We start from the raw sequence: 71892 nt of genomic DNA on the forward strand, positions 1-71892 counted from the left end.
TTAGAATTGGGGTTCCGCCCGCTCGGGTTGGTGTAATGGTGTAAAAACACCAAACCCGGTGGCCGAAAAATTGTAAAAAATTTGACCGTCCTCTCGAGAGGCAATTTTGGTTTCCTGTAAAAAGGCCACGTGTATTTTTTTTCATTAAGAAGGTCAACTAGCCAATGCTTCTTTTTCTGCGAGGTTAGACCTACCACATTTAAAGTGGCAAGCGTGACTGCGCTCTGGTGTGATGCCATGGAGTGAAAAGTGCTTACCGGTCAGGACATTAGGTCCGTCCGTTAGTTGAGCTTCCCCCGGCGGTCGTTGACCCGGTATCTCCCTGGCTCGGTTTGTTGGTGACTGCACCGCCGTGTTTCCCGCGTGCCTTCCGCCGCGTCTCAACTCCCGTGGTGTTATCGGGTCTGCGCGGTGCTGTGGCGGCCTTCGTCGGGAGCTCGTCGTCCGCGTCGTCAAAGCTGGTCTCTCCTGGCTGATCGTTCAGGGGTGCCGACTCCTCTCCCTCAACGTCGGCGGGTTTCGCCTCCTCACTCCGCTGCCCCTCGTCCTCCGCGGGCTTGGCATTGGTCAGGGAAGCCTTGCCACCCGGCTCCGCGACTGTTTCCTTGAGTTCACGGGGTGTGCCGCTTTCGTGGGCCCCGTCGCTGGCCATTTCTATACTCGCTCCCGCATCGCTGGCGTCTCCTTTTCCTTGCAAGGCTTTTGGGAGGCGGCCGCTTGCTTCCTGCCGGCATTCTCCTCCGTCCATTTTGTTCCCATCGTCCTGTCTGCGGTAATCCTGGCTGCGAGGGTGAGGGCGTTCTGTCTCGTTTCCGTTCCCTCTCTCGGCGTGCGCGTTGGGCTCGGAGCTGTCTGAAGTTCGAAGGCCGGGCGTCTCGTTGTCTTCGCTCTTCTCTTTTCTCTTCCCCTCTGCCTCAGCTGGCCTGCGTCTTGCGCCGGAACGGCGGTGTTGACTGGAGGCGAAGGCACGTGCGGGGATGCCTGGAGAGGGGGCGGTGGGTGAGTGGCTGTCTCAGGTCCCTCGGTGCTCATCATCGCCGCCATGTCATCGGAGTCCATGTATTCCTCGAGATTCCTCGCGGGCGTTCTCTGCTTCACTCTGGACACGTACTATTGCGTGCAGTTACTTTGGTCATGCCCGTAAGCGCGGCACGCGCGACACCATGGAGTTGAGCAGTTTTTCCGATAGTGTCCGGGGTGGTAGCCGCGGAGGCAGAGCGACGGCCGACTGGGCACCTCGATTAGAATGGGGCAACCGTTGAGAGTCGCCTGATGGGGGATCGCCTCGAGGGAAGTCGGGGTTGAGGGAATCACGTGGAAGATCCTCGTGGTGCCGGTCATGTGCGTGAGGCCGGATTTCTGCCGACCCTCACGAACCACTCTTTGAACTCGGCCAAAACGTTCGAACTGTCGGATCAGCAGCTAGTCTGGGACTTTTTGCGGTACGCACTGCACCCTTACCGCGATTTCTCATCGGTTAGGGTAGATCACAAGGCACCGCCTACCTTTCACTGTGATCAACGTACATGCTGCCAGCTCCTCCGAGTCCGCTTCAGATGTGAATGTCACCATCCATAGGTGATTAAACTGAAAGGGACCGAGACACTCGATCTTCTATAGGTCCGTGATGTCACCAAGTGTGGACGCGAAATCTTCCACTCTGAAAGGCCGTGCTGACGGGTCGCCGTGCAGAAACAGGGAGTTTTAGGACATCTTTCCGGTGGGGAGCTGCGGCAGTAGGGTTCGGTAGGCAGCCGATGCGGATGGTGCGGCGGGTCCTGGGGTAACCGGTCCGACGTGAGTACGTCGCCTACTCGTGGGGAGCCTTCTCTCGACATGACCGTCCCCGTCGGTGGCTGAGAGGGGACCTTCAATAAAGGAACACTGCAAATGTCAGTTATGAGTTGATTTTCTGCCTCAGATTTGTAGGATGCTTTGTTCTTATTCAACAATGTTGACAAGTATGAACATTGCCACATAACTTAGGCGCTTCGGTTTGCGTGAGTGTATGTTAGACTATTCTGCAGATTAAGTTTCACCTTGGCCGGGTGGCAGAATAGAGTCACACACAGACAAACCGAAATATAGTCAGATAAAAATTTCTGCGCTTTGGTAGCCCAATTAAGACTATCGTCTTTAAAAACGTACAGTCGGGGACACTCATAAGCAATTGAAAACATGCCTGATATCGTAAAGTGAAGGCCCACGACCGTCGTTAAAAGCGGAGCTGCTAACTTGAGGTTGCTGCGGTTGCGACCGCAACAAAAAAATATCAGAAAAAGACGAACGTGGAGCCTCCTGGCGAGGATGGGGACCGCAGTCAGCAAAGAGTGGAGGGCACGCGCTAGCCTGCAATCGTAGCAGAAGTGGCCATTCGGTCCAAACGGTTGACGCAGGTTGCACTGGTGGTGCAAAGCTGGAGAAACGGAGGAGTTGCAGGTCGACCTACCTCCCGCCCTTCACTCCTGGGACTCGCTCTCTGTGTTTGAGACCGCCTGGACGGGCCCTGTAAAGTTCAGATAAAATTGGCCTCATCCCTCAATGCATAGCCTGGCCTAACAAGACCATTGGAATACCTAACAACACTTAGCGAAGCCGAGGAGAGCTTAGCAAAACTTAAGAAAACCGGGAGGAAGGTATGTCAACACCCAGCTCCTCTGTTTCTCTAAACTTGAACCACTCGTGCTAGCTGCAGTTATTTTTATGTGTTTACGTTTTTTGTTTCATTATATGAACGAGCGCGCCTACTTTTACTCTGCCGGTCATTTACGAAGGCACCAGGAACTGGCGCTGCGCTCGGGTGACCGTTTCGTCTACATTGCTCGCTTGCCGGAGATGATCAGCTGCATATTAGAAATAGAAAGCTTCGATATAAAAGTTCAACCTTGATCACATCATAAAACATGCTTACGTGTAGTGCAGAGTTTCTGCGTAGGGTGCTGAAAGGTTTTCAGTCCTGATTTTTTCCTTTTAATGAAAACTGTTTTAAGTGTATTTTATCTTTATTTTACGTTCCCTAAGACCGCAAATCAGAAATAGCGCTTTTAGTGAAAATATTAGCTGATTTATTAATGAGGGATTAATTAGACCAACTTTTCCGTAAAACTTTTACATTGAGCTGAAATAGATTTTAGGCAGGTTTTCTTTCGTCATGGCTACGTGAAAACACCTGTAAACAAAAATTGAGCTCGTGCGCACGTACGTTAGATTTACAAGTTTGGGAATAAAGCTAGGACCTCTGTTTTTTTAGCTTCAACGTTTCAAGCTCATCTTTCATGAAGTTTCTTCTTTGTAGCTTCCTGCTCCATTAAAACGCAATAACGGTAATTTCGATCGCCATACGTTCCACTGAAGTACTATTCCCCACAAAACTACTACTCTTGGTTTTGTTCTCTATGCGCTAGAGCAATTTTTAGGTTATGCCGACAAATGGCACCACCAGGGGCGTATGGTTTATTCATACGAACAAAAAAAAAATCGTGTTGTCGCAAGCGCATTCTTGCAAATTTAAATTAACCGGCTTTCGTTTTCTACCACTTAGTCAACTGGATTCAAGGCGACTCTCATGCAATACCTGATGAAAATGCGGCCCCACAGTCTCTGGATATATTCGCACGCTTGCTTAACTTTCAGTACCATTATCACAAACAAGCAATGCGAGTCCGTCCCAGCTTAGGTGCCATCTTATTTCCAGGACGTTCAGGCCGGACATTTTCATCGCATACGGCCACTACCCGTTCCCAAGCCTCGAGATGAGCCACTGTCTCGCCCTTCCGCCGTCAATGCATCAGAAGCCACCAGGATCCCATGCTGAAATATATGACTTGGTAAGGAAACAGCTTATGCGGAATTTTTTTTGCTTCTTTTTTAGTGCAGTTGTAATAGCCGAAGAGATGTCTTCCAGTTTGCTTCTCCGCTATCACCGTAAAAAGATTTATTAAGCAATAGAAAGAGGGTCACGGATATTTTACGGGTGCAGGCATTTCCGCCGAATTGTTTTAACAGCGGAACTGAGGCACGTCGAGCTTTTTTGTCCGTCTGCTGTAGGTCCTGCGTCACGCAGATGTTGTTCAGGTTTCCAGACCCGCCAGCGGCCTTCCAAACCTTCTGATAGGGGGAGCAGTGACCTCACGGGTCGGGTTTCTATCCCTCCTGCTTGGGTGGAGGGAGAGGGAGCCTCCCGCGGTTCACATTTAACTCGGCGCTTTTTGGCGCGAACCGTTGAATTTGTGTGGCGACAGCGCAGCCTCTCTTGCTTGAGTGCCATTTTACGTTAGAGCCGAACCAAGAGAACCACAGCTACACAAGTCACTGGTGTGAATTCGGTTTGATTGTTTTCCTTTCTGGGTTGCTATTTCCTTCCTGGGTTGACCTGGTAGTAAATGGGTTATCCTGGTTCATTGTTTGTCGCGGTTCTAACTCAAAGAAACCAAAGCACAGTTATGTGCTTCCTTATGAAGTTTATTTATTACTTGCCCACTAGGGTACGCAGCAGTTGGAATACGGTGCGGAGCCTTACCAAAGTTACCTTTGGTAAGGCTTCGCACCAAAGTTACTTTTGTTACCTTTGGTTACCTTTGTTAAAGTTACTTTTGTTAACCAAAGTTATCTTTGGCAGTGCCTTGAGGTGCGCAGGAGCCCTCCTCCCGTGATTATAACAGAAGGTCAGGTCGTGTTATGTGCAGAAAATATTCACTGCGTGTCTTCTTCTCGCACCTTCGGCTAGAGGGTTGACTCGAAGGCAGAAAAAACAGCATGAAAAGAAAGCTTGACAAAGATGATTCAACTATGAATGCTATCTGCTGTACGGCACTTCACCGAAAAGAAGTTTCTGTCCTACCTAATTTCTTTTTTGCGCATTATGGTAACAACTTCCTGAGATTCAGCTACAGTAAAGCTAAGTGGAGGATTTGAAAAGAAGGCATGAATTCGCTGATTTGTTCTCTTGATCGGTGGTTGTCGTGGCGAGACGTACGCACCGCACTTATTCTCTTGCCTTTATAGTTTTGAATGTGTTCCCGCAGACAACTGCTACCCCAGAAATCCGGTAGAAACTAGACAGGCGTGACGTTTCGGAGTGAAGGACACCCGGCGGCAAAGAAGACCCATGACATGTTCACAACCGCTTAATATTGAAACATGGAGAAAATGAGCCCAGAGTCGGTGTGAACGAAGGAAAAGAGAGGGTGCCACGAGTGTAGACGGGTCTGATACCTGGCGCACAGGGACAAACTAGTGTCACTAGATAAGGGCACAGAGTATCGGCAGTCTTTTGACCCTATTGTTTCGTGCTCCGCTGTGATCATTGGTCATTTCGCAACACGTCAAATTTGTTTACACTGTGATAGTTCATGGGCGCTGAAATTTTGTTGTTTAGGCGTTTTACTTCGGCCGCTCTAGCGGGGTGACCAGGTTTGATCTTGAGAGCTAGAGGTCAAACCACAACTCCTTTCGCAAGCGCCCGGCACATAGCAGCGGACCGATGGTGGGGGAGATGGACGGCAAAGGAGAGGTAGGCTTATTCTTGGGTGAAACTAGCGCGAACCTAAGCAAAGACAAAAGAAGTGGAACGCATGCACAGCCAGTGGTCGGAACACTAATGTTAAATATCAAGAAGGATGAATATAAACACTTAACACAAAAGAATCAAAACACTGCAAATGACCAAAAAGCCACGGTGACACGGCAACTCGATCGACACCGGCTACAGTCGAAGTTCCACGCACATATGCAATCTCTTTAGGATGAAGACACACACTTTCTTGGCTGACGCACTAGTCTTCTCTTTGTACTATGCGGAACGCTTCCACAATTTTGCGAGGAGCTTGTTCACGATGCCTAAGTAAAATGTCATTGGAAGGAAAATTAGGAATACGCACATCTAATGGCAATTATGCTATCTCAAACCCACATAATACAGCTTGTGTTCCTCTTCCTTTATATTTGTTTAAGTTCGCGCTGGTTTTATTCAAGAATTAATCTTTCCAACTAGCCCAGCTTGCAACCATCTTGCTAACGATAGGCGAGGAGGGATCGGAGACGCGCATTGAACCCGTGTCGCTAGTTGGAAGAGCCCCCAGAAAGGAGAAGCAGGCCGATGCCGGGGGGCGATAGGCGAGGAGGGAAAATACATGCGCGGAACCTGTGACGCCACCTTGCGGGGGAAGGCGATGAGGCATCCGCCGCAGCGATAAGCGCACGCCACAAAGAATGTCCAGGAGACCACGTGCGGCGCAGAGGCGTGTGCGATGGAGGAAGACGTACATCGAGCTGTGGTCGCTCGTACAGCGGTGAGGCTTAAAAACGCCATGCGGTAAAAGATGGAGAATAAGCTGCGTATTCATTGCCAACATGTCTGCATATCATCGCGAAGCCACACCTCCTTAATGGACCTAGCCGGAGCAGTGAAGCTTTCGCTACCAACTAGGGTTAACCAAAGCTAAACCACAGCAAATTCTCGTTCGGTGAAGTCTGCGGCTGCGCGCGACTGATGTGGTACCGAACTCGAATGAGAGATAACGCCTATCCACGGTAATAAATGGCGTGGAATGTATGCAGGCAACCAAGTGCGCGGCGCCATATCTGTGGCCAAGCGTCTGTGCTAGGCGACGTCGCGCGCACGGACCGCAGATCAGGCACCGCTCTTCTCCTCCATGCAACCGTGTTAGCGCGCCCGTGGCCTACGCGATTTGCTGCCAGCGGCGCGCCGCCGGTAGCCGATCGCGAAGGCCACGGTGCGCCGTCACTCGTTACATCGGGCTCCGCGGGATGGCGGCACTTGTCCGTGCTAAGCACGACTGTGAAACACATGACTGTGTTTCACGTTACAAACTCTGTCGAACGCAAAGTATTGCGTCGAGTTCACTGTGAGTGCGATTATTAACATCTCTGTTGGTGCCACAGTTTAGAATCGGATTGGAGCGGAGCAGGTGACGCACGCCGGGGTCTTTTTTTTTCTTCGGCATCCGGCCGCAGTGGCCCAGGCTGCGCCGTGTCCGTGGCGCATAGGCCATGTCTGTGGCCGTTTCCAGTGTTGCTAAGCGAAGAAATTGACCGCTAAACGTTTCAACGAATACCGTCTATAGCTGCATGTTAGCAGCAGAAGAGTGTCCAAGTATGTCGTGTTGCTGCGTCTTCGTCAGTTTTGTTAACAAACAACCCGGTTGAAGTTAAATGCGACACCATAGATGTGGCAATCTCGTAACACTGATAAACACTCAAATGGCGGCCATTGGTGACATACGGGGCTCAGTGATCGTGCTCATGTACTTAACCTAATAACACTTGGACAAACCTTTGTTAAATATTCCTATGAGGAGATGGGGAGACAGAGAGAAAGAATCTTATTTTTAAGGCAAACGAAGTGAAATGTCTCTGTTGGAGAGCTTCATGAAGTCTGGGTTCCTCCATCCAAGCTTCCACTGATGGCTTTCTTGATGAAGTTCACCAGGCCACGTTGCTGGCCCTTGGCCGTCTGGGTGGCCGTGCACTCTATATTGTAGTGCCGTCCAATAAGGGCACCCCGATCATATGTGTTGATTGGCAATGACATTACAGGTGCGCCATATGGGGGGTGTATGTATCTACTTTGAATGAGGTGTAGTCTAGGAGGTGTGTGTAGTTTGCCGGCTTGCGCTTTCTAAATGTAGTCTGTGTTGTGGTTTTCTAGCTGTGGGTGTGGCTGCGGTAACTGCTGTGGGACTCTCTGGCAGTCTTTTAGGTAAAGATGTCGTGAGCGTGATTGGGAGTTTCGCCGCCATTCTTGGGAACCCGGAAGTGCGCTTCTCGGGCGTGTTCATTTGCTCTCTCAATACCCAGTACGCTAGCATGCCACGTAATTCATTATTTCTTCACAGTGCCTGCTATATATCTAAAAAGATGTGCCGCGATTTGGGGGGTATGTCCTGATGCGGTAATTCGGCAGGCTTTCGTGCTATCTGTGTATATTTTTAGGGGACGGGTGGGTTTACGGAGGCGAGATATCGCTTTTCCTATTGCGTAGATCTCGGTTTCTTCTGCTTGTGGAAATGCACGTTGCTCTCAGTGTAGATTGGTTGAGGGTGTTCCAATATGGTACTTTCCATGTGTTATTGTGACCTGCCACGTCTATGTAGGCGTACACTCGGTCAAGCTACCTCTTGGGTTTCTTAATAAAGTAATTTGCTCTTATGCATGTTCTTTCTGTGTGCCGGATTGGATCCATGTTATTTTGTACGGGGCCCATCTGATCTTTTGGCAGTCTCGTGAATGTATTTTGGCAATAGGTAGGCCGCTTGGCTAACCGTGTATCCTAGAGTCTGCAGGAGTTTTCGACAAGCTGTGGTTTGGTTGCCTTGCCAGTTGGTTGTGTTTTTCAACAGTGACTATTTCATCCATGGTTACTGTTCTCCCCATTTTGTCAAGAACGGCGTTACTCGCGCTGATAGGGGACCTAACGGTATCTTGACGGCTTTGAGGATTTTGGTGTTTATTTTTTTAAGCTCTGTCTTGGTAAAATTTGTGTACAGGGCTGCGTATCTTATTCGCGATACGACGCAGGCCTCGTGCAGTCTCAGAGGGTTATCTTCCTGAAGTCCCAACTTTTTGTTAGAGATCCGCTTCATAAGTTGAATAACCCTCTCTCCTTGCTTTAGTGTCTGCTTGGTTGTGGCTTGTGCCTCTCCATATTTTTGGATATACTGTCCAAGTACGTTGATAGCGGATAGAATTGGAATATGGCAGCCACGCAGGGGTAACTAAATGGGAGGATGTTTCCGATTTCTGTTGGCTACGATTAGCATTAGTTTATTTCTGCGGAGCATGAGAGTCCTATTGTTGTTGATGCTTGTCTTGCTCTATTGATTGCTTCTTGTAGTTGCATCTGGATGGGTGCGGGTGATCAAGTTGGGCTCCTTATGCTAACATCATCCGCATATATAAGGTGTTTAATGTCTTCCACTTTTTTCTATTGGCCTATGGATCCTGAGTGTCGCTAATGACAAGAGTGTGGGGGTAGTGTTGCTCCATGCGGAATTCCCCTCTGTGTGGGACGCTGTGGTCGCCAGAGCGAGCAGACGTGTCTCACCTCCGCTCTCGACCAAATGTTTTTTTCCACAGTAAAATCTTGAACAGTGCGGCTTCCAGTTGTTCGACAAGTCGCAGAACATCATCTGCTCGGAATCGACGCCAGATTCAACGCTGAGAAAGCCGGATTTTGGGAATAATTTGACTTTCTGTGCCCCGAAACCCACGCCTAGGCTTAGCTGGGTCTGACCGGCTCGGGCTGGCTCCGTCCTCTTCCGGCTCTCCCGTTTGCACAGGAAGGTATTCATGATGCGTAGGTTATTCCATTTTGCGAACTCGACTAGTAGGTCCCTCCTGCTATTTCTACAGCCCGGACCGTAGTTCCAAAACGCCATATCTCCATCCTAATTGTTGCCAACTTTAGCATTGAAGTCTCCCAAACCACGGTATGCTGTGGTTACTCCAGCCATTACTGATTCCACATCTTCATAGAAGCGTTTGACTACCTGGTCGACGTGGATAGATGTGGGGGCGTAGTGCTGTACCACCTCGAGTTTGTACCTCTAATTGAGACTAAGTAAAAGACCTGCCGCCCTTTTGTTAATGCTATGGTATTCTTTAATGTTGCCAGCTATGATTTTATTGACTAGAAATTCCACTCAAGTCTCTTCTGCCCCTAGACCACGGTAGTATAGGACGTGTCCATTTTTCAGCACCGTAGATGCGTCACCTGTCCTCGTCACCTCACTAACCCTATGACATCCCATTTATGCCCTTTAATTCCGCAAACAACACCGCTAGACTCGCTTCGCTAGATAAGGTTCTCGTGTTGCACGTTGCCAGGTTCAGATTCCAATGGCGGCCTGACCGGGTCCAGGGATTTTTAGCACCCTCTGCTGCGTCATAGGTCTGACCACCACCGTGGTAAGTTGCTTCGCAGCCACTGGAGACTAAGGGCCGTGGGTTAATGGCGTGTTCATGGGACGTTGTGGCCGTTACTGCACCAGGGTGACAAATCCTGCTCTGGAGAGGGAGTGCGTTACCGGCAGGTGTCGCCGGGGTCTGGCCGCACGCCAAGGCTTATTCTGCAATTCCATCACTCCGCGGATTTTTAAATGCAGAGCATTTGTATAACTCACGACGTCACCCGTGCGTCGGCGTCCGCAGCAGCCAGCCTCCCCCTACACTATAAAAAGAAATAACAGTTACCGGCGCCTGGTTTCGATCCCACGACCCTGCGGGCGGAACGCAAGGTACAGGGTGCTCTTCCCACTGCGCCACAAAACCGACACAGAATGAACGCTACGAACGCACCTTATATCCTTGACTCATTAAAACTGCGTCAAGAAGCTGCTGATACAACGCATTCACTACCTTTGGGCGGAACGCGAGGTACATGGTGCTCTTCCCACTGCGCCACAAAGCCGACACAGAATCAAAGGCTACGAAGGCGTCTTATATCCTTGACTCATTCAAACTACGTCGTCAGCGGCGTGCGTTGGCGACTCAGCGGCGTGCTAGCGGCGTGATAGCTGCGTGGTGTACACGTGATAGCACCAACCCCCCAAACACTAAACGTTAATGCAATACACCAACCCCCTATGCGACGCATTTACTCGAGTCTCCCTCACGGGCAGATGGGCCCATTTTTTTTAATATCCGGTGAGAATTGTGTGGCACATGATTCTAACCACAGTACTTCTCCACGTGAGGCGGATGCTCTACCTCTACGCTACCGCTACAACCAGAAGAGACAATAGCCTGTGACAAAAGAGGGTCTCGAAAAATCCATGGTTGAGGTCGCCTCCCCCCACTGTTCCCAAGCCAACACCGCCTACACAGAACGTAGAAACAAGAGGAGATGTAGGCCTTAGAAGTCCCACAGGATAACAAGAAGCAGACAAGTACCACGCCGAGGGCAGAAGAACAGAGCCTCAATGTCACCTGGAGAGACCACCATTCTGGCAGCTCTAGGGAGACTAGAAGACCACATGACCACACGAAAGGCAAAACACGATCGCCTAGCAGCCAGGTTGAACTTTAAGAGGTCCGCAACTGATACTAATCCCTCAAGAAGGAAAGAGCAGAATGACTCAAGGAAACCATCGCGAAGAAGCGAGGCCGCTTAGTCGATAACAAAAAGGATGACGCCGAACCCCAACAATAGTCGGGCGCAGAAGCGGGAAAATGGCTGGGAAGTATCCGTCATCTACCGATGCAATTGCAGAAATATAAGGGATAAGAATAATGAACTCATGTCGCACATGGGAGGAAAAAATAGAAAACATCAACCGGTCGTCATAGTGTGGCAAGAGACGAGAGTGTAGCCGCGCCTACCGGGATACATAACATACACAGCCCCATCGGAATGAGCACAGCAATCCTAGTACGCCACATCATTACAACAACCCAGCACATCATGGCGCAACACGGATGCGAACATACGCTAATAGATAACTACATTAGGGAAAACAGGGAGGCCTCAGGGGTCAGTGATTTAACCCTTGATCTTCAAACTGGCCATCTTACCCCTACCAAGGCTACTAGAGGAGATCGAAGGAATAGACCACGCCTTCTACGCAGGTGACATTATAGTATGGACGACAAATGCCGGATCTGAAGGGTGGATAGAGGAAACACTACAATAAACCGCCACGACGGTACACGAATACGCAAAATCGTTGTGGCCTGAGCTGCGCACATCAGAATTCCGTAGTCCAAGTGGGTGGGAACAACAAGACAATATGAAGGATCACTGTCCGAATCAATCGAGTTGAAGTCAAGCCAACCCAATAGTGTCGGATACTGGGATTGATGCTACGGAACGACAGGAAAGCAGACGCAGCGATCGTTAAGGTCCGAAGAGCAACCGCGAAAGTGCTGGGTAAGCTCCAGAGAGTAACAAACCGCAACCTTGGCATCAAGGAAGGCTACGTCATTTGTCTGGTACGGGCCTTCGTCATCTCGCAGATTACGAATTTCGAACCGTACCTGCAGATTACGAAGGCACAGCGAGAGGCACTAAACGTACTAATACGAAAGGCAATGAAACAGGCTCTGGGACTCCCCATATGCTCATCAACAAAGTGCTTGTATGAAATGCGGCTCCAGAAGAGAGAGAGAGAGAGAGAGAGAGAGAGAGAGAGAGAGAGAGAGAGAGAGAGAGAGAGAGAGAGAGAGAGAGAGAGAGACTTTATTTATTTCCAGCAGGGAGTGGGAGGTCGGGATGCGCAGAGTCTCCATATCCCACCACCGTTCACGACGTCTTCGGGACTAGGCCCCGCCGGCGTCGGCGTGAGCGGTGCGTGAATGGTACTTGGGAGTTCGTGCCTGCCCCCCTCCCCGTCTGCGACTCGCTCCGCTTCCGCCTGGCGAGAGCAGCCTCGATCTGCTGGATGGCTACAGTTTGTGCGTCCAGGTCTGTCGAATATACGGCACTCGTTAAGGTGTCCGGCAGCCGGCCGTAAAGGTCGGCAGCTTCCGCAGGGTGCACTGCACAGTCCCACAGGATGTGGGCCAGAGTTGCGCGATGTTGCCCGCACACACTACACACGCCACTGGCGTACACGTCGGGGCACACGTGACGCGCGAGCGCCGGCGTGATCACTGACTGTGTTTGTAGTTGGCGTAGTAGCACTGCCTGCTGTCGTGTTAGTTCCGGGTGGGGTGCCGTAGCGGTGCGCCGGCCGAGCCGGTACCACTCCAGCAGCTCCCCGCACGTGAGGAGGGGCTCCGGGTCCCATTTCACGCCGTTGTTGTCGTCTTTGTCATCGTTGTCTTCAGATTGGCCCCCCTCTCTTCCCCCATTGGCAGGGGGGAAGAGACCGCCACCGCGCAGTTGGTCAGTCCTCGCACGGCTGCGTCCGCCGTCTCGTTGCGTTTAGGGAGACTGGTTGCCTCTGATGTTGGTGTGCGCCGGGAACCACTGAAGGTGAGTGGCCGGCACCGCTCAACTGATCACCGCACAGCACTTCACCACGCGCACTGCACTTTCACATACGTTGTTCTTGGCGTAGTTCGCGATGGCCTACCGCGAGTCACTGAGCACTGTGGTGCACTGCGGATCCGTCAGCGCCAGCGCGATCGCCGTCTCCTCTGCCTGGCTGGCGGACGGCACGCGGAGGCTGCAGGCGCTGTATATTTCTCCCGTGGTGGCGTGGACCGCCACCGCTACGTAGGCGTCGGGTCGGTCGGTCCACAGGATCGACTTGCTCCCTGAAAACAGATGTTTTTGAGGACATCTTGCCTCTTCAGTGAGCCAATACCTCCAGGATTGCACAAGGACAGCCCAGATTATAACCCGAGTTAAACATGTGGTCTGCTTGCCTCTGCAACCTCCACATCTACGACAACCCTTGAACATTTCTCGCGCCATGCAAACCCTAATCGAGCTCGTCGATTTTACAAGAAAGAACATGTCGGATATGTCGCGCTCATGAAATGGGCTCCGTAGCGATGCGTTTTGCTTAGGGGTGTAGGGCGCGCCTCTGTGATCGTAGTCCTCATTTGGGGCATCTTCTAAAAATATTTAAGGTACTTTGGGTGGTTGCTACCTGTGCTGAAGTGGACAACGTGTTCTCCTTCTCAGATCATCGTGGCGGTACTGTTCTTCGGGGTGAGCTTCTCAATAGCCGGACTTCGAAGCGGAAAAAGACTGCATGAATTCAATTCGGAAATGCGGTTACTGCCTCTGGCAGGGTTGGGAGTTAAAGGACGTCTTCAAACTACAGTGTTGGGCTGATATCCTGTTTTCGGGTTGTAATTCTCTTGTATTTTAGTGTGTTTGGTAATCGACTAAGTGGCTTTTTCTGAAATTTGCATTTCGGCACTTGCCCCTGTCCATTTATCTGTCATAGCTCTCATAGCTTTGCAGGTGCAGTTGTTGCTCCCCATTTTTTTCTTGTTTTTTTGGGAGGGCGGAAAACTGAATGGAATTTCACGGCACCTGGTACAAAAATATATGCAAAGAGATTTCTTTGAAACCTGTTTAACCGCGCAGTGACTAGGAATAACGGTGATGCACTGAAGATAAATTCAAATCGCTCCCGTAGGCCGCGTAATTGAGGAGGATGGAAGTGAAGCACAAATATGGTTAATTTAAGTTGATATAATATTTAAGTCCACAGAATGCCAACAGGCGGTGTTCACAGGAAGTTGGAGTACACATACGGTTCAGACATATAGCTTAGGGCACACAAAATTCGGCTTAAGGACGCCATAAAGAAAAAAAATGACGACACAGTCAAAGAATTTGTGCTGCCTTTTTAAAAGCCTCTTTTACGACGTGTACGAGGGTATCTTTCTTGTCCAGGCACGTGCAACTATGCAGGCATTTCGAGCAACATTTTTGTAGGTGTCGTTACCGTCCAGGCGTGCGCATATGTTTTGAATAGCCAGGGCACACACGGTGCGTGGACGACAGACGAGACCAGCGCTGGGGACTGACCGTTTATTCGTCCATGAACAGAGTATTTAAAGCGTAGCGAGGGAGAGGGAGTTGGGAATGAAGAAAGGGCGAGAAAAGACATTACGCTCAGTTGTTGATACGTCATACGCCTGGCTTAGGCGGCGGGAGATAACATAGCAAGATGATTTCCAACATTTCTCCTCCCTTAGTATTGAAGACGCTGTACAGGCTTTCTTTCCCGAGTAGAGGGTCGCAAAACTTGAAGGGGTTTCTGCGCCTTCTGGATAGGCGGCCACGGTTGTGCAGGTGCAACCTGGTCTGAAGGCTGCTCGTTCAAATCGCCGTCGTTGTCGGTTGGTGTGGGCGCAGCTGCAGCCGAAGGGCTCCCCTCGTCTTGGTCTCGGTGAACGCTGCTCCGAGCGGATGCCGGGCTCCGGCTGAAACGCACTTCGTCTATGTCACGTCGAACCACCCTAGCGGGCGTTTGTATGGTGCCCATGCGTGACCCTGTAGTGGACTGCACTTTCTCTAGTGTCCATGTCTCCCCCTGGCCGTAGTTACGGGCGTACACGGCTGTGTCGGCCGGCAGTGTCCACTCCTCCGTCTCCCGGGTTGACCCTGGGAAAGGTGGGAAACACGAATCCAAGCGAGAGTGGATCAGGCAGCCGAATGGAAGTTCGGAAGGGGATTTTCCCTCATGGCACGGCGTTCTCCTGTAGTTGAAAAGAACGTTCACTAATTTCTCTTCTAATGTGCCTCCGCTTATCTTCTTTAGAGCTTCCTTAATCACCCGAACAGCTTGTTCAACGAGCCCGTTAGACTGTGGGTGATACCAAGCCGTACGGAGGTGAGCAATGTTATTGTTCTTCGCAAAGGTGGCGAATTCTTCACTAGTGAACTGCGTGCCGTTGTCGGTAACTATTGTGCGTGGAACACCAAATCTGGCAAAAATGCTGCGTAAACTGGCAATTGTAGACGACGTGCTTGCCTGCCTCATGGGCACGGCTTCAATCCACTTAGTGGCAGCATCCACGACCACCAGTATCATGCTGCGTGCGACCGGCCCGGTGAAATCGGCATGCAGCCTCGACTATTTTTCCTTAACGGCTGGCCAACTTATTGGTTCAGCAGTGGCTGGCATAGGCAGGTTTTGAACGCAGTTCTGGCACTACGCTGAGAGGTGTTCTATCTCTCGGTCTTGTCCCGGCCACCAGAATGCCGATCTGGCGACAGCCTTCATTGCCGATGACCCTTGATGCGTCTCATGCAACATGTGTAGCACCCGTTCTCGTGCTTGTGTGGGAACAACAACTCGATGACCCCAGTATAACAGCCCAATAGCCACGGATAGTTCCAACCAGCGTTCCGAGAATGGCACCAATCCCGCGTCCTTTATATCTGTCGGCCAGCCGTGCTTCCTGTACTCCACGACCTTCTTTAGTAACAGGTCCCGCGCAGTTAGCTGTTTGAGTTCTTCGACAGACACAGTGCCAGTATAGAAACTTGCCAGCGCGTAAACATACTCTGGGGGTTCGCTTCTCGCTGGTGGTTCTGGAATATGCAGTGGTAGACGGATGAGGGTGTCGGCGTTTAGTAGCAGCTTACCGTGCGAAAACTGAAGCTTGTAGTGAAATCCACCGAGGTAGAGAGCCCAGCGCTGTATTCGAGCGGCGGCCAACGCCGCCGCAGGCTTGTCCGCTTTCAGCAGGCCCAGGAGCGGGTGGAGATCTGTGACCAAGGTAAAATCTCTGTTGAAGAGATAGTCGCGAAATTTCGACACCCCCAAAACAAGGGCCAAGGCCTCACATTCTAGCTGGGAGTAATTCCGCTCAGCCTTGGTTAGCGTTCGCGACCGGAAGCCTATGGGCCGGTTCACTTTTCCGTCCGTATGAAATAGCACTGCACCTATGCCATACGGAGAAGCATCACACTCCAGTTTCAATGGTTTTGCGGGGTCATAGTGGACGAGCACCCCTGCTGCAAGTAGGCACTGCTTTGCGTTGGTGAAGGTGGCGTGCTGAGCTTCTCTCCACACCCAACGCGCAATTTTTTCCAGCAACTGGTACAAAGGTGCAAGCATAGATGACATATTCGGCAGGAACTTGGAGTAACAGGACAGCATGCCCAAAAATGAGTGTAGTTCCTGCACATTTGTCGGGCTATGAGCCTGGGCGATTGCTTCCACATGTTTCTCAGTGGGGTGTAGGCCATTTTTGTCGGTTTGGTGCCCTAAGTAAGTGACTGAAGGCTGACTAGACTTGCATTTGTCTAGCCGGAGTTTTACACTGTGCTCACGGAAACGCTGCAGTACCGCTCGCAGGGTCTCGCTGCTTCCCTGACGCTCCGCAACCAACACACCATCGAGGTAAGCTTGCATGCCTGGTAGCCCCTGTAGGACTGTTTTGATTTTTCGTTCGAAGATAGCTGGGGCAGACGCTATGCCAAAAGGCAGCCTCTTGAAGCAAAATAGCCCTCGATGCGTGTAAATTACGCATAGCTTCTGCGATTCTTCGTCAAGCGGCACTTGATTATACGCGTCACGCAGGTCGAGAGTGCTGAAGTACTCTCCGCCGTTCAGGCAAGCAAACATGTCGTCAATCACCGGCAATGGGTGCTGCTGCAGTTCGCATATAGGATTTACGTGATCTTGAAATCGACGCAAATACGAACTGTTCCATCTTTCTTTAGGACGGGCACAATGGGCGTAGCCCACTCCGCACGCGCAACCGGTTATAACACCCCAATTGCTACCAGTCTGTCAAGTTCTTGAGAGACCTTATCACGGAGAGCGAAATGAATGGATCGTGCCTTACAGAACTTGGGTGTAGCTCCTTCCCTGAGTTGAAGGTGCACCGGGGGACCGCTGATGCAGCCGAGTTCCGCGCTGAAAATGTCTTGAAACTCATTGACGATGGTGTCCGCGGCCGGGAGACTCTTTGGCGATCCGGCTTCCGCAGTCAAGTTAAGGACAGGTGACCCTGCGTTGCTCAGCTGAAACATTAGGTCCCGACCGCATATACTAGGACCAGGGCAATTCATTACCACCAAGGAGCAGTCTACTACGGCGCCCTTGTAGGATACCTGCATGTCCAATTGTCCTAGGACGGGAAGCTTGCCAAGATAACAGGAAAGCTTGACACCTGAAGGTTGCAATGGCGGCCATTTCTCCCGGTTCTTTTAATAAATTTCGCGGGGCACAACGCAGACGGGCGACCCCATGTCTATCAGCATTACCATGTCAACGCCGCACCAAGGGAATGTCCTGTGAATTGGGGGCTCTAATTGCCCCTTCCGAGATGAAATCAACGTCCTGAGGTGCATAGCTTCGTCTACGTTCCCCTCCGCACAGTCTTCCGCCCCCGCCAGTGCTCGTACCCGCATGCCTTGCGTCTGCGCCGTTTCGCGTTTCCTCGGAGTGTCACTCGAACACATTTTCGCAAGATGGCCCGGCCTACCACAGTGATAGCACCTGCTCTTGGCCCAGCCGCATGCGCGGCTGTTATGCTTCTTACTTACGCAGCGTTCGCATTTTAGAGTAGGCTTGTTCCTCAACACGCGCTGCGCGTCAACCTTCAGTACGGTAGCTGTATCGCCCGATATCTCATTTCCGTCATGTTCTGCCGTTTCGGCTGATAGTGCTATCGCTTTGGCCTCTTCAAAAGTCAAGTTTGCTTTTGCCAAATCTGTTTTTGCGAGGCCTTTGATCTGACGCCACAGACTATACGGTCGCGGAGCATTCGTTCCAGCATGCTGCAAAAATTGCAGTTGTCTGCAATGCGTCGGATGTCGCCAAGGAAGTGTTGGAAAGCCTCACCTTCGGGCTGACATCGATTGAAGAACCGGAAGCTTTCCGTTATCTCGTGGCGCTTCGGGTCAAAATATTCACCCAGCGCTGCAACGACTTCTTTGTAGGTTAGACTGTTCGGTTTCTTCGGAGCGACTCGTCCCGCCAGAATCTGCACAGTCCTCGTGTTTAACGCTGCTACGAGCAACGCCCTTTTTTTCGCTGTGTCGGTAACCCCAGTTGCCTCGAAATAAGCTTGTTCCTTGATGACGTACGCTTTCCAATTGTCCCTGTCGCCGTCATACTCGGGAAGATGGTGGTGGGCCATGGCTGACGATGTCATTGCTTCAGGTTCTTGAAAGGCCGTACCATGGTTTTGCTTGCCGTGTTCTTCTTTTACTGCATGGGTTTCTTTGTTGCTCGTCGCCACTCTTGCATAGCCGGCGCACACACGGTGCGTGGACGACAGACGAGACCAGCGCTGGGGACTGACCGTTTATTCGTCCGTGAACAGAGTATTTAAAGCGTAGCGAGGCAGAGGGAGTTGGGAAGAAAGACAGGGCGAGGAAAGAAATGACGACATGACGCTCATTTGTTGATACACCACACGCCTGGCTTAGGTGGCGGGAGATAACATAGCAAGATGATTGCCAACAATATGCATCGCCTTTTGGAGCGATTTCGCCGGTGTATTTCCGGTTGAGAAGCCCGCACTTTCAAGTACTTTGGAGGCACGTTTTTTGTGTTTCTTTCTCGCCCAGACACGCGCCCCTTGGAGGCCACTTGTAGCGACGTTTTGGCAGGTGTTTTTCCCGTTGAGGTCGCGAGCACCTTAAGGGCTTTTGAGGTGACGTATTGGGCGGTGTGGTTCCCGTCAAGGGACGCCCACATCACCGACTATAGACCCTGTAGGCCTGTAGGCATGATAAATCTGGCGAATGCTTGGCAACTCAATGCAATGTTCGCACGGTCCGTTGTTCATGGGAAATTTATAGAAAGTTCCGTCTCTGTTGCTCTGGGAAGGCCGCAACGAGGTGTAACCTCGGGAGTGAAATCTTTTTGTAATTTTTTGTCAAAACATGGTTTCCAATACGTATGTTTCTAAATAATTCCGCACGTATCCAGCTAATAACTATTCGAAATTCAAAGAACACTGCCTACTACGAGTTATAGAGTGATTCGCATCAAATATGTCCATATTTTGTTTTCGCTCAACAATATTGACCAGTGAACATGGTACAAGGTATTGTGGTTTGGAAAGCGTACACAAGCGAAATTCGTCTGAATAGATGCATTGCGTCCACAAAAAACAATATACGAGTCTCTTCGTCAGTACCTTGAAAATAATCGCCCAGAAATTAAAAAAAAAATGAACGTAGCAGCCGCCCGGCCGAGATGACGTCAACGGCGACTGAGCGGATGTATCAAGAGTCACGTGACGAACAACAGAACGAGAACGGCGCACACAATTCTCAAAAGAAACATAAAATCTTTCTTTGCAAATTCACTTTCTTAAGTGGTAAATAATACCCGCCGCGGTGGCTCAGTGGCTAAAGCGTTGCGCTGCTGAGCACGAGGTCGCGGGTTCGATTCCCGGCCGCGGCGGCCGCTTTTCTGATAGAGGCGAAAAGCAAAAACGCCCGTGTGTACGAGATTTCGGCGCACGTTAAAGATCCCCAGGTGGTCAAAATTAATCCGGAGCCCTCCACTACAGCCCGCCTCATCGCCTGCGTTGCGTCGGCGCGTTAAACCCTACAATCAATCAAGTGGTAAATAATTTTTAACGTTCAGGAATAATTCATGCTGTTCCGACGTTCCCAAGAGGTGACGGGGCGGCGCCAGTGGTGGTTTTGAACGTTAATACGGGTTCGGCGTAGTCACATGGCTGTTATCTCGTTGTTTACGTCAGTACAGCAAGTAGTTCGTCTGCCTTCAACGCTGAAACTTTTCTGTGGACAGAAGTTTGCGTGTTAAAGAACAAGTTTTTTGCTTCCTGACGTAGGGCTGTCTGCCCGAACGAAGTTTTGCCTCCAGGCCGGCGGCGTCGACGGCTGTGTGTGTGTCGTGACGCGCTCGTTTCGCTATGAAATTCGAGGGTGCTCGTGTTGTTGAAACTCTGCTTACTATATTGCAATTATCGCTAGTGACGATTCAACCCGCCCCGGGTATGTATGCAGGCGAGAGTTTATTTCAAGGTAGTCGGCTTGCGACGGAGTGAACGGACATTTTCGAATTTGTAAGTCGCAAGAAGCCTGTCCTACCCTTACTATGAACAGGACCCATCTGTCACCAGTTAATGTCGCGCTTCGGCATGATGATGCCGTGATGACACGTGTGTTGTAAACCATTTTTGTTGTCTTGACGTTGAATAAAATGTGTTCATTAGGGCGGGTCTGCTATTCAGTGCGTTGTGTGCTGCCATACTTGATATAGTGTGCGTACTAAGGTAAAATGATTTTTGTGTCATATTACGCCCGTTTTTCCTTCAATACAAGCGCCAATGTGTTGGTTCGACGTGGTTTCGGCGCTCGTACAAGCAGAAGGCACACTTCTGGCAGATGGGCTAAACGGCCACTCGCTTCGCGAAAAATTCAACACATGTCGCAATAAACGTTACCATATAGCCACGGAAAAATTTACCGTTGTACGCATTTACAAGTTAAACTGACGGCGCCACGTAGTCAAGCCGAGTGCATTGAGGCGATTAAAACCCCACTCATCATAACGAGAACGCGAATCGAAAGAGCGCCGTGTCGTCGTTCTCGCTGCGGTTTCGCTGTCCACTAGACGTTCGTAGGTAAAGTACATGCCGCGCGGCATATTCATGTTATTTAACCACCACGTAACGTCCCGTACGACACCAAGATTGACGCACAGAGAGCGGCAGGTAATGAAAATGTGTAATAGGCAGGTGTTTACACGCATGCGCCAAGGGTGCGACCAGGGGCTCCTTATGACGCTATGGTTCACTTAATAGGTTTGTATTCCTGCGCGGCCACACCGCTGTCTCATTTCTTGCTTCCGGTAACCATTTACGGCACGTGGAATGTCAAGAAATGGCGCGAGGCGTATTTAAATTGGTAATTTATCGGCAGTTAAATCATCTTTGGCCGCCGAATGAAGGACCAGAGGGCTACCAGGCAGTGAACTTTGTATGAGCCCAGCTTGCTCTTTTCATTCAGCGTCCCCTTAATTCGCTATTTGTAAAGATGCACCAGTCCGGCTCGCCCTTAGGTTTCTGGATTAAATTGTCAAGCGGCACTGTGGTGTTAAAATGCTTTACCCTACGATGTTTTTGTGCACGGAAGTAAAAAGGACTGGTAACGACATCGGCGTACATCGCTTCTTATAGCTACCACCGTTGCGTGGAGGTAATAACATTTTGATACCCAGCTGTTTGCAATGCACCTAAACTTGTTCCCCTGGCGAAGCACTTTGGTGTCGAAAGAAATCCGATTTTGATGGCGGTTTCCTTAAAGCACTTATTTGAATGGGTTGGCACTCGTAAAAAAATATTCAATAAAAAGGGTGCTAGCTGCTTAATACTTTCGTTTTCGTCTGACTATATGTTGTGATTTTCGGCGTGATTCGGAAGTTTATGCGTGATTTGTATTCAGAGATAATTCAAATATGAGAACAGTGCTTGGTGATCACTTGCAACCCAGATGGACACCGCGAAGGGAATCAACGACATCGTGTCATCCAGCAATGCGCCGAATGTCTTCATCTCGTTCGGAATGGCGACCCGTGTTTCCACACTCCAAAAGTTCATATTATACCTCTTTGAACCTTGCAAAAGAGACAAACCGGATTGGGATCAACGGTGGAAGAAATATATAGAGGTAAGCAAGAGCCCTTTCGATGGAACTGTTTTTGTGCGTGTTCACGGTTGTTCCTCTCTTTATTTAGGGGGAAAAAGTATTTAAATAGATGTGGGCGAACTATTACACCCGATAGCTCTGGATTGAATCACTAGAAGAGGTTATCGCGGACAAAATGGTTGCTTTCGTAAGGATGCTTTCTTTTTGTAAGGGAAACATTAGCCACGAAATGCAGAAGTTGCATAGTAGCGTCTTCCGGGGACACACAGCTGCTTCCGCGTGTGTCCTAGCGTTTTCGATGCGGCTGCTATGATTTGCTTCCTCTTCGTGGTGGCGGTGCGCATTGTGGCTCATATGTGGCCCCATGCCTATCCATTTCGAATGACCAGCGCTGTTTTTGTGTCATAGTTATCTTGATTGAAATGACATGGCACTAAAGCTGGCCCTCGGAAGAAAACACCCATGCTGGGCAGGGGCATAGCAAGGAATTTTGTTTCGGTACGGGGGGCGGGCGGGAGGGGCGATCGGCCAAAAGATGGGAGGGGCAGCTATGTAGGCAAGGCTTCCTTCGCGTTTTTTTTTCAAACGAAGCTTGGAAAACTGACTTCAACATTCGATTTGGGTACGCTGAACGCTAACAGTAAAGCCCACCTTAAGGAGCTTTGATGATGATGATGACCTCAATACCCATTCGCTAGTCTACGGGTAGGCCACGGGTGATTGGTCCGTCTGTAGAGCAGGCGGTCATCCGGGCATGCACTCGTGATCGTGATCGAGTGCGCTCGTGAGTGGCGCGCAGTCCCCGAAGTTCGTCAGACGGAAGTGGACGCCAACACTGGGTGTTTACTAGCAGGATTCGCGTGATTTATATTTTTCTTTAGGAAAGGAAAGTAATAGGTTTTTTTAGCTTAAAAGTACAGTAGAGTACGATTTGACGGTTATCGCTCCAGCAGCAAGCGGCAGAGCTTGTCACCGGCCTCGTAGGCCAATGGCACGCTTGGGAAAGAGTGGCAAGAGGGCGAAATCTGGATTTTCATGTTTCAGAAACGAAACCGTAGGCCACCTAGGGTTTCATTTTGAAACCAGGAAAATGAAGATTTCGCACTCTTCTCTCCCTTGTTGGCTTTCGCATGCTACAACAATGGGCCGCACGACTAACTTGCCACCCTTTGGAATTCAAGCTTTACATTCGTTGTTATCAAGAATAAACTTGGTTACCTTTTATCAGCGCCGACGATAACGAAACTGGTATGGAGGATTTGCTAAAGCTGGTGTTCTGGCTGTTTCACAAGAAAGAGTAGCTTTTTCGCCATAACCTTCGAATTGCACTTTACTGTACGTGCGGCACATTCGTATATTATGGTGGTGAAGCTAGCAAACGGCCCAGGCAGCACAGGACTGTTCGGCCTAAAACAGGCCGGTGTACTTTGGCCGGTGATTTTCTGTCCGGCCGTTTTCCGGCAGTCATGTTCGGCCCATGTCCAAATGTGGGCCTTTTGGCCGTATACGGCCGTACTCCGATGGCTGTCCAACGGCCAGTGTCCGTCGGCCAGTCGACCGGCTTACGGTCATACGGCCAGATTCCTGCCGCAGGGCTCCGGCCATTCCAAAGCCACCCGTGTACGGCCGAAGTACGTCCGCCGGAGGACAGCCGAGATGCGGTCGTCGGACTCCAGCCGGACTACAGCTACCGGAAATACGGCCGTGCTACGGGCATTGGAGTTCAGCCACAGTACGTTAGCTGTACTGAGGCCGGTCACTGCATGTCGCGCAAGCAGATGACTCATTCGCGCAGTGCAGAAGCAGCACAAACCCAGCATTTTGGGTCCAATGCAGCCACATCAAAGTGAGTTCGCGCGCAAGCACCAGCCGTCCAACTTTCAGCGCAGCTTTGCTTAATTACCAGCCTCAGTTGACAGCAAAATTCATTTATTAAACAGCGCTCACAAATTGTCGGTCCTTTAATTGCTGTGCCTCTTTTACTGCCGAACACAGAAAATATTCAGTTCTTTGTAGAGCTTGAATAGATGTATTGTCCAGATCCTGATATCCTCTGTGGGGCGGCTTACCTGTAATAAACGGGGAAAGAGAAGGCGGGGGGGGGGGGGGGGGGGGGGCCGGCGGAGGGCGCATACTTTAGTGGGTTGAATTTCAGAGAGATAAATTGCGCCGCTTTTAGCCAATTTCTTTTAGGGCAATATTCCGGAACACTTTCATGCTATGACTACATAAACTATTTTTATAACAGTAGCTTGACCAATTTTGATGTATATAAAACCGGCGTAAATGCATTTACGAAGCGTTTTGGTTCTCAACAAAACACTCAGGAGCATTTAATATAACTCCTTCACAAAAAAGTATGTCCAGTTTTTTGCCCATTTTTCTTGCAAAGACTTTTCTACTCGATCAACTTTTCTGATGATCTTGCGCAGGGCTGATCCTAAGAAGGAGCGAACAGGTACTTTTATTTTCAATCTATTTTAATGTTGTTTTCATGAGTGTACGTCCACACCACTCAATAGTCCAAAAGAACTTAATTTTCTTCTAATGTCATAATACGTTCAAAAAATTCTAGACGCGTCGCGAATGACGCCCTGCTTCAGGTGGCTGCCGTTGTATCCCTTTGTGTTCACGCAAGGAAAGGCGTAAAATTAGAGTTACATAATTTGTTTCAAACCAATAACATAGCAATGGTAGCATGTATACAGGAAACCTTGCATACTGCAACGAATAGGGCAATAAATATTTTATTGGTCAAGGTTGAATGCGTAGGGTTCTCAACCCGTCGGAGGCAAACTTGCGCCTCTGGAAGTTTATTTATTTATTTATTTATTTATTTATTTATTTAGTGTTTTTATTTGTTTGTTTATTTATTTATTTATTTATTTTTATTCATTTATTTATTTATTTATTTATTTGTTTGTTTGTTTATTTGATACCTGCTTTCCTTTGCATGCATTACAGAAGGGAGATACATAACACTAAGCATTAAATATGAGACAAAATAACAAAATAATTCTACAAAGCGCGCTGAAAATCGTCAATATAAACAGTTAATGCAATCATACGTCGAAGATAATTACACTGCAGCATTGATGTAAAATAAAAGGAATCGCGCAAGGCGTCACCTTTAAAGAAAAGTTAATAATTTGCTTTAAGCTAGCGGTCCCACTTTGAGATATGTAGAATGGCGCTTGGACATACTTCTCCCCTTCTACAACAGTTTTCGAATAATAGATATTACGAAAAAAGTTAAACCTGTGGTTTCGTCTGTGATCTTTCACGTCCTGCCATTTCAGTTTACTTTTACTTTCTCTCATGCTAAGTTGAGCGTGCCAATTACCTAATACGAATTGCGCTGACATATTCTGTATGTTTTCGAGCGTATCAACGAGCTCTTTGGTGTAGGGATCCACGAAAACACATGCGTACTCCGAGATTGAGCGCACATGAGTGAAATACGGTTGTTCTTTTCAGTTAGATGAAGGTTCACTGAAATTTCGTCTCAGAAAGCCAAAAACATACGCAGCCGTAACTTTTATGGTGTGAACCTGCCTATTTAACCTCTAACCGCTCCCTAAATAAACTCCTAGGTATTTATATTCCTCGGCCGTTGTCACAGCAGCATAATTTACGGTATACGTATCCAATTGGAATGAAGGTTTTCTTGTAAAGGTGCCGTTAACACACTGTTTAACAGCCAAAAACTTTTCTGATTCAGCACACCAGGATGTTATTAAATGCGAATAAAGCTGCAGGTATACGGAATCACGTTAATTCGCTATAGTCCGGTTAACTACACAGTACTTTTGAACAAAGCTATAGGGCCAATAGTAATAACAATGCAAAAACCGATTCATTCAGTTCATAGGATGAAATGTACTACGCAGAAGGCGATATGCAACACCATCATTTGCTTTTCTGAAGTCCAAGAATATACAGTCAACCACTTTAAGCTTATCTATTGCAAGAGCCAAATCGTGCGTGAACTCAACAATCTGCGTTGAGCAAGAAAATCCTGACAAAATCCGTGTTTGCTAGGATGCTGGCGATTATGTTTAACCAAATGAGTCATGTCCCAAGAGTAGCTAAGCTCACCTTCAAACATCGGAACTAAATTAACGGCTAGGCTTCGTCAGTGACAAGGCTCTGTTGGTATCGCAAACTTAAAATAATTTTTTTCTAAATAGGCAGTCGTAAAATCCCCTGAAGTAACATAGTACAGGGCATGAAGTTGATCCTACCAATGCACGAGCGAGTCTCTTCTACGTTTATCACCAACAACATAGTGCAACATTGCTTGTCGCAGTTTAATTGTAAGCAGAATAACTTGCGCTTTTGCTCGCACTTGCCTTTCTTTGGTGGGGAGTCCTTGAAATGGTGGCGGTTTAGCTCCTGCGTGGTTGCCGCTTGCTCGACGCCCTTGAAGGCCAGTTATTTTGGTGAACCATCCCCATCTCGGATCGGACATCTCTGGTGGATCGATGTCTCCAATGCTCTCCATTTCTTGAGCGGGCGAATAGCCTCGAGATGATGCGTCGACGAAGCCGGAGGCAGAAGCGTGGTAGCGGCGATGACTGGCGAGGCTTAGCTCACCCGTCGGTGTGGCACAGTCTTCTTGTGGCAATAAATGACATTTCGATGGCCTAAAAGGTTCCCTGCTGATGCCATGTGAGTCCTTGTACCTTGCCCGTTCACCGAGAACACTCATTACTGTTTGACAAACGATGTTCGTTCATTTAAAACGTAGAAACACGCAGCGGATGAAAAACGCGTCCCCGTCGTTCGGCTCCCTAACGGCTCTTTGTCCCCCCAGAAAAAAACCGGTCGGTCTCCTTCCAAACACGTCTGTGCATGAATTCTCGGCGCCCAGGCGCGAGCCGTTGTTCGGCTGGATGCCGTTTGCCGAAAAAAGGACGTATAACCAGATACCTTACGTAGGCCGGTCTCCTCTTGAACACCGGTTACCAAATATTCTGTGGCCATTCCCTGGCCGTAATTCGGCCGAAGACAGCTAACCGAATGCAAAACGTATATTCTGGGGCCGTACGTCCGCCGGACGCGCGGTTCACCGTTGAAACAACGAATGCACGGCAGCCGCGCTCCGGCCGGTCTCCTTTCGAACACCAACTGCCGCAAGAATACGCATATTCTGTGGCCGGTCGCTTGCCGTGCTTCGGCCGATTACCGCTTCCCGAAGAAAAAACGGATGCCCTAAGGCCGTACTTCGGCCGTTCTCTTTCTCAACATCGGCATCCGTAAGAGAACTGAATATCTGGCAGCCGGTTAGCTGCCGTTGTGCGTCCGGACACGGGCGGACGGAAAAATGCCGAAGTGCTGGTTGCCGAATGTTGGCCGTTCAACGCATGATCAGTGGCTGCCAGTACCTGGATGCTGGCCGGACATGCCAGAAAGCGGCCATAGACGGGCCGGTCTTGGGGCACACTTTCTGCGCCGCCTGGGGGGCGTCTTCGTCCTTAAGTAATCGTCGTTTTGTTATTTTTTGTGGTAGTAATTAACGTGAATAGTAAGCTTGCGCTTAGCGGAACACCTTATTGCACTGCCGTTGAATGTTGAGCTTGTTGCACGGTACTTAAATTTCATTCTAATTCCTGCGGGTAAATCGAACACACAGACAGACAGACAAATGTTTTTATTTGGGATGGCTCGAGCCCGCAGGCTGAAGGGAGGGGGTTAATAATGTCCGGACAGGGCCGCCTCGCAAACGAAGTGCCACAACGGAGCCAACGTAGCTTGGTTTCAATCACGTGGCCTGATCCAGTCCTCATAGGAGAGGACCCAGGCGGGACGATATTTGGCGCGAAGCCGATCGAATGCCCCACAGTCCCAGACGAGAAATCGAACAGACATGCCTTCAGTAAAATTCCTGTTAAGCAATTGCAGATTGCTGGTTATAACCAAAAGGGAGGTCAAGAAAACAATGGAGTAGTGCAAAAAAGACAAGGCTCCGCAATAAAGAGAATTGTACACATTTGTTGCTGTGGAGGAAATACAAGATGGGCTTTTCATATAGCAGAAAATATGGAACTGCAATAGTCAATGAATTGCTATGTCGGTCAAAAAGAAACATGAAGGACTGATAGTTCACTGAAGAAAATAGAGTGACATGCTCTGTCATGGTATTACACTTCAGATGGCCATAAGAATGTTTTTTATATAGCACAAATTATGGAACTGCAATAGTGTAATGAAATGCGATTATGGTAGCAAAATCAACATATCAAGGATTGATAGTTGACTGAACAAAATACAGTTACATGCACTGTCATGGTATTACACATTGTACAAGTGTAAAAACAAGGAATGATACGCTCAAGTCTAGACCACATGTATGCCTATATGAGGCTTTTCCTCCTGTTCCGCCATTTCCCGGCCACGCTGTTCCGCCAGCTAACCAGCGGCACCCCCTTGATCGGCTCTCGACAGGTTCCCGGCGCAGCTCCGTGTATCGGGCGCGAAATGCAGTTGGACTGTGTATGTTGACATGTACAGCATCTGGAGCGGAAAGAGGGATCATACGTTGATGTTGCCCTTGTTTTCAGCTTTATATGAACAGGAATGTCCTTAAAACTGCAGGTTCCGCGGCTGCAGGCGACATCGGGCGTTTTGTCAGGGTTCCTGAACCGCACCCCAGCTTGCACGAAAAATTTCGGAAGGGGGGGGAGGGGTCATTGGCCGAGTGTGCCCCCCTCCCCCATGGCTACGCCAGTGATGCTGGAGACCCAAGGAGGCGTACGACGACCGGGTCGATGTTAGGACAGAGGGGCTGAACGTCGACAACCTCAAAGCCGGTCTAATGTTCATCACGTCAAAGGTGCAATGAAGACAACACACAACATATGTTTAAGCTGAAGTACTACGCTTCCGTCAGCTACATATGTGCCAGCCACGAAAGTCTTCTGGTAAATGATAGATTAAAAGGTGTAAGTTTCTTAGGAAAAAGGCGGGCTCAGAGGCCTATAAGAAAGGTAGGGCGGAAAAGGAGGGGGTAAAATTAAGTCCGGCTCAGAAGGTCAGCCTCGCGTGCGAAGTCTCGGAGGGAACGCAGGACTCGGGCTTTTGTGCGTGTGCTGTGGTGGCTAGATCCAGTACTCGTACGTGGGAACTTGGTGGCGATGGCGCGCACGAATAGCCTCAAGTCCGGGACACTCCAACACAAGATGCTGTCCAGTGGGGCGGACCCCCCGGTCGCATGTTGGACAGGTGACGTCGGGGTGGGAGGGCTCAGCGTCTTCAGGTTGCTGGCGTCCGTTACGAGGGATGTAGGCTCGCCATTTAGAAACGACATCATCGGTAAGTGCCGCTCCAGCTCGAGCCTTATGGATAAAAACCTCGGCGGCACGCGGCAGTCCGCCCGGCAATGGATGGGGGTCAAGAGGTACCGATGCGAGGAGCATTTGCCGTCCGCGTTGCTTCAAGACGTCACGCTGGTCGTCCGGGATTCTGGAGTGGACGGGCGGTAGTGAACCCGTGTTCCAGCGATGGTGAGCGGGAGTTGAGAAACGTGCTCGCCAAAGTGTGAGCGCCCTTACTTCCGAAGCCGCCCGCGTGTCCGGGAACCCCGGTCACATGTACGTCCACATTGTTTTGTACGGAAAGTGCACGGCAACTAGTCTTCCTTTGATGAGTTAGGCAGCCATCCCGTGGAATCTTCTGTAGTTTTTTGGTGGCCTGAAGGGAATCTGTGTAAATGGTGAGGCGCTTCCCGGGGGGAAAGGTGCCTTGAGACTCTTGTTGCGATAAAAAGTCCAGGGTCATGTGAAAGCGTGCAACTACAGTTCACAAGACGTGGAGCACTTCTTATCAACGTACTGGATCACCAGGCCATGGCGCACGCCACCATGAGGGTGGTAGAAAGCAATGCCTGCGCGGTGGTGGTAGAATCCCAGGAGGCGTCTGTGAAAATGGCCCCAGGATCGGCATCGGCACGGGCAGCCTGAGCGGATCTCTGGAAAGCGTGGGACGCTTTGGTAATCTTTCGGGTAGTAGGATTAAGCAGGCAGACATTTTCATCCTCCCATGGTGGAATCTTTGGAGGAATATTTGGCACGTCGGTATGGTGCAGGGGGGAGTCCAGCAATAGTAAGCGTTGACCAGAAAGAGTCCAAGTGCGGCGCCTTGAGTAATTACACCTCCACTCTTCGATAGTCGCAGCTATTGCATGAAGACGAGAGAAACGATGGAGGGCTTTACTCGCGCCTGCCGAGGAAGGCCCGTAATGACATGCATGGATGCTCGGTGCAACACCACTACTTGTTTCGTTTGAGCCTGAGTGAGGTCCAAACACGAGTCACCGTAGAAAGCACGGTAAGTTAGAAGTGCTACTACTAAGATGCGGGCGACCTTCGTACCCGCACCCCCACTGCGATGGGAAATCCTCTTAATGAGGTGCAGGATATTCATCCATGTAATTGCGAGCTCTTTAAGCCATGTGTCGGCACCCCCATTCTCTTGAAACGGTACGCCCAAGTTGCGAACCTTCCGAGCAGGTGATCTGATGATTAGTTCATCCCCGAGCTTCAGACTCACTTTGTCTCTTTCTTCCTGTGACCCTCCTAGGAGAACGTATTGAGTTTTCGCATCCCATGGGTGCATGCCAGTCTGTGCAAGGTAAGCGAATAAAGCATCCAGGGCAGATTGAAAGGCAGTTACTGCTTGTTCTGTTGTGGCATGCTGCCCTGGGTTAGTCCAGATGGTGACGTCATCGGCGTACATGGTAAAACGAATGCCCGTAGCGTATTCGTGAAGGCAATTTGCAAGCCCTCTCATCACTAGGTTGAATAGGGTTGGTGAGAGGACGCCCCTTGCGGCGTCCTACCCTATTTGTGTAGTGACGTGGCTAGCTACGCCCGCTACATATTTCGAATGTGCGGTCAAGGAAGAACGCTTTTACCATGTTGACGATTCGTGTGCCGGGACGAGCTTCTTCCAGTGCTTGAATGATGGCTTCGTGAGAGACTGTGTCAAACGCTTTGCGAAGGTTCACGGTGAGCAGGATGCTCGGTACGCCGGTTCGCCGGCAGCGGCGCTTGTTTGCCAGACGTCGCAGGACGTAGAGGCTGTCGTGTGTGCAAAGGTTTGGTCGGAATACCGTTTGCGCTGGATGGAAATGAGTGCATTGTTCCTCGAGGTGGTAATTGAGACGTGCAAGAACCATTCTCTCGAGAAGCTTGCAAAGGGTCGAAGTCAGTGAAATTGTCCGCATGTTGCTCACTGTGTTGGGGACTTGCCATGCTTAGGAATAGGTATTACGACAGAGTGCTTCCATTCGGGCGGAAGGGTACCTGACATCCAAGCGTAATTTAATTTATCGAGTAATTGCTGCTTGCCAGTGTGGTCTAAACTTCGGAGCATCTGCCAGATGATGCGATCCTTTCCAGGCACACTCCGCTCATTCACGGACTGTAGAGCGTGCAGCAATTCTTGTAGCGTAAATGGGGACTCTACCCCGTCATCACAGGCTCGGGTACGTTTTTGGTATAGGTTAGGTACCGGTGGTGTACGAGGCTGGGAGAAAAATGTAGATGCAGCCAAATACCTAACTTCTGTACTGGTGATGCCTTCCTTAAGAAGTATTGCTTGTATGGGGTTTCCATGTTTGCGCTCACCGTTGATGGCTCGAAACGTTTGCCAGAGCTTTCGAAGGCACGTTCTTTCTCTGAAGGAGGCACAGTGGTGGAGCCATCGTTCGCGAGCGAGTTGCTTTGCGTAACGTCAAGCTTGCGCTGTGTTGTCGCGTACCTTGAGAAGGTCCACGTACCGCCTTCCACCGGCGAGGTAAGCATGGTGCAGCTGCCGCCTAGTATTCCACAGGTTCAGTAGATGTTGATCGGGCGTGAGCAGGTTCCCGTTGACAGAGATATGCCGGGTTCAGTCTTCGGCTGCACGCAAAATTTTGACGGGGAATGGCATGTTCATTTCGTAACGCTTAAAGTTAGCGCGAAATTTGTCCCAATTGACCGAGTTTGTGGGGCGCGTATGCTTTTTTGCGTTTGCAATATTAAGCTCCAACCAAATTGGGTAATGGTCGCTACCCATGGTATCGAGCCCGCATCGCCACTCACGCTCAACACCAGGTGTGCTCGATGTTAAGTCAAGGGATGTGTCCTGCTGGCCCGCGTGAAGCCCATGTCGAGTTGGGTAAGCGGTGTCGTTCGCCAGTATAAGGCCAGCAGCCTGAGTTTCGTCGCTAAGGCGCTTCTCACTAACGGAGTCCCGAGCATATCCCCAGTCACAATTCTGGGCATTGAAGTCCCCACACATGAGTATGGCGTCAAGCGGATATTGCGCACGAAGTTCCCGTAGTCACGCGAAATTTGCTCGTCTGCGCACACTTGTGTCTGGACGTATGTACACAGATATTGCTAGCATTGTCTTGCGTGGTGCCAGTTTGCATCTTACTGATACCACCTCCTGGTAATCTGTACAAATTGGAGCTGTGTGCAGTGGCGTGTGAGGTACGTCACGACGAAGAAACACTGCGGCTTGTGCCTGAACCAATCTTTCGGAACTGTCGTGTCTCGCGGTGTGCACGATAGCCGGTTGAAAGTAACCGTCGTAGCCTCTAATTCCCGGTTGAGTACCCCTTGTCTCTTGCAGTAGAAGGAGAGCGGGGTGCCCGACATGGCCAAAGAGCAGGTTCAGTTCATTGGCGCATGTCCGAAGGCTGCTGCAGTTCCAATGGATGGCGTCCGGACATCTTGACATAGTTGTTGAAGCCAGATTAGAGGTAGAGGTGTTGTTGAGGTCGATGTTTCGGGTCATTTAGACTACGTTTGGGTGGCTGAAGTGAGCTGTTGCAACCGATCAAGGATCTGCTGCATGAATTGCTGCATTGTGTGCTTTTGTTGCTCCATAAGCTGCTGTATTGTTAGTTGTTGCTGACTCTGCATGGCTGCAAGAAATTGCTCCAAGTGTATGGTGGAATAAACAGTTCCTTCTTTGGCGGTACTGGATACACTCTCTACAGTTCAATTTTCTGGTAGTATTTTCAGATTGGGAAAGAGGGGTGGTACTGTCAGGGGATCGTGGCTGAAGTCGGTCATGCGTCTCGATGTGGCCCAACTCTTTCCGCAATTGTTCCTCTGCGTTGCCACACCAAGGGGCGCTGTTTCCGTTCCTTGGCTTGGTTGGCAAACTGCGACTTCACAGTTTCAAGAGATTTTTGGAGTTCCGAAATTTGTTTTTGGATGTGCCTCATCGTCGACGCATAGTCCCGCTCAGCTTGATTTTCTTCTAGTGCCAATTCCTGCAATTCCTGGTAAATCTCACCTTGGCACGGCGTGATAGTGTTAGGAGGCATGTGCGAAATCGTTGCTTTGCGAGCGGCAGAGGTGCATGTCCCATCCTGTGAGACCTCAGTAGTTTCTTTTAACGACGTCCACCTGGCAAGTGAGGATGATGTGCAAGAACTCTTGCGAGTCCTCTGGTGCGACTTCGTTTCTGTGAGCCGCCATTCAGAGTTGCGGATACGGGACCTACCCTTGCTGGTGGTGTTTGCTTGCCTGTTAAAAGCTTCTTGTTTCGGACGCTTTGGGTCCGTGGCGAGGTGTCCTCCTTCATTGCAGTATGCGCAGAAGGGCTTTGCTTTGTTGGGACATTCATCTGGAGTTTCAGGGTGAACAGTGCCACACGTGGGGCAGACGGCTACAGCTTTTGGGCATATGTCCTGTTTGTGCCCGGGACCATGGCATCGGTAGCACACAAAGGACGTAATCTTGAAGGGTATCACTTTCCTGAGTGTTCCCCAATATTTTATAACGCGAGGAGGTCGACAAGACTCAAACGATAAGAGGGCAGAGCCACATTTGCCCATCGGTCTCGCCGCTAGAATTTTCACACTTTCCGCAGTAAGTGCATTCATGAGAGATGCACTTGTTTTTCCTTGTCGCAGCCATGCATGACTCCACGAGACATGCCACGTCCCGGTGCCTGGTTCACCGTGACTAGAGGTGGAAGGGCACGTCCGGGTATGGGCAGCGCCTTTAGTCGCAATAGGTTGCCTGCCTGTGCTGAATCACAAGTGTGTACGATGACCGTGTAAGCCTGTTCACTAAACTTGATTGTCAAGTGCTTTTGTATGTCGACGTTTTCACATAAAACAGAAATAGACTTGTACAACAGTTGTGCGCTGAGGGTCTTGAAGTCAAATCGTTCTTTGGGCTGAATAGTAATGACGTGGCTCCCGATGTCCACACGCTCTTTGGCTTGCACAGGGTGGGTGCGTCGCTTGCGACGGTGATCAACCTTTTCCTACAGGTTGGGGTTCTTATCCTCTGGCACTATCACCGCTGACGACCAATGTGCTTGGAGATTCGCGGCGATGTGAACTCGCTAGTCCTCATGCAAATGGGAGGGTTCATCCGTTCGCTTGCGTTTTGCGAGGCCCTGAGAGTTTAGTTGCGTTGGGTTGAGCGCAGTCAAGGCCTCAGATGGAAGTGGTGTACCAGGACCGTTAGACTTACCGTCCATTGTACGGCCTTTCACTACCATCTATGCACAAGAGAGGAAGTCACTTACTCGGGATGAATTTTTGAGCATTTAAGAGTACACATAAATCCACCACTCACGTTGTAAGGCGCATAATTTTGTCAAATCCAGAATGTTTCCAGGAGCCATCGCGATGGCAGAGCGATGACTCTTCTTCTTCCTTCTCTTCTCCTCTGGTAAATAAAAAAACATAATCATATAAAGGGTCCCTTTATATTTCAGGGCACAGTGACTTGTTATGTGCAGGAGGGACGTGATATGGGCCTGCACTAAAGACAATTTTCAGTGTGTCAACTGAAGATTAGCCTTCAAGTTATAAAATCAACCAGTACAGAGGCCGCACCGCAATCGTCCAATGACGTGTCATGGGGATGGGGTACTTCCGCAGCCCCCAATAACAAAAACAAGATCCTGCAACGTCATAGAAAAGTTGCCGGAATGCGGCGAGGTAGTTGAAACTGATTTACAAGTTTTTTATTTTAGAACATTTAGAGGCTCGACTTGTTGCCGTAGCTTGCTCCCTGGACCCAAGTAGAGGCCCACACGTTCCGTTTTAGCGGCTGTTCTCACGGCGTCCCTAGAGGCTTTGAAAGCTCAGTGGTTTCTACAGTCATAACCGTTCGAAACTCGTGAACCGCTGGTGCTTCTCATACATCTCCCCGCCATTTAGCGCAAATAAATGTGCGGGCACATTTGAGGCAAAATACATGTAATTATCTATGCCTCACGATAATTACGTACATTTGCCAGATCAGAGAATTAGAAGTATAAGAATGATGTGCAGTGCATTAGCAGGCATTATCGGTTAATGAATGGCAGCCTATCTTAGTCCCTGAAGTAGAAAGTGTATGACAGCTGCATCTTACCGGTACTCACCTAAGGGGCAGATACTGGAGGCTCCCTAAGAGGGTTCAACTTAATTGACAACGATTCAGCGAGCACTAGAACGGAAGATGATAGGTGCAACAATAATGAACGAGAAGAGAGCGCAGTGGGTCAGAAAAACGCGTGCTAAGGACGTATTAGCCGAAATTGAGAAAACAAAATAGGCGTGGGCAGGGCATGTAATACCAAGGCAAGATAACCGTTGACTAGTAAGGGTAACAGAGTGGATCCTTAAAGAAGGCAAATGTGGGAGGGGTGGCAGAAAGTTAGATGGAAGATGAGATCAAGAAGTTCGCAGTTAGCATAGGACCGCGATTATTGGAGATTAATGGGAGTGGCATTTGCCCTGCAGTGGGCGTAGATAGGCTGGCGATGATGATGATACGTAATTAACCCGTAGAGCCATCGTTGATTTAGTTACGCATGACCGTTGGATTGCTTTTTGCGATATTAAGGTAAAAAAGAGGCAGTGCAACGGCAGCACGGGGGGGAGGAAAAGCAATCTCAAAAATAACAGAACTCCTGTTGGCGGAGGTTGGAGGCATGGGATGCGGAAGCCCTGAAAAGGCGGGGAATTTTGAATGCGTTGGAGAAACCTCCGTTGAATTCATCAGGAGAGGAATCAGACAGGGCGATGAAGAGCGTTATGAGTAGTGAGAGTGAGCGGATAGCGGCGGCACAGCCAATTATGACGAATCACTGCTCTGCACTTCCGACGGCTTTCAAATTGAGTGGACCGCCTTTAATATCTCCATTAGCTGGTGAAAGTTCCGGATAAAACCAGTTCCGTCGTTGCCGGGACAAAAGCAGTGTTACTGTTGAACCAAACCAACATTTTATTTTGTCCTCATGGCACGTTTAAGGACTGCCGAGTTCAGCCACATAATTGACGGAAGACATACGCTTGACGGTATGGCAGTGTTATCGGTCCTCGCGAACCGCTAGTAGCGCCAGGAGGACCTGCTGGCTGCTTAAAATAAAGGAGTATGAAGTGGGTGGGTAGGAGCTTGCATAGCTTTGTGAAGGTGCATTTATGACTCCCCAGATCTTTCTTGCCTAAAGACAGGCCCGGTTGACAAATTCTTCGGAGCACTTGGTGACGTCATCAATAGGTGTAATCAGGGAATCACCAAGGAGAAAATGATTAACTCTTTCTATAGTGCACTGGGAAGCACATCAGTCCAAAATAAAAAAAGAGAATTGAAGCTTTTAATGGCTTGGTTTGCGGTGTTTTAAGCATATGATAAAAAACGGTGGATGGCGTACTCGTTCGAAGAACCTAACGTGGTGCACAATGCAAGTATGCTAGCCAAGATCCGGCTAAAGGTTTCGGTGAGACCACTGGTGTGGGTGAGGAACGCAGTGGTGATGCAGTGCACAGTACTACAGGCTTTGTGGAGGGCGTCTACTACTCCAGACAGAATAAATCACAGCTTCTTCGTCTGGGAACATTACCGTCCAGCGAAGCTGGCGGTCTGGTTGAAATTGCTACGCTGGGGTTCAGCTGTAGTTGGGATTTTCTATACTCAATTACAAAGGACTGACGCGAGGTCAACGTCACAGAATAAAGATACGATCGATTGCAGGGCATTTATTATTGCAGGGCTAAGCAAACCAGAACGCAGGCTCTAGTACGCAGCAGAGAGGCCGCCCAATAGCGCACAGCATTGCGCGGTGTGAGGGGAGAGGTACGGTGTGCGTTGTTGCGACACTGATTCCCCGAAAACCTGCCTTTGACCCTCCGTCATCGACTTGCCACGAACCGGCGTATTCACCGTGGCGAACTTTGCGCCTACTTGAACTATGCGCCTTTCAGCGACCTCGTGGCTTCTCAAAAGCGCCAACCGGCCAGCGGGGGTGCTAACAAAAGCAATGCTGGGCGCCCTGCACAACAAGCCTCGGCGGCGTGCCCGCGCCTCATTGTCATGCCCTCTTGTGGCGTGTTGTCTTCAATAAGCCACTCGAAGAATATTTCCACCGAGGGATGCAAAGCGTCTTCGTGGTAGTGCAACATCGCCAGGACAAAGGAGGGCTCTGACCACGGCGGATTGCCACGGCGGGAGCAACCTGGCGCTATAGTGCCTACTATACTGGCGCTCACCTGCCCAGGAGAGGAGGGGTCTCGTGCGTGTGCGCGTGTGTTTTGCGTGGTGGCGCTCCTATCAGTGCCATGACCTCCGTGATTGGTGCCTCCTGACGTCAGCCGGAGAAAAAGGGTGAAGGGGAAGGGACCCAACGTGCCTATTTAATCCCGCGCGCGCAGGAGTGCACTGCCCGCTCTCATACCAAGATGTAAAATTGTAAATACTTGTATATAAAGTTTTATTCTTCGTCAACTTGCCCATCATGACTGCCCCGGCACTTCACCAACCTCGGCCCACATCGACCACGCTACCATGGTTCGCAACAGTGGAGTCAGCGGTGAGATTCCCAACAGTGGAGTCAGCCCCTGGCTTCCCAATAGTGGATGGCAGCTCGGCGGGATCGGCCAGCGTCAGCACCTTGGTGGGGTGAGTGCCTGAAGTTTTACCTCTCGTTTTGCCAGACCTTGCTAGCGCAGCGTCGTGCGTTCTAGGTTTTGACTTTGCTTTCTACTTTGTTGTAGCGAGTAGGCGAGGAGTTGGGTATTTCTGTTGGCCCCACGCAACGAAAAAGACGAAAGCAACAGATCCTCAAGCTACTGGAGGCAGAGGAAGTGAGCGTCGAGGAAGCCGACGAGGCTCATGAGGATATTCTAGAGAGAATAGAACGGGTATTAGCCGAAAAGCTAAGGGAGCTAGAGCGCAAGCTAAGTAAGCACAAGCACTACCTGAGGATGGAGAGTCTGTGCGTGTGGCGCGGAGCAGCCACTGAACGAGAACAGCGTATTAAGTGTGAACGCGAATTGGCAGTTCTTAATGCAGAAATCGAGCAGCTGACAGACACGATCAACGGGAAGGTAGTGCTTGCTAGATCCGGTGACGGGGTCTTTAACAAGGACAGTGCGAGTTTGGTGACGGAACCTTCGCATGAAAGCGTGCGATATGCAGTTTTCGTTCCACTTCCAGACAGACCCGCTGAACTAGTTGAAGAAGGCAGCCAGCCGTGTTCTAGCGAATCCGTTTGCAGCCCCTTGACGAGCTCTAAGGCGTGGTTACTCTCCGAGTTTACGGAGTTTGCGCTATTCGAAGAGCTGCCCATGCAACAGGCAGTAGGCGCAGTAACTGAACCCGTAGCCGCTCAGGAGACTGGTGAGCCGACCGTCTCGGCAGATCGCGATGCCCCAGCTGTATGCGATGCCGCTCGAGATAGAAGTGGTCTGATCGCGTTGGGAGATCGTGAAGAGCGACTTGAGCCCGCGGTTCCTCAGATTAGTAGCGAGCCGATTGGTTCGGCAGATCGCGATGCCCCAGCTGTATGCGATGCCGCTCGAGATAGAAGCGGTCTGATCGCGTTGGGAGATCGTGAAGTGCTGCTTGAGCCCGTGGTTCCTCAGACTAGACGCGAGCCGATTGGTTCGGCAGATCGCGATGCCCCAGCTGTATGCGATGCCGCTCGAGATAGAAGCGGTCTGATCGCGTTGGGAGATCGTGAAGAGCGGCTTGAGCCAGTAGTCGCTCAGACTAGTAGCGAGCTGATTGGGTCGGCAGATCGCGATGTCCCAGCTGTATGCGTTCCCGCTCGAGATAGAAGCGGTCTGATCGCGTTGGGAGATCGTGAAGAGCGGCTTGAGCCCGTAGTCGCTCAGACTAGTAGCGAGCTGATTGGGTCGGCAGATCGCGATGCCCCAGCTGTATGCGTTCCCGCTCGAGATAGAAGCGGTTTGATCGCGTTGGGAGATCGTGAAGAGCGGCTTGAGCCCGTAGTCGCTCAGACTAGAAGCGAGTCGGCCGCGTCGACAGATCGCGAAGCGCGCGCTAACTGCGTAGCCGCGCCAGAAAGTAGCGAGTCGACCGCGTCGACAGATCGCGAAGCGCGCGCTAACTGCGTAGCCGCGCCAGAAAGTAGCGAGTCGGCCGCGTCGGCAGATCGCGAAGCGCGACCTAAGTCCGTAGGCGCGCAGAGAAGTAACGAGTCCACTGCGTCGGCAGATCGCCGAGCGCGAGCCGAACCAGTAGCCGCGCAGGTGGGCCCGGGCAGCCAGAACATGCCACACACGTTTGACTGCAAGTCGCCTGGGATCGGGGCATTGCCGCTCGAATGCGCCGCGATACCCAAAAGAAGGAAAAGGAGGCGGCCGAAAAACAGTCAGCGTAAAAAGGCACAGAAAGTAGGCGAGCCTTTTCACTTTGCAGCATTCAAGGCTGAGATGGCCAGAAGCAGCAGAGCAACACGAAAGGTCAGACGTCTGAGGGAAACAAAGAGGCCGCTCCCTAGCCGTGACAGAGGCCGAGGGGCACTATGCCGAAAAGGGCAGGAGGGGGTGACTGGGTTCCCCAGGAATTCTCGGAGAGCTGGGGGGAGGACGTTTCGGGGAGAGTGCGTTCCCCGCCGACGCGTTCGTCATGGTCGGGCGTCCCATTCTTCTCTGGGTTCCCTTCACTTCCGTAGTCTCCGCACGCGTTGCGCGTGTCAAAGACCTCCCCCGTACACTGTGCGGTGTACTTTGCAAAAGATGAGCACAGGCGGTCGGCCTAAGTGGCAGCACCGTTTCGGCAGGCCACACCCGGAAATGTTTGTTTTGACGAGGGCCTAGGATGTTTTCAAGGATTCAGACGAATCCGCGTGCGCGTGCATAAACTGCGTACTTTACTGATTCTGTATTGCCAGTCAAGTGTTTATTGAGTTTTCGTAAGACAGAGGAAGTTAAGCGTCTGTTTTTTGGTTGGCAGTGTGTCAATCATCGTGCTTTAAAGCCGTGTAGTTAGAATTTTGCTTGGCGTTGTAGAAGTTGTTATTGTTTGTGATCGAACTCACGAGAAGTAAGCGTGACTTTTGTGTTTTGTTCGAGAAGTGGTTCATGTGCGTGATCTAACACCGCGTAGTTAGACCTTTTGTTAGACGTTAGAGAAGTTATTGTTCGCCATCGAACACGGCGTGAGGTAAGCGTAACTTTTGTGTTTTTCAATTGAAGAAGTGGTTCATGTGCGTGATCTAACACCACGTAGTTAGAACTTTTGCTCGGTTTTGGAAAAGTAGTTATTGTTCGAGGTCGAACACAGCGTGAGGTAAGCGTAAGTTTTGTGTCGATCCTTGGAGAAGGGGTTAGTGTTTTCGATTTAACGCCACGTAAGGTAGGCGGAATCTTCGTGTCAGTGTTCATTTCGTCTCACCCTGATGGAGTGTACGAAATTGTTGTATATAAACACCAGAAGTAGTTGCGTTTAGTACTACGTGTTTATGGTCAGTTTTGAATATTGAGGCATTTGTATGTGCCAGTTTGGTTCTCTTGCGTAATGGTGAGCCCAACGCAATTTTATTGTTCAGTATAAAGAAGGAAGCTACAGATTATTGTTGATTGACGTAGCCGAGCTCTGTGAGCTAGCTATCTGTAGGTTATCTTTCAGACAAGTGTTCATGTACCTGTGGGTTTTCATGTTATTACGAGTTTCATTTTCGTGAGTGTAGCGAAATGTTATGTTCTTCAAAGAGTCATGTAAAGTCATACTTTGTTTTGCTGTACCGTCGTATCGGTCTCGTAGTTTTGACTTCTGTGCTGTAGACGGTGGCGAAAGGCATGCGTTGCCTCGGTTGCCTCGAATTACGGCAGTTGTAGCTGAGTAATTCTGACAAATGGTCATGGGCAAAAAGGGGAATGCCTTTTGAGCCCTGTTGGCTTCTTCGCTCGTTTGCGTCAAGTCTGCGCCCATTCAAGTTTGCGCCCATTCATGATTCTTTGGTACTGTTGTAGTTGTTTTAACAACACCCAAAATTGAGGTCTGATTCTGAACTTGTGCCACGAGATGAGCACTTCGAATCGTTTCAAGGGGTGTAATGTTTTAGCTGTCAGGTTGGTTTTGTTTTGTTATCATGGTCTGGCATTTCGAGTGGTGTTCAGAGGGCGCTTTCCGCATCGAGTGTGGTTCGACAATGGTTGTCCTGCCGAGTTAGTCATTTCTGCAGGAGCCTTGAGTTCGTGCCTTCTGTGGGTTCTCGGAGGAGACCAGAGGAGAGCAGAAGTTCGGAGAACTGCGCCTCAAGCCCGGGATGGACCTGCTGACCAACCGCATCATTCCAGCCGAGCCGCGATCAGCCGCTCGTCATCCTGATGCATTGTCTGGCGGCGGGGGTGCTGTTGCGACACTGATTCCCCGAAAACCTGCCTTTGACCCTCCGTCATCGACTTGCCACGAACCGGCGTATTCACCGTGGCGAACTTTGCGCCTACTTGAACTATGCGCCTTTCAGCGACCTCGTGGCTTCTCAAAAGCGCCAACCGGCCAGCGGGGGTGCTAACAAAAGCAATGCTGGGCGCCCTGCACAACAAGCCTCGGCGGCGTGCCCGCGCCTCATTGTCATGCCCTCTTGTGGCGTGTTGTCTTCAATAAGCCACTCGAAGAATATTTCCACCGAGGGATGCAAAGCGTCTTCGTGGTAGTGCAACATCGCCAGGACAAAGGAGGGCTCTGACCACGGCGGATTGCCACGGCGGGAGCAACCTGGCGCTATAGTGCCTACTATACTGGCGCTCACCTGCCCAGGAGAGGAGGGGTCTCGTGCGTGTGCGCGTGTGTTTTGCGTGGTGGCGCTCCTATCAGTGCCATGACCTCCGTGATTGGTGCCTCCTGACGTCAGCCGGAGAAAAAGGGTGAAGGGGAAGGGACCCAACGTGCCTATTTAATCCCGCGCGCGCAGGAGTGCACTGCCCGCTCTCATACCAAGATGTAAAATTGTAAATACTTGTATATAAAGTTTTATTCTTCGTCAACTTGCCCATCATGACTGCCCCGGCACTTCACCAACCTCGGCCCACATCGACCACGCTACCATGGTTCGCAACAGTGGAGTCAGCGGTGAGATTCCCAACAGTGGAGTCAGCCCCTGGCTTCCCAATAGCGTATCTACGAATACACGGGACTGCGGGTGAGGAGGCGGCGGTGGAGCATAGTATAGAGCGAGCCTACCACCATACCTTCCAGAAAACGGACATGCTTCACTGAGCAACGGAAAAAGTGGGAAGCCAGCTTACAAATACCACTTTACTCGGATCTCCTGTTGGTCGGCTTCACATCTAAACATGTAAACACAGAGGCATTGCTTGGAAGAAGTGTTCCTGGGGCGTTAAAACCTTATATTGCCGAGGTTCTGATACATCTTTATTTGTTATGATTTTTTTCCATACGCTGACCACACGCCCCTGAGTAAACGGAGGTGCGCACGGCGGAACCACCACCTACCGACGAGCAGCGTAGGCCGCAGGGAAGAGTAAATTGTATGCCCACCAGATGCGACGTTCACGGGTTGTCCTTCCGCAAGGGCACTAAACTCGGGGATGACACATAGGCAGCTTCGAAATACGAATCATTTCTTGGAAACTGAATAGTTCACGGGTGCTCCGAGCTGCAAAATTGAATGCCGAAGGGCATTCTTTGGAGCATGTTGACAGATGGTGCGGCCGAAACCCCAGTGTACTGGCTCGAATATTCGACGTCACAAACGGCGCAGCAGTTGCGAGTTTAGTGAAAGAGAGAGGCCGAGTGGCGTCCGTTTTGACACGTTAAAATGATCACGCTGGACATTGGTAATGGATCACCTGTTTGAAGGCGGGTTATGGAACTCCGGTCTCGGCATCAAACGTAGGAGCTATAGTACTGACGAACGAGTTTCTCCATTCCTCCCTGATACTTACAGAAGTGCAAGAGTTCATTGGTATTGAGTAAACAAAATTAGGCGCATTGCGGCTGTTCAGGAAAAAAAGCACATATATCTGAGCGTAGATCACTTGAATTTAAAGAAAGCTATTCCGGTCATTTGCATGAGTAGTTGCATGTGAATAGCATAACGTCGTCAACAGAAAAGTGCGACGCTTGTCTGCGTAGATTACGAGTTGCACATTTGGCGAATGCGCTGGTAAAGAACTTCGACATGTATGAAAGCCGCAGGATTTTATGTTCCAAATATAACATCGAGCAAATCTTCAGTGGCGAAACCGGTGCTAGGGTCTCGATCACTGTCATGAAGCAGCACAAAGTGCTGATCAGCTACATCTTGATTCGGGCCTGATTGAGAGATTCCCCAAAGGGGGCTCAATCTCAAAGTCCAGCATTTTAGGCGAACTGAGGGGAACTGAAGGAACATTAAACAAACTGAGTAGTGACCCCAAACGACACAAAGAAGTCTTAGAGATACCGACGGAACTTCGCGAGCACCCAAACGATTGCCAAACTTTATCTCTTTGTGACGGAGTAGTTCGGGTCAGCACTGTACGTGTTCGACTTGCGCAGGCTATTACATACACGTCATATTCTACCTAGAGTTAGTCAGGGACTCTCCCGCTACCAACACTACCCCTGTCGGTGAAATCTGGGTTGGAGCGCAACAATCTAAATGGCAAAGGACTGGTGGAGTGCGAAGGAATGTTGCCAGTTTTGCATATGCGCGCAGGGGATACTTTCACATGAACGACTTTGAGTGCCAGCTAGCTGGGTCAATGGTGTGATGAGAGACGCGAAATTTCTTGCGAAGCACTTAAAACACGAGCACAAGCAAGCAACACTGGGAAAGGCTATCCCTGTGAAGAGCTTCATGAATGCAGTCAAGCAGGATTTACTCGGACGTGATCTGAGAAGATTACCTCTGCAATGGTGGTCACATCCCTAGATGGAAAACGGTAGTCTCAGAAGTTTATTCGGAGTCATCTTGGTGTGAGGCACCTATAATTCCTTGATGTAAGACAAGATGCTCTGTATATTTTGGAGAAAAGCGTAGAAAGCATCTTTGTCATTTGGGTCCACGTAAAATATTGACAATCACGCTAAAAGGTGGCGGCAGGTGCGTTGTAGCGACCGAGCAGCGCTGAATTCAAAGATATCATCTGCAGTATGTGAACACCATTTCTGCAATGTAATCCTCTCATATGTGAACCTGCCCATAGTCCGTGCATAGGTTGAAAAAAAAAGAGGACCTCTGTGCTTGCTGAATATCCAGGGCGTCATCTGTTCGTGGCAAAAGATATGAATTCATGCGAATTATATCATTTCTCTCTGTAGGCGAGGTGAAACTGGATAAACCCGTATTTTGTATTAAAAGTATAATCGGTGATGCAACATCAACTAGTTGATGGTGAATTCTACCACGCTGAAGCATGTCCTTGAATTTCTAATCAAGTTGGCTGTGTAAGGCTGGAGAGACCCTAGACGTGTGTGACTCCTGTTATGAGCAGTGTGTGTGTAATAAGGGTTGCTCATTCCTAGCCAGTTTGTACAGAACCAAGGACCCCACAAACTGGCCCAGCCGTGCCCGAACTTGCTGTCGTTCTGATGACGGATGCTCGGTTTCAATACCCGAATCGGTGAGTATGCTGACGCTTTAGGAGTACGAAGAATGTTCAAATCAAAGTGCTTTAAATTCTCAGGTATTTGGATCGCCACCAGAGAATGGACGGCCTCAGCGAGGCCACCGAACTCATTGCGTTGCAAATAACGAAACTTGTAGCCATTGTTAAAAAAGAAGAGCATAGTTCTTAATATAGAAAGGAAGCAAGGAGGAGGGTTACAGACGATAATGCCGTTGGTGAAACAGGTCAGACGGCGTAAATGAAACATGATTTCAATGACCCGAGATGACCTGGGTAACGGCAGAGTGTTAAATAATGGACGGGCCGGACAATTTAAAGTACTATGATTTCAACATTCTTCGCACACTAAAGCGCCGGAATATTTACCAATTCAGGTACGGAAACAGAGCAATAATTGTCAGAACAGTCGCAACGTCTTCGGGGAACACAAGTTTTTCCGAAAAAGTAACAGTCATACTTCCAGCTAGAAAGGAAAAGTGCGCAAGAAGCCTCCTTTCATTGCGAAACATATTACACATCTTATGTTTTGAAAGAAAGCCCCTCCACAATATAAAATCATGCGCCCGAAGAGCAAGGATAGCGAACTTAACGTTATATGATTGGTTGAACAGCGGCTCAAAAATATTAGCAGTGGCTTAGCGCTGCTATGCCAGGATATACGTAGCCTGAGCTAAGGTTCAGCAATCCAGTCCAATCCAGTCCAGTCTAGTGCCGTCCAATTCAGTCTAATCCAGTCCATTCCAGTCCAGGGACCCTATTCTCAACTGCACAAATTGCCGGCAATTCGCCCATGTTGTTTTGCGTAAGCACGACGTAAGCAATCAGTGAAGTGCTGCACCTATAGCTATGACGACATGCAGTGTAATTTGACGAGTCACTCATAAAGATCGCTACCAAGGTATCAAATATTGGGCAAGAAAGATATAAAAACACTTGGCATGTACCATAAAAATTAAGATGGTAGCTGAGGCTGAGAAGAAAAACACCTTTCTGGAGGTCAAATTTCTCGCCAACACCACAAGCCGATCGAGTAACATTGACCCAAAAGCGGCCGAAAGGCAGATGTCGAGCTAAATAACAGCAGACAATTTTTTACCGTATCTATTTATTTCTTTCAATCGCTTTTAATTACATAGCTGGGCTCTCTGCTTCAATGCAAGCTTTGTTGCGTTATCACCTTCCCTGCCGCCACCGCCGCCACACCATCATCTGCTGCTATGTTACAAGTTTAAGGCGTGATCACAGAAAAAGACGGCCGCGACCATCGCTTTTATGACACATAAGAGCAGCGAATTGCGCTACGCCTGATAACCGCGGAGCGCACCGATGTTACCGATTTACTCATTCATCAATCTCGACTGCAATCAGCGCTGTAATGAACCAAATAGTCACTTTTCCTTGTTATTTTTCTCTTGAGTTCGATCATGTAACCCAACAGCTTACCAGGACGAGTATGGACAAATGCCATGCATTGGGTTCTCTTTGTCATGGAGAGGCTTGTACTGCCCTCTTAAGTTGCGATTACGCCAAACAAATAATTTTTATTTTATTGCCAAACATAAAAGGAAAATACTGCACGTTATATGTATGCTCCATGATTGCTGACGTGGAACCAGTTGAAACTATAATTTGTTTCGGTAGGAAACATCCTTTAAACAGCGCGCATGCGAAACTGCGCCTGCTGCAAATTGCCGCGCATTTCGCGGCGCCGTAAGCCGTTGCATTTTTTTGCCCTGTTTTGCTTGTATTTTGCGACAAAAACAGCCGCCATTTCCAAGCTGTTACGTATCATTACGTCACTTTACCGCAGCCTGAAGTTGAAAATGCATGACGTAATCATTCGCGGCAACTGTTTAAATTACGTCACGCCTTCGCAGCCGATCACCGAGGGAGTGTGTATTACAAGCAGTATTGTTGTTGAATAGCAATGACAGGCTTACGTTGTCATGTCCGCTGCATTTAGTCTGGTTTTTTATTGCCGGCCAAGAATTATGCGCCTTTAGTAACGAGAAATAAGGCAAACTTTAGAACTGGCGTCCGTAAACGACATGAAACATCCAAATGACGACAGCACACTCAACCGCTTTGTCAACCGGAAGCACGTGACCAAAATTGAAAGCCAGTCAGAAAAGACTTCCGGCAAATTGCCTGAATTGCCGGAAATTTGTGCAGTCGAGATTAGGGCCCCAGTCCTGTCTAGTCACTGCTCCCCGCACATGCTCAGCACGGCTCTTCACGAGCCACGCGAAACGGCTATCAAGCGGCTCCGCTGCAGCGTCAGACTTGGCTACTGCGCAATTGAGGCGCACACCTGGGCACGCGCCGGAGGCAGTGCGTCTACCGCGGCTATGACGCCACACAATCCAACACAATGCACTTTTTTCCAATCCAATCCAAATCCAATCCAATCCAATTGAATCAAAGTCAAGGCAAGCCAAGCCAATCAAATCGAATCCAATCCAATATAATGTCCCTCGTGCTTGCGCAGAACGGCCCTTCACCGCACACGCGAAACCGCTCAACCTCGTCCAGTGTAGCTCACGCTACAAAACTGCACATCCCTTCTGGATTAACGGGGTGAGACTTAGCGGCTCGTAATGACTGCTCGGGGTGCGGCATTGCGACTTTCTCAAAACAGCGACCAATTTCTGAGTAATTTATAGAAACATCGGCTCTTCTGTAGAGTAGAGCTAAAAGGCGTCGTCGTGGCGCCGACTCGACTAACACCAGCGAAGTTTTCGGTAGAGAATAGAAGCCTTTGGCTAATGAATAGCGACGCAGCTCTTGCCTCCACCTCACCAATGCGGACAGAATCCTTCCAAATTATTGGCTTCACGACGGTGTAGATGCCATGAGAACATGGACTGTACTATGCTGAATGAGCTGGTTCAAAATTTAAGAAAAGGCTGATGAAGAGTTGAATATAACCCTCATGCTGTGATGAGAGCAGCGTGACGCGTGTCTCGGAACGTCGTATGAAAAGCAAATGCACGAGCGTTGACGTGCACCAAGTGTTAGAGTTAGGATCAGGAACCAACACGTACCCGCACCGTAGGGCTGTATTGCTGTGTGCGATCACCCTTTAGTCCCCAACGAGCTACTCCTCAACGTCTTGGATATTAGTATCCTGGAAATCCAGTACAGCCTAAATAAGTTCTTCTGCATTATATGTAGCCCCTCTTGTCCCCTCTTGTACGGATCCCTCTGGTGGACGGCTCGAGGGCAGACGATGGGGGTTGCAGTACCGAAAGGCTCGCGTTCTTGGTTGCGAGGCTCATCGAGGCTAAGTATCCGAGTGCGCTGCTCCACGAAAATAAATGATGAGTACCCCACACCTGCAGCAAAAATGTAAAGATGCGCTAATAATGGCCACAGAGCGGTGGCTTTGTATGCGGAAGGTGTGTTGCAGCGCCAACTGAAGCATGAACTGCTTCTTTCTCGCGTGTTCTAGCCTTCCGAATGCGGCGTTCATTGAGAAGGCCGTTTCATTGTGGCGGAACAGACGGTAGGTCGGATGTGACACGTGCCCATTCACGCCCAATTTGTGGTGGTCGTGGTGCATCTCAATTGTTTAAATGGAAATCTCTTTGAAGGTCTTTCTTTTCTCCGAGCTCATTCACGTTGAGACCGACGGACCATTTATGTGCCTTGCTAAGTTTGTGGATTCAATAAAATTTGTAATGTTGTATTGGTTCATATCTGTCACGAAGTATGTTACAGCGGTAGTTAAGGAATGGATTTGAAAGAAGAAAACCGGGTTGGTGATTTTAGCGTGTTAAATTTGTTACTGATTGTAGAAGCTGCTAGGTTGAACTGGTTGATTCAACATGTTAATCGATCCGCTTTCTGACTCTTGATTCCCTGATCAATATTTATCTGTTGAACCACCTCGCAGTTTATCCTTACTCTGAGTATGTATATTCATTCGTATGTATGCAATCTAGATGACGATGACACTTAGCTCATGGCCGCTAACAATTTACACAGCTACGAAATGGCAGAAACCTGTGTCTGGTGCCACCGTTCCGAAAACCACTTCTGTCCATCGAGGCATCAGTGGTCATCTCTTGTACATTCGGCATTTTTTACAAGTCTTTTTACAAACAACACAGCGGCAAAGCACCTCGCGAGAAGGCAGCAGAGGGTCAGATTAGCATCCGTTTGATGGAAGCGCATTAGCGAGAGATAAACGGCGAGTCACGTAAATGAGTGACACACGGTGCGAGGAATATGTATAGATATCCTTTAAATATTAAGCGGGAAAGAGCGGGGAGTAGAAGGCTGTGATGCCGCGTGTTAAGCATGCGACCACGTTACCCGCGGAAGTAGGATCGACGAAAAGTGACGTCATAGAATACGAAAGGGGCCAAAACATATATTCTGATGCGGACCTAGAAACACTCGAAAAAGAGACTAAGGTCTTAACGGCAAACTACCGCACATGCGGAACGCGGAGGAAAAATGCACAAGTCCGGCTACAAGATCAAGGCGGGGAAATGAAACGGCATGCTCACGTCATGGTCCGCTCTATGCTCTGACAGGGCCTATGCTCAGCGAAAACCTGGCGAGATATCTTCGCTGTGGCGCCAGCTGTGACCGGAGAGCTGCGGTGGCCGCCACTTGGAACACTCCTCCCACGCGCCCGTGTCTGGTCGGTTTACGGCTTGGCCCCAAACATCAGCCCGGAATGCCACCGGGAAAAGGCACCGCGAGTGGCAGTAGCGGGTCCCCCGCACCAGCTCCTGGGACATTTCTCGGTGCTCGGGGCATGCACGCCCTCGGCTCGATCCGGAACCACCTCCCGAGCGCAATCTTTGTCCCCGTTCCCGCAGCGCTGTCTGAACACCAGCTCCCCCGGCACAATCCCCTTTCGTGCTTTTTGGCCGCGTTCCAGTGGTCTTCCGGGTTCTCTTCTTCCTCCCCCGATTTGCCTTTGTCGTCTGCTATCGTGTTTTCGTGGCACGGGGATATATGCCATCACATACCTTCCTACCCGGGCAGTTTGTTGGGCAGACAAAACTCGGCACAGAATTTCAGCACGGCAGCGACGAGAAATATGACCCTGAAGCACGTTCTGTCCTTTCACACGTTCTATCACCACTAGCACCACCACAAGAGTACTGTAAGAAACAGTCCGAAACAGTCTATAACCCAAGGGACAGGACACCAACAAAGAAATGCCTTTGCTGACACCCCCTCTAGGATCACCTCTGCTGATGTACGTACTCTGCAGCAGCAAGACCCTTAGTGCTGAAAGGTTTTTCGGCGAGGTCGGTTGAAAAGTGACAGTCAATGCCACGTGAGCGAGGTCGTCAAGGCTAGCGGCATTCTTCATGGATGGCTTCAGTTACACTCAGGAAAAGGAAGAAAGCATCTCGCCGTCCCAGAGAAACTACGAGATATCGTCTTCGAAAAGGCCATCAAGGAACCCTGGGCGGTCAGAAGGCTATCATGTGAACCATGGATCGAGTTTGCCCGGAGTTATATATGACTGGAATGCAGTCTGACATTGGATGATTTGTAAATTTTGGGAAATTTGTCAACGGGCTGCGCCTAAAGACCAAGTAGGTACGGTAGAGAATGACGGTGATCGAGGCATTTCGCCGTGTTATCTTCGATGTGGTCGTCCACCTCTCACCCAGCGCCGCGAGCAGAAAACCATTCGAAATGTCAAGAAGCCAGAAATTGTTATGCCGCGTTTTAGGCAGGCGGCCATGTGACCCAGGCAGGAGGATCATAGAATACGAACGAGGCGAAAACATATATTCTGATGCGGACACACAAGCACTCGGAAACTGTTCTAGGGATCTTAGTGCCAAACTTCAGCACACACGCAACGCGGAGGAAAGAACACAGGTCCGACTACAAAATGAAGGCTGGGAAAAGAAACGACAAGCTCACGTCCCGGCTCGCTCTGTGGTCTGGCGGGGTGACGTCGATGAAGCGTGTTGGGGCCCAGTCGGTGGAGCGTGTTGCGAAATGTCTGTGGACCCTCTTGGTGGAACGGAAACGTGGCAGGGTGGTTTTCTGCAGCGCCGGTTGTGACCGGGGTGGTGCGGTGGCCACCGCTTGAAACACTCCGCCCACGCGCTCGTGCCTGGTTGGTTTACGCCTCGGCCCCGAACATTGGCACGGGAACAGGCATCCCGTGTGGCACCAGCGGGACCCCCGGACCAGCTCCTGAACGGTTCTCGGTGCCCGGGGGATGCACGCCCTTGGCTTGATCTTGAACCACCTCCCGGGCGGATTCTGTGCCACTGTTCCTGCAGAGCTATCTGGACACCAAATCCGCCGGCTCGTGCTTTTTGGCCGTTTTCCGGTGGCCTCACTCTTTCGCTTATTCCAACTCCGGTTCGCCTCCGTCGCCTGCTACCGTGTTTTCGTGGCACGGGGATGTCAGTCATAACGAAGGTGATCTGTACTTACCCCACGTTACTACAAGGGAGGCGTGTGCAAACGCGGAAAGGGGCTGGTAGGTAAGAGGAATCCTGCGGGTTTATTGCAAGGTCCCAGCAAAGTGCGAGTAAGAATAAATGGAACATATACCAGACAACAGCATTTGCAGATATTGGAGGGAGAAAAACTTATGAGAGACGACATTTTCTTGATAGAAGAACAGTCAGGATAGGAGAACTTACACACTTTAAAAAGAAACGGTACAAGGAATAAAACGTTTTTTTATAATAGAGAGGTACTAGTGATTGAAAAAAGAATAAAATATTAGCTTTGGCGGCAGGCGGATGCCCCTTATGAGGAACGAGTTGGAAATGCCCCGTAAAGGCCTTCTCATTCTGCCCAATTCGTACATTTGAAGGGTTCAAATTGGACTTTCAAGCATTAACTCCAGCAAGCTGTAAGGAGTTGGACTTCTAAAACAATCGTAAGTCTCAGTATTTTATATGCTTTGGAGAATTAGTTTGGCCAAAGTATATGAATCCAGATGTCATCACAAATAGGGCCAGGCAGGTCAACTTGTTGCACGACGGCTTTTGAGGCCTTAAGAGTATCATACTGATGTTCATTGAGAAAGCTGAAAATGATAATTAGCTACCCCTGTGTAGTGCTTCAATGCGTTGCGGCAGTAGTGAGCAAGCGCTCCCTCAAGATCAACGTGGTTCCCTAGAGATACGGTAAAACGCCCCTCAAGTGTCAATCACTTAACTAGGAAAAGTTATATTCAATTATGCTGCTGAGAAAAAGCTTTTATTAGTCTGTTTTATTTACCTGTCATAATTAGGTCACCATGAAGTTGTAAACGTACAAAATTCTCGTCTGCTGTGGATAATTCTATAGAAGGTACGTGCACTGTCTTTATCACATCACTGTAGCAGTTCATCATACATAACCCAGTATAACTTCTCCGCAAAGCAGATTCTGTGGTCTCCCATCCATGAAAGGGCTCAAATTTTTTATTTTGCACCACCCATCTACCCTAACGTATGCTGGAGTGCTTTGAACCTATAGAGGTCTCAGGATTTCACACTAATACTCAACATATACTTCCGATACTTCTACACGAATCTCCTGCTTTTAGGAAGGAACAAAGAAAGGTAAAGAAGAGGAAGGAATGATTACCAGGGTGGGTCCTAGTTCGTTATCCTACACGTGGGAAAGGGGAACAGTAGGAAAAAATATGAAAAAGTAAAAGAAGGGCAAAGTGAGGACAAAGCGTAAGGAGGTGCGCCGAGCGTTACGGCACTATAAACGATAAAGCCTGCTCTTTACAAAGCTGAAACGTTGTACACCTGGATATAATTGCTGTGGATTGGCAATGGTGCTGTTCATTACTCATTACCAACGGTTCGTTACCTCTAAGAGCAGCCCTAAATAGGAGAAAAGCAGTAAGGTGACCAGGGCCCAGCAACAGAGTCATGTCGATGAGCGGCTCTTTCAGCAATTTTATTAAGCCGGCTTTTCATCATCATCATCAGTCTGGTTGTGTCTACTGCAGGACTAAAGCTTTTCCCAAACATCTCAAACCGCGCATATCGAGTGCGAGTTGAGTCCACGTTTCCACCCGAATTTTCTCAACTCGTTTCGCCATCTTATCCTGGGCCGGCCCCTATTACGTGTGTGGTATGTTGGAAGCAAATCTGTTAAACAGATGGTCCACCTGTTGACTGTGATACGCATTATATGACCCGCCCATGCCAATTTCCTGCGCTTAATGAACTAGAATGTCCTCCCCCTAGTCTGTTCCCTAATCCACGGGGCTGGTTATTCTTCAGCGTGACCCCTTGCATTGTCCTTTTCATAGCGCGTTGTGGCGATGTAAGTTTCATTTCAAGTCATTTAGTGAGACACCAAGTTTCTGCTTCATACGTCATTACTAAGGAATGCACTAAATAAAGACTAGCTTTTTCGGGAAAAGCGGAAGCTTGCTAGTTGGATACCAGAATTCTTACCGAAAGTAGCCAATCCCATGTTAATTCAACGGGTAATTTCTGTTTCAAGGTTTGGATCACCACATTCCTGCCTAAGATACACGTACTGGTGTACAGATTCCAGGACCTCGTTACCTATCCTGAAGTCTCGTGGTGTTGTATGCCGATTCAACGTTACCTTCGATTTGTTGGTGTTGATTTTTAACCTTTCTGGCGTACTCCCGGAGCACAATTGGCACAGCATGCAGTGCAAATCTGTGTTCCGTTGACTGAACAGGACAATGTCGTCTGAAAACCTTAGATGGGTGAGATTTTCCCTTTCAATTTTCACACTTATTTTTCTGGTCCTAAGTTTTCTGAACACATTCTGCAGACAGACTGTGAATAATTGTTGATGGATATTGTATCCCCCGGCTTGCATTTTTTGAAGTCTAGTATATTCATTGAGGAAGCAGGGCGCATGTAGAAGCCTTTCCTGTGGGTCTGTTGTTTTTCAGAACTGCCATTGGTGGATCGGAACGTTCAACACCACATACGACTCGAAATATATCCACACGAACACCACTCCACGGAATATGCGGTCGTGGGAGGTCCAGAAAGGACTTACAATTAAGGTACGTTTGCTCACAATTTTCACCCACTTATTATTCTTCTTCGTCAGCTTGTCATCTTTGTCTTTCAAAATATTCATATTTATCCCTGCCGCTAGTATCTGCCGTGCATTAACATTCACCTTCAAGGCATCGCAATTGACTCTACTTTAGGTAGCCCTGGAAATTCTATTTCAAGTTCTCAATGGCACTTCGCACAGCGTTACTTCTTAAAACCCAGTTTTACGAACAGCGGGTGAATCCCTTGCCCACAAAGCAACTTATGGTGTAAAAGTTCCATTCGATTTAGTCCGAAATGTTTAATGTAGAAAAGATGATGAAATAGATCTTTGTTGCTGCCATCGGATTATTAGGTCACACTGAAAGTTCGGTATTTGAATACATTGTGGCCCACAAAGTCCAGGTGTAGTTCCCACTTCATTTTTAGTCAGGACTCAAGCTGCACTGGTCGGTCGTACACCATTAAATGGGTCATGCACACAAAATACAAGTTTGTTTTATTCGAAAGATTCCGTGTTCCATAATGCCCTAGCTATTTCCGGGAAAAAACGATGTCGTGTTCACCGAGAAAATATTCAATTTAAGGTAAAAGTTTGATTCTCACCCCAAAACTAGTTTTTGAATGATGTTAGCAATGACTTCATAGGAACCGGAATTTCTCGCGTAAAAATAAAGGGGAGCCTTGTTTGCTGTTGGTAAACCTAGATGGCGCCACCACCCCGCGGGAAGCCGTTTTCTACCTTTGGTTTGTTTGGGACCGTATTTAAACCTAGAGTGTTTTCTTGATAGAGAAAATAATCGTTTGGTGAAACATAGTGCTCGTTCGACAAATATGGTCACGTAAGCGCTATCGCTTGTGTCAGTCGGCCGGTGTCATCTGAGACAACCCCAAAGCCCCGCAGCGCTCTGCATCTAAACTAAGCAAAGTGTGCGCACTATTAAGAGCAGTACTTATCATTACTTCTATGTTTACGTGCTTTTGTGACTTCCAGTATGTGTCCAAGCATTCCTACTCATACATAACGAATGGGCCCTAATTTTAAGCGCAAATAGGTCGTTTCGGCAAGCCTATAAGCTCTTCTTAATTGGCGTTGGTTTTTTCCGGCCTCCACCAATAGGAGAGCTGGCTCTTATCATATCATAGGGTCTGTTAAGGGAAATGAGCTAGTGGGGTCGCGTGGCCATTCCCTTGTTTGTAATAAATACCTTATTTGAGCGAAGTTTATTATAAAATTGGGGTCAACATGATTCTAGCTAGGCAGTGTTTTGAAAGAACCAAAGTTTAAAATGGGCCACTTAAAAATGTATTGGCTCTTGAAAATTTTTTACCACTCACTGACCTTTTTAACCTCTTTTAAATGCAGCTCTGTCGGATGAAACAAAGCTACCCGAGCATTGAATTCGGCGTGGCTGCTTACGACGTCGAATTCGATGACTACCAAGCGGAATGCGATAAGCAACTAAAGCCTGGAGCAATCAAGAAGGGACCGTTCGGCAGGCTCAAGACACTTCGGCAACTTTTGGACTACTTCAAACGATGGTTCAGCGTAACCGGGGACAAGAACAAACAGTGCTTAAAGATCGAAAACCAGACCTGGACCAATGTTTAGGAAGGCTGACTATATTGAGAGCTGCTTTGTGAATAACCTCGTTGGTGCGTGCAGTAGAACTTACCAGGCTCGACAAGAAGCACCTACAAATTTTTTGGTCACCGTTTAGAGATACATAGCTTTAGTTGTAATCCTTGAGACTTCGTTTTCGGCGCTTTTTTTTGCGCGGGAATTTTTATTTACGCTTCCAACTGGCAGACGCTACCCGTAAAACTTTGTGAAATGTCCATTTCGTCTTGTCCCTGTTGCCTTTTTTACGCTTTCTGTTGACGCTCATGCTACCCAATTAAGGTATTCATCCCACTTAATAAACAATCACCGAAATGTATTCTAAAAGATGGGTAATTTTACTCACATACGTAACCATAATTCAAATGTACTGTTAATTCTGTTGCTGAACACGCTGCTGTGTGTAGGAGTGGAAGTCTGTAAAGATGCAGATTTAGACCATCGCTGGAAATTTAGATAACCCTGTACGTCTGTGACATACATAACGGCGATGGAAATGGCCGACGCAGGGCACAGAAAGCCCTGCTTAAAAATAAAACGCAAGGAAGGGAGTGTTCAGAAGGCGCCATATTTTCCAGGAAAGCCTCTATAAAAGAGACACTGAGTTGACAAGAAAAAATCCCGGGCCATCTCTACTAACGTGAAACCTGGTGAGGGGCGTAGCATGCAGTATATAAGTGCCTTGGCGTTTTTGTCATGGGAGATTAAACCATATACAGCTTTGCTGTGGAAGCCCCTTGTGTTGGAAGGACGAAGATATCTAATGCGAGGCGTAAACGAGTGTTCCAGTGTTCTTATGGCACGAATTACAGAGTGCTCGAGCGCGAAGCCTAAACGAGTGTCCCGGAGTTTTTTAGTACGCGTTACATTTTTGCGCGAGGCTTTAACAAGTTTCCTGTTGGTTTACTTCGCTGACTGCATGAGACAAACGACGATTACAACGACGACGACAGGAGACGCCAAACGCCACGGCCGCTCATGGGCGTCGCCCGTAAAGAGATTTTATGCAAACTTGATATTGTGCGAGAGGTGTATAGATTGCGAGCTACCTCAAGGCCGTTGAACCACTAGAGATCGGTGGTTTTAGCTGAATAAAAGCTCTTTAATGGGCTGTGGCCTTAGATTTACAAACATAGGTTCGACATGTGTACATGGTACTTACGTGAAAAATTGGAGCACGTTGATAACAGAAGTGGGAATTCTGTGCCCCGCGCCAGACATTCCGAGTGTTTGCACAAATTTAGAGGTCACAAGGGGGGATGAGCCAATTCCGTCAAAGTAATCATACAAGAATAAAATCGCCGTAAAAGCAAAAAAGATGGTGACAATGACAGGGCACGTGTGTTCCACTGGGTGCAGGCGACTACAGCAGCTCGTCTTTGTTGTGCTAAAGGCGTTTTTTATTACCTTTTTTTGCACACAATACACGTCACGGATAGATTAAAAACCGTCGGCCGAACTTCGGCTGACGGAAAAACATAAAATAAACATCAAACGTACACACTTCTTCTAGTACAGCTACCCATTCCATATCCGGTACCTGCAACTTGTGCACTTCATAGAGCAAACTCATACTCTGTGCAAAGTATTTGCTCACAGTGAGGGCGTGCGGGTCAGCGTGGCGTTCCGCCATCGTCGACCTCGAAATGGCATGCAATCCTAGAGCCATGATGAGGACACACGGCGCACTGTTGTCACTAGGTACGCAAAGAAATCGTATGCCTTGGGGTGAAACAGGCGGATCTATCTTTAAGGTCCTTTACAACACATCCCAGAAAAAGATGGCGTCACAGCACTCCGAGAAAACGTTCTACATATTTCGTTCGTGCGATGTATGGTATGAACTTCGATCTGCCTATAATGAAGCATGGCAGCTGGCACAATAGCTTAACATCCATTCCAGAAATTATGAACAGTGCGTTTACGCTGACTAGTTGAAAAGGTGTGCGTATGTGTCCTTACATTGTATGAAATTGTAATCTATCCTTTTGACCCTTTAAAGCAGTGCCCGCTCTTTGGGTAAATGTAGACACCCCCGAGAAGCATTGGTATCAGCCACTCGCCCGTCTCCTTGTCGAACATGATGAGACCTGCAAAAACGAAATGAAATTGCGTTTTCATACAGCACAAGTGTGGTGCTCAGAATGGAATAAATAGCATTTGTGGTAATCAGAGTTGAAACAAGCTGCGAAAATCAGTTAAAGTGAACGTACGTGAGGGCCGATGGCCCATGAACGGTGACAGCAGTAGAGCGGTAGCTGAATCGTGTAATGAAACCGACCCTTTCGCCTTCTTGTACATCGCCCTCTGTCGCACTTCCGAAATTTCGAAAACGTAATTTTTTGCTTATAAAATGCCATGAAGCGGTGAAGTTTGCATTTTACATTACATGTAGTGTTTGGTTGTGGAAGTCCCTGTTATGCAATCTGATTATTTCGGATTTTTATAGTTAAGGTGTCATTAGGTGCAAGAATTCTATTGCTATAAACAGACTCTGGACGAATGATGCCTTGGCCACTCAGGCCACTTAAACGTTCCTAATGATCTGTAAAATATTTCAATGTTTTTTAAGATATCGTTTTAGAAGCCGACTGCTGACGAATATAGGAATATATTGTTTTTAGTATCCACCACTCAATAAAAAGAAAAGTATGAGAAACCTCGATGTTTTACTAACAGCGTTCGGGTATGTGACGATACTGTGACGTGTAAATGTCAAAAAGCGGACAGACAAGTTTTTTGATGAGTCTGGATGGAAATGCTTAATCACATATTCATTGCTGCAAAACATTGTCAATAAAACAAGCCGTTTTTTTTTCTTGCGTGCGAGCAGGCCAGAACTTCGCCTACCGCTATTCTTACGAATATGTTGCTATGACGCATTTGCGAATGATCATGAACCTTTTGAGCTCAACTTGTTCTTTTTCTGGAGGCACATATACGTTCACAGAATATCTCAGCGTACAGTACTGTATTGCAATTTCTCTCATTCAAAGTGTTTGCTACGCAGGGTACTTGCAAATATGCACCAACTACTTTCCACCAGCAAAAACAATATCCAAATCAGGTTGTTCTTTGTTTCCTCTTTCTAGGGAAGGATGGCGGTAGCTAGAAATTGGAATAGTTCCCTGCGGCGTGCACAGAACAACAGAGCCACTGGCCTAAGGTAGCCGGTATAACTCGAAGTAAAACTCCTGATATGATTCATGCACCAATTGACTTGTGTGTCTCTGTAATGGGGGCTGGCTGTACTATCTAATCCCGCGCTCAGAAATGAAGCCTATCAGGAAATACTTTTTTTAGGAGAAACAAAGAAATTTCCCATCTCCAAATAAGTAGGCTGCGCAGTAAAATCAGATCTAAAATAACAGCTAAATACTTATCTTTGGTTTTATTAGTATGCCGAATGCAGTGTTAATTTCTAATATATTGCCACGAACCATGTATGGATTGGTTTATTTATTGTTTCTTTTTACTGCCGGGCCACCCCGGCTGTGTTAGCGTTCCAAGCAAAGCGCGTCTTGCATTCTTTATTTTTATGCCACACTGGCTATCACATTCAGATAAGCAGACTGTTTCGCCCTAACGTCGCTAGCCCAGAATGATCTTCTGTGACATACAATGTTCTGGATGTGGATCGACTGTTCTAGAAACACTGGCACAGAAAGATAAAAGCCTGCAGACCAGACGCCGCGGCATTCGGTTCGACGGCATTCGGTTCGACGACACTCGTCTGCGCAAGTCACTTTGTTGACCACTGCTTTGCCGCCTCTGCATTCTTTTGAGTTGTTAGGGGAGCACAAGTTCGCTCCAATAAACCTGTATCTCATGCAAGACAACTGCGTCGTCCTTGGCTTGGTGAAATCTGGTGGATGCGCGGGGTACATGCACCCTAAGCCCTCGTCAAGGCGAGGAGCAAGCCCGACTCGTGTCAGCCGCCGACAAGGTCTCCAGCCAGAGTTTGGACTGCTTCTTGATAAAGTGAAAAAAAAAGACGCCGTGAAAACCACAATGCCCAACGCAGGCACCATGACCATCGCTCCCCGTCCTGCCCCCGTTCTTCAGCAACCCAGGGAGCCCCCAGCATTCCATGGGTCACCTGCGGAGGACCCCGAAGACTGTTTGGAGCAAGTCGAACGGGTCAGGCTGTTCAATCGATGGGACGACGCGGAGACACTGAGGCAAGTGTTCTTCTACCTTGAGGACTTAGCAAGGATCTGGTTCGAAAACAATGAGAGCTTCCTAGAGTCTTGGAACGATTTCCGAACGCAATTTTTAACGACGTTCTCCACGGTTGTTGCGAAAAGAGCGGGCCGAAGTCTTGCTGCAGACGCGGACACAACACCTAACGAAAGTGTTGTTGTGTTCGTCAAAGAGGTGAAAGCGGCGCCCGACGTACAGTTGTCCATCGATGGCTTTGACGTAGTCGCCCTCATCGACACGGGACCCGATACTCGGTAATGAGCGGCTCATTTGCGTCTAAGCTGAAGAAAGTTATCACCAGATGGGATGGTCCGCCCATACGCACAGCAGAAGGCCACCTCATGACGCCAAGTGGAGCGTGCACATCGCGCGTCACCATAGACGGCACAACGTCCCTGCGGCGTTCGTCGTTCTGCTTAACTGCTCCGGCGACGTAATTCGCGGAATTGACTTTTTGACAGACAACGGCGCAATAATTGCTGCAGACCAAGTCCATAACTATCTCCTCATATCACTCCAAGACGCCGGTACCGAACCCGGAACACCGTGCTGCTTTAAGAATCGCCGATGATCATGTCACACTGCCACCCCGCGTAAGCGTGATGATCACCGTCTACTGCGAAGATGGTGGTTCAGACGTCGATGCTATCGTCGAGAGTGACCAGAGTTTGCTCTTCGACCGCGGTGTCTCCGTCGCAAGAAGCATTGCGCGCTTTTCGCAACGCCAATCCCAAGTTTTGGTCACTAATTTCAGCGAGAAATACCAGCATTTGAACAGGGGCCCTGCAATTGCGTTCCTCGAAGAAACGCAAGAAGCAAGTGACGTGATTGCGGTGGCCGACTTTGAACGCGCACCTGAAGATACCTTCAAACTTCCGAATCACTTCGACGTGAATCCGGCGTTACCGCAAGAAGAACGGAACAAATTATTGGATTGGCTGCGTCGCTATTGAGAGTGTTTTTCATCGAACACAAAACTACGTCAGACAGCTCTAGCGAAGCACCGAATATTAACCGAAGATGGAGCCGGACTTACCCGACAGTCATCGTACCGCTTCTCTTCACACGAGCAGAAGCCATCCGGACTCAAGTAGACGACATGCTCAGCGACGACATTATACAGCCATTTGAAAGCCTCTGGGCTGCGCCGGTCGTACTTGTGAAGAAAAAAGACGGCACATTAAGGTTTTGCGTTGACTACCGGCGACTGAACAAAATCGCCAAAAAGGACGTGTACCCCCTCCCCTGAATCGACGATGCCCTCGACCACTTCTGCCACGCGAAGTACGTGCCGTCGATGGATCTGACCACCGGCTACTGGCAAATTGAAGCAGACAAGAGCGACCGAGAGAAGACTGCATTTATTACCCCGGATGGCCTATACGAGTTTAAGGTGATGCCGTTTGGGATGTGCACGGCGCCAGAAACGCTTCAAAAGTCATGGACTCGGTGCTAGCTGGCCTGAAGTGCACAGCTGCCTCGTACATCTCGACCATGTTGTGGTATTTTCCCGGACTTTCGACGAACTTCTTGCAAGGTTGCAGTCTGTACTCGAGGCCATCCGCACGTCGGGTTAACGCTGAAGCCTGAAAAGTGCCGCTTTGCGTACGAGGAACTCATGTATTGGGGCCACGTCGTCAGCGCCACGGGAGTCCGGCCTGACCTGGCGAAAACTTCCGCCATAGCGACCTTCCCAAGACCAAAAGATAAGAGGGGCGTTTTCGCAAATTTCGCGCGCATTGCAGAACGACTCACCCGATTGACGAAAGATACCCCCCGTTTCAGCTGGAAAAATGCCCAAGAGACAGCATTCTGCGAGCTGCAACAATGCCTGCAAAGCCCGCCTGTGCTCGCGCATTTCGACGAAAACGCCGAAACGGAAATGCACACTGACGCCAGTGGTATAGGCTTGGGTGCCATCCTCGTACAAAAGCAAAGCGGGTGCGAAAAAGTAATCGCCTATGCCAGAAAAGGAAGCAATAAATTACTCAGCCTCTGAGAAAGGGTGCCTGGCGATTATATGGGCAATTTAGAAATTTCGCCTACACGTGTATGGAAGACCGTTCAAGGTTGTGAGGAACCACCATGCGCTGTGTTGGCTCGCAAATTTGAAGGACTCCTCTGGTCATCTCGGTAGGTGGAGCTTGCTCCTGCAAGAATTCGAAGTTGCAGTAGTCTATAAATCCGGGATGAAACACTCCGACGCCGTTGCCTGTCCCGCGCCCCCATCGACCCACCACCAGAAGACTCCGATGAAGACAGTGCGTTCTTCGGAGTCGTGACAGAGAGCGATGTAGCCGCCCAACAGCGTGCCTAACACGAGTTACGCGGCTTGATAGACTACCTGGAAGGATGCAACGTCGCCGTGCCCTAGGCCTTTAAACGCAACTTACCTGTATTCACCCTGAAAAACTCCATCCTAGTGAAGCAGAATTTCAGCCCCGGAACGAGGGCGAATTACTTCTGGTCTTCCCGGCAGATCTCCGTGACGAAATTTTGGAAGCGTGCCACGACGACCCGTCTTCCGGACATCTCGGCACAGCTCGCACAATTGGGAAAATCAAGACGAAATACTACTGGCCCCGCTTTGCATCCGACGTCACCCACTACGTCTGGAGCTGACGTGACTGCCAGCGACGAAAAACGCCGCTGACAAGACCCGCCGGCCTTCTGCAACCGATCGCCTTCTCGTCGAGGCCCTTTCAACAGATTGGAATGGACCTTCTGGGCCCGCTCCCCACGTCAGACTCACAGAAGAAGTGGATTGTTGTAGCGACAGACTACATGACGCGCTGCGCAGAGACCGCCGCTCTTCCGAGGGAGACTGCACAAGAAGTCACAAAGTTCTTCATAACCCAAGTTGTGCTGCGACATGGAGCCCCTCAAGTCCTAATCACGGACCGAGGAACGGCCTTCGCTGCGGAGCTTATGCAAGGAATCTTACGCAACAGCAACACGGATTACCGAAGAACGACGGCGTACCACCCCAAACGAACGGACTAACGGGACGTCTGAACAAGACGATCGCGGATATGCTGTCAATGTACGTCGACATTGAACATATTACTTGGGACGAAGTGCTCCTGTATGGCACGTTTGCGTACAACACGGATATCCAGGAAACTGAGCAATTGACGCCGTTCGAGCTTGTCTACAGAAGACTGCCAACTACTATGCTTGACGCCATGCGTCCGCGTGTAGAAGACGACGACCTCAACCCCGACGTCCAAGGATAGCTTCAGCGCGCGGAGGAGGTCCACCAGCTCACTCGAGTTCGTACAACGGACCAGCAGCTGGTGGATGCTGGGCGCTACAACCTCCGACGCCGAGAGGTGGCGTACCACCCAGGGGACCGTGCTTGGGTTTGGACTCCCATCCGATGACGCGGAATCAGTGAGAAGCTTCTGCGATGGTATTTCCAACCCTACCAGATTCTAAGTCGTGTCGGCCAACTTACTTACGAGGTGATCCCCGATGGTGATTCCGGAACATCACGACGACGTACGCGGCAAAAAGTCGTCCACGTGGTTCGCTTGAAACATTACTTTGCAAGATGACGATTTTTTTCTTGTTTGTTCGGACTGTCTTTTATTTTAGCATCGGGTCGATGCACTGTTAGAGGGGGGGGGGGTGGCTAATGCCGCGAACCATGTATGGGATGGTTTATTTATTGTTTGTTTTTACTGCCGGGTCATCCCCAGCTGCGTCATCTGCGTTCCAAGCAAAGTGCGTCTTGCATTCTTTATTTTTATGCTGCACGGGCTATAACATTCAGATAAGCAGACTTTATCGCGCTAACGTCGCTAGCCCAGCACGATCTTCTGTGACCTACAATGTTCTGGATGTGAATCGACGGTTCTAGAAACACAGGCACCGAAGGATAAAAGCCTGCAGAGCCGATGCTACGGTATTCGGTTCGACGACCCTCGTCTGCGCAAATCACTTTGTTGACCGCTGCTTCGCCGCCTCTGTATTCTTTTTAGTTGTTAGGGGAGCACAAGTTCACTCCAATAAACCTGTTTCTCCTGCAAGACATCTGCGTCGTCCTTGGCTTCGTGACAATATGTAGCTGTAAGTTGGAAGGAAAACTTGACCTCAAAGTTACATTTGTAACACCAAACTTACAATGAAGACCGAATTGACGTTTCGTTAGAAAGACCCGATGTTGCAACATATATTACGTAATGCGGGTATAACTTTTCGGACCCTTTATGTGGTTGTTCCTTTGTTGGGGAGCTGCGAGCACCACAAAAAGATTCTGTGTCCTGTTACTCTCGATTTTCCTTTTTAGTAGCAGCCTTTACTGTATTCACTTCATTACGCGGTCATATTTCAGATGAATGCACTTTCTCGAATATTTCGCACTGTTCAGTGACGTCGGATTTTTGGCTTTCAGTTGATAGTACAATCGGATAATGAAAAAAGTAATTTCATCTTCATAGTCAATGTTATTGGCATATTCGTCATCGAAGGAGTCAGTGTCGACTAATCGTTCAATTCCCTCGTTTAGTGATCTCAAGATACTTTAAATTTTTCACAACTGGCGTATGAAACTCATCAAGCTATCATAAACACCGTTGGTCATTGTGGTCAACCGTAGTGCCGATTCTCCATCTCGGCGCAGTTCTCAAGCAATTAAACACACCTCATCTCTTTTGCTTTTCAGTTCAATAAGACGCATCGTACACCGATGAATACCCTGTTCGGGTAATGCATTTTCGATTATGTTTTGAGCCTTAGCGTGCACCTCACCCTTAAAAAAATTAGTTTCTGGACCCATCGGGCAGTCATCGGAGGTGAGGTTGCATCGTCGTGTCATCTGGCCATCACGTCCACCGCCTTTTGGTAGCACAACCACGGCTTTTTACATCCCAGCGGTCCGTCTCTGGCCTCTAGGGGTCTCCCCCGTTCTAATACGCCCAAGTTCATAAAAGTCTGACCCGCCGCCGTGGCTCAGTGGCTAAGGCGTTGCGCACCTGAGCACGAGGTCGCGGGCTCGATTCCCGGCCGCGGCGGCCGCTTTTCTGATGGAGGCGAAAAGCAAAAACGCCCGTGTGTACGAGATTTCGGCGCACGTTAAAAATCCCCAGGTGGTCAAAATTATACCGCAGCCCTCCACTACGGCACGCCTCATCGCCTGCGTTGCGTCGGGGCGTTAAACCCTACAATCAATCAATCAGAAAAGTCTGATTCACGGGGGGGGGGGGTTCTCAGAACCAAAATGTAAAATAGAAGCGAGACCAAGGGCCGCGCCCTCCCGGCGACAGGGTAGTGTTCTTTTATATCAGATGACGATGAGACAAAGAAGCAGCAGCTGGAACAAGAGCTGCTTGCACGCGAATACGGGCACATATGATGATGAACTGATCGGTGCAGCGGTGATGATAATCAATAAAGTTTTAACACTATTTGCCTGGATGCCACTGTCGCCCGGCAGCCATTGCAGCCTCTGGTCGCAGTCTGGGGGGCCACAGTTTGCAGCTTCGCTGCAAGAGTGCCGTCCGGGTAGCCGCTGCTGTTGGTGGGCTGGTCGGCCGCGTGCAGCCGCAGCAGCGCAGGCCTGCAATCCGTGAGGATGACCGTCTCGGGTTGATCTGGCGCCCCCTCTCGAGAAGGAGGTCGGCGGTCAGGTGCAGCGTTGCCAGCTCCGCCCATGTAGAGGTAGAGAAGGGTACGCTGCACCTCTGGCTGACTTGCAGCTCAAGCACCACGAACGAAGATACCCCCTCACACGCGCTGTTCTTGACGGAGCCTTCTGTGAAGAGATGTAGGTAGCCACTCAGCTCGTCCTGCATGTAGTCAGTCAATAAATGTAGTATTTCTTATTCTCGGCTTTCAATCTCAGGATGCAGATACCGAAATTGTTGGACTGGGCCTTATACTCGTGATCAAATCGCCAAGCCTGACTAAACTCTTACCATTTCTCCCTGGTGGCCATGCCCCTCCGGGACTCTACTTATTTTATTTACTTTGTGAGGGACCGCTTCACTCAGAAATAAAAAAAAATTAAAAAACGGAGAAGAGAATAAGATAATTTACATAGTTCAACACGCACAAACTGCTAATGTTTGCCTAGTAAGTGCATTCGACGGGATACGGCTCGTTAGAATTGCGAGTTGAACACGGTACGGTACGACAACTTTATTGATAGTGCCTGCAGACGGCTTGTCGCCCTGGTCTTGTTAGGGTACTTCGCCGCGACGCGGCCTTGACGTCGTCTCGGTTGGTGTCGCCTCTACTTTGGCCGCGGCCCCGCTACTTCCTCGGGTCGACCACGCCTGCCCCTGGTCTGGAGCGGCAGTCTTCCTTCTGGAAATAGGGGTTCACAGCGCGGGAGACAAGGACGACGAAAAACACAAGACGAGCGCTGAACTTCAACAAGCTTTATTGACGATAGCGCCCAGAATATATACAGAAGCGGAGACACAAAAAAGAAGACAAAAAACAAGATAAACAAGGCGGAGGGCATGAAGTCACACTTATGCATGTGTTTAACACAATCGCGACGCATTCAGATAACGGAGTTCGTTATTGGAAAGTGCAACCGACGGCACACTGATGCACAGCTCACCCAGTCGCTGTATCTGTTCAGCTTCTACGATCTCGCGTGTTAGCTGCTCACGGTGTCTGTAGATGATTTCACATTTGTTAAAGACCGGAACGCAACCACAATCTCGACAATGAATACCCAGATGGCCCTGTACTGCGGTATTGACATTGTAATAGTGCTCCTTTAATCTTTCGTTTAGGCATCTGCCCGTTTGGCCGACATACTTCTTTCCGCAAGTGAGCGAAATGACATAAACAACGCCAGCAGTGCAAGGAACAAAGGGCTTTCTGTGCTTAGTGGTGCAAGTGTTTTTTCGTCCGGCACGGGAATTTACGCGCTTGCAAAGCCCTGATAATTTATCAGGGGCAGAGAACACCACTCTGACATTCGCTTTGTTGCCTATTTTCTTCAAACCGTGCGAAATTTTGTGCAAATATGGCAGCACCGCAAGAGGCTTTTTCTCGTCAGCGCAGTCTGTCGTGGCATTCTCTCCCTGCTTAATTTTCTTTAACAATTTTTCGGCCACGGAAACCAATAGAGACTCCGGAAACCCAGCGCTCCTCAGGCGAGACGCCTGTGTGAGAAGGCTAGGCTCCATAGAGTGGCTACAAGACTTGTGCAGGGCATTGGTGAAACATAAATTTGCGATACCGCGTTTGACAAGTTTAGAATGTGCCGACAGAAAAGGCAGGAGGGGTTTGTTTGCCCGGGGCTCATAGACCCAGCACAGGTGAGCAGTAGAAATGCTAAGCTTCAGATCCAAAAATCTCAACTCCCCATCGACCGGAAGTTCGTGGGTGAGGACAAGAGGTGCTAGGCAGTCTTCAAAAATGCAGAGCACATCGGCAACAGCACACGCCAACTTCTCATGCTTCTGACCATCAGAAAAAAGAATGAGAAAGTCATCTACGAAGCGAAAAACTTTAGGAACGACTGCTTGATCAAGGCGGCTAGCAAGGATACGGTCATGGTGGGTCTTCCTTCGGGTTCGCTGGGTCGCTGCCTTTCGAGTGCGGCCGAGACCTGCTGGACGGCCTGGATCTGGGTCTCCCTGTCGTAGCTCCTCGTCGCTGCTTCTAGCAGCGGCGGGATCGTCTTCCTCGTTGCCGCTTCGTGTGGATTTTTGCTGCAGTCCCATAGGACGTGAGCCGCTGTGGCTCTCTCCTTCTGGCATGTACGGCATAGGTCACTCGTGTACACGTCCGGGCACACGTGCTTCATTAGGGCTGGGGTGGGTTAAGACGGCTCAATATTTGCTGCGGGCTTGTTAATCTGGCGTTCAGCGTATTAAAAGAGAAAAACGTTTTGTGGGCCTGTTGCTTGTCTTTATATCTTCCGGACAATATCAAGGCTGGTTGTTGTGTACAGCGTACTTCATTCTTGGATAAAACCCGCCTGAACAGAAACTGAGACGAAAGAAGAGGAACCCAAGGACATCCGATAATCTATCAACTAAAGTTTAATATGAATAAAAACACTTAACACAAACAATAAAAAACGATAAAAATACACTACGCATGATCGGAACAGCTACACAAAGGTAACGCTGATAAAGTAAGTAGATATACACCGGCTACAACAAGGCCCACGCAGATATGCAATTTTAAATGCGCAGCATTTCTTAGGCTCGCCTGGTGCTCCGTCGTTGATGGCGGCGCCGTTCACAAGCTCACTGCGCATGCGCAACTCTCCTCCTTACTCCCACAGCTCCGCGATACTACACTATAAAAAAAAGAAATAGCGGCGCCCAGTTTCGATCCCACGACTCGCTGGGCACAACGGGAGGTACGCGGTGCTCTTCCCACTACGCTACAAATCCGGGACAGGAGCAAGTGCTACGAACGCGCCTTATGTCCTTGACTCATTCAAACTACATCAAGAAGCTACTGATACAACGAAGGCACGCGCAGCTGAACGTCAACGGAAACGACGAACTGAAAAGTTTAGAGAGGGATGCTGAATTTCCCGTGGGAAAGCTGTGGTTGGAAGCACCACGCGCCTTGCAGCTCAACCAGCCCCGTCCGCAGCGCCTCTGATGCTGATTGTGGCAGGATGCCCCTAGGGATTGGCCAACCAAAGAATTCATCACGAGATAGGTTCGCGTTCAACCATCGTCATCATCTTCCCGTAGGGGAACTGCCGAAGAAGAAAAAGAACGAGAAGACAAAGCTGCGAAGAGGAGGGCGTGTGCATTGCCCTCAGCCGGTGCACCAATGTCAACAACCTTTACCCCACCAAAGCTGACGGAGACTACCGATTCTACCACAGAGATAATATCGACAAGAACATGATGGACAAGTTTCGGCGCCTCGAGAACCACCGCCTACTCACCGTAACACAACAGCACTTGCGTGCCTTTGCCACCGGTGTGGACCCGGACGCGGAATTCCCTCTGGCGCTAGTAAAAACCAGATCACTCAACATAACGGCAACACAATGGAACCACACGGAACCGCCACGATGCTTCGCATCCTCATCAGGGTAACCACGGGAAGATGGTGTAATTTTTTTTTGTGAAGGAGACACACGCTTGCGGGGCCGAATCACTTGTCGGCTGCATATTTCGCAGACCTCATAATTTCGCAGGCTATCACGGCTCGCAACACGTTGCATCTGTATGTGGCACGCTTGTCAGAAAGATTGAGCGGGCAAGTGATAAGAAAGGGGTGGGTTGTGGTGTTAACCACAAGACCCGCTATGTAGCTTATGCAACAGGTGTTGTGTACAGAATTGCCTTACCTTGAGGCTTATGTTGGACCAATTTGCAGCTGTATCAATGCGCGTTTACGAGAGCATGAATTGTCATTAAAGCGCTCCATCATCCTATCTTTCTTCACCTTGTGCTAACTACAGCGCATGCAAAGGTAATTTTTATGCCGCTAACATTTTATTTAGGCACCGTGAACAAAACCCGAGAAATTATGGAGGCATGCCACATAGCAGAAAGGGGAGACAACTGTGACAGCCAAGCAAGCGGGTGTCTTCATGCGTGGTCGTTGACAGTAGCCAATGTATATCTATTTGCGTTCTCACCATAAGCTCTGTAAACTTGTTTGCTCATGCGCAGTCTTTTTATTGTTTTTATTGTTTGTGTTGAGCGTTTATAATAACCTCCTTGATGTTAAACTTTGGTTGTTAGATCACCGGCTGCCGTTGTGTTCCACTTCCTTGGTCTTTGTTTCAGTTCGCCCCGGTTTCATCCAAGAACGTCTTTCCAACAAGCCCAGCTTGAAACCCTCCCAAGAAAACTTCATCTTCCGCAAGAGAAAAAAAAGTCAACATTGCACACCCCGTCTTTGATATCTTTTGAATCGGGGTGTTGTTTTTTTTATGCCTGCTTGTATTCTTGTCTATTACAAACACGCACACATGCGCACACGCGTACACACGCACGCGTACACGCGCACACACACGCGCACGCACACACACGCGCAAGCACGCACGCACACACACCCACCCACGAGCACACGCACAAACACGCACACGCACACACACACACACACGCACACACACACACACACATACACACACATGCGCGCGCACACGTGCACTTGCACACGAACGCAAATACACACCCGCACGCACATATATACCCATTTACACAGAGATAAGGGTGAGCACTGAAGAAAGCAATGGAAATCAAAGGGAAAAATTGGGTAGATCATTGCAAGACACATATTTTCCTTTCAAAAACATATATTTTTTAAGAACTATTCTGTTCCATGAATTACATGACCTACCACATTTTCCCCTTTGCTTTCCATGGCTTTATTGAGAGGCTACCACATTTATGCCTTTATCCAACGAGCCCTTCGTTTCTCATCCAAGACGGCGCGCCTCTTCCCCTGTGTTTCGTCCGCGCGTTAAACCCCACAAAAACGCTCAGGCATTTCGCAAGGAGCCAGATACAGAATTTAGCTCAGTCAAGTAAAACATGTTTGCTGTCAAGGATAGGTTGCATGTATAAAATAAATAACGCAACCTGCGTGGTCTGACGAGCATTGCTTTCATCTGCCATTATGGCTAAATGGTGAATGGGACCCTGGTAGTTTAGCGGCTTATATTCTGGCTGTTTTGTTATAAATGTGAAGTATTAGGAATGGTAGATGGTCTTGTGCTTGAAAAAGAGTTGGTTTTCTAGGATAAGTGATTTTATCTGTGTCGCGGAAACTGTCGCTACAGCGGCGTTTCCAGTGGGGGGTTCTCATGGGTAATACCGAACAGCCTATTTTATTACTTTAGTACCACGGTGCATTGGGGGCTATATGTATAACACTTGAACACCTATTTATATTTCTTGAGATTTATAAATAACCTTATCAGCAGCCTTTGAGTGTATAGTTACAGACAGGTTTATGTAATTTCGACCGATTTCCCGAACATTGAGATACCCAATGAGGGGAGCTGTAACGGGTGAGGAAGGTGAAATGTAGGGAAACACGACGACACCCCTTTAAGAACAAAATGCTCAGAATAAGTTGGAGAAAAACCAAGAGTGGAAGCAATTTGTGGTGAATGCAACGGCAATCTCCAAAGCAAAAGAAGGAAACTCATGAAAACTAAGAATTTCCGTATGTAATCAATTACAGCCAGATCACAGAAGTTTAAGCAACGGCAATCTCCAAGAAGAAAGAAGGAAACTCGTGCAAGCTAAGCAATACCGTACGTAATCAATTACGGCCAGATCACAGAAGTTTAAAATAACACTTAAAAACAAATTCTTGCTTTTCAACGAACAGAATGAGCCTAACATCAGCAATCAGTGAATTAGCAGCACCTGTAGGCGGAGCAACATGGAGGTCAAAACTGGAAAACTAAGATGACGAGGCAACTAATCGCCAAACGTAAGAACATGAATATGTCACGCACGGCAGATCGGAACGAGTAGCGGAAGTTTGAAAGCAACTAAGAGAAAGCCAGCCATCTTCAAAGACAGAACGTACGCACTCAGAGGTTAGCAGGGGGACATCAGGTACAACGTGAACTGAATAATTAGGGTAGCAGAATGTTTCTACACAAGGCTCTATGCGAGCCACGTTAGACCAGGGCCAAATACCAAGAATACAAGCTAAACGTGCGATGTCCCAAAAGTAGCAAAGTGGAAGACAAAGGCTCTAAAATTCATAAACGTAGAAAAAGAAGCAGGTGACGAAGGCATAACCGTACATCTTTTGAAGGAGGAGGAGATATTGTACTAGAAAAGGTTTCTGTGCTATTTTCGGAATGCCTGAAGACTGAAAAAGTTCCCACAGCGTTAAAAAACGCCATCATTCTGATTTTTCAGATCGGGATCCCAAGGACCATAAGACTTGCAAACACATCAGCCTAGGTGTTGTTTTTTAGCAGCTGTTTACCAAAGTAATTGTTAGCCGGATAGCTGACAGCCGGGATTCCCAACATTTACTGCGCATTTTGGGTTTAGGAAAGTGTACTCAACCATGGATCACACTGTCATGTCGTCAACCAAGTTATAGAAAAATCCGCACAGTACACTACTCCAATTTCAGGAGGAGGCAGATACACCAACCAAGGGAGTTTATTGATAGCGGTTGCAACGTTTCAGAGCCTGCTCGGCTCCTTTATCAGGGATTCCTGTGTAAGACCTGAGGCAGCATTTATCTAAGGTATCCTCTTTTTCTTTTTTTACTTGCACCTTCCTCTGCGCATCAGAGGCCGTGG

At 49.1% G+C, this 71892-nt stretch overlaps 1 protein-coding gene and 1 long non-coding RNA gene across 2 annotated transcripts; one reads left to right on the forward strand and one right to left on the reverse strand.

Moving 5' to 3' along the window:
- Positions 1-922: 922 nt before the first annotated feature.
- Positions 923-53816, forward strand: LOC144139145 (uncharacterized). Its single transcript, XR_013316072.1, has 3 exons — positions 923-999; positions 3695-3827; positions 53728-53816. It is a non-coding gene; the product is annotated as an uncharacterized LOC144139145 (long non-coding RNA).
- Positions 14464-18694, reverse strand: LOC144139144 (uncharacterized). The gene is made up of 3 exons (XM_077671592.1): positions 17224-18694; positions 16016-16138; positions 14464-15028 (listed from the first exon to the last, which is right to left on the reverse strand). Exons 1-3 carry the CDS (start codon positions 17495-17497, stop codon positions 14616-14618), a joined length of 810 nt encoding a protein of 269 aa, XP_077527718.1. The 5' UTR covers positions 17498-18694; the 3' UTR covers positions 14464-14615.
- Positions 53817-71892: the final 18076 nt, after the last annotated feature.

Source organism: Haemaphysalis longicornis, unplaced genomic scaffold, assembly GCF_048455015.1.
Source record: "Haemaphysalis longicornis isolate Haplotype H1 unplaced genomic scaffold, Haemaphysalis longicornis Haplotype H1 scaffold_5, whole genome shotgun sequence".
Classification (NCBI taxonomy): Eukaryota; Metazoa; Arthropoda; class Arachnida; order Ixodida; family Ixodidae; genus Haemaphysalis; species Haemaphysalis longicornis.

Coding starts and splice junctions, on each gene's coding strand:
- LOC144139144 (XM_077671592.1), bottom strand. CDS start 17,497: ATGCAGGTATCCTACAAGGGCGCCGTAGTAGACTGCTCCTTGGTGGTA. Junction 16,139..17,223: donor AGGAGCTACACCCAAGTTCT/GTAAGGCACGAT, acceptor CCTTGGTCACAG/ATCTCCACCCGCTCCTGGGC. Junction 15,029..16,015: donor CAAGCTTCAGTTTTCGCACG/GTAAGCTGCTAC, acceptor CACCTTTCCCAG/GGTCAACCCGGGAGACGGAG.